Source organism: Lathyrus oleraceus, chromosome 3, assembly GCF_024323335.1.
Source record: "Lathyrus oleraceus cultivar Zhongwan6 chromosome 3, CAAS_Psat_ZW6_1.0, whole genome shotgun sequence".
In the NCBI taxonomy this organism is placed as follows: domain Eukaryota; kingdom Viridiplantae; phylum Streptophyta; class Magnoliopsida; order Fabales; family Fabaceae; genus Lathyrus; species Lathyrus oleraceus.
The window spans coordinates 69,238,135-69,310,223 of NC_066581.1; the positions used below are offsets into that span (position 1 = coordinate 69,238,135).

The 72,089-nt window shown below is 37.7% G+C and overlaps 2 long non-coding RNA genes across 2 annotated transcripts; one reads left to right on the forward strand and one right to left on the reverse strand.

Annotated features, from left to right (window-relative positions):
* Window positions 1–8,973: 8,973 nt before the first annotated feature.
* LOC127128921 (uncharacterized) lies at window positions 8,974–9,528 on the reverse strand. Its single transcript, XR_007806083.1, has 2 exons — window positions 9,366–9,528; window positions 8,974–9,287 (listed from the first exon to the last, which is right to left on the reverse strand). It is a non-coding gene; the product is annotated as an uncharacterized LOC127128921 (long non-coding RNA).
* A 12,470-nt stretch (window positions 9,529–21,998) lies between these two features.
* Window positions 21,999–24,130, forward strand: LOC127132599 (uncharacterized). Its single transcript, XR_007806784.1, has 2 exons — window positions 21,999–22,466; window positions 23,065–24,130. It is a non-coding gene; the product is annotated as an uncharacterized LOC127132599 (long non-coding RNA).
* The last annotated feature ends 47,959 nt before the right edge of the window (window positions 24,131–72,089 follow it).

Genomic DNA, 72,089 nt, shown 5'->3' on the forward strand with positions numbered 1-72,089 from the left:
TTGGGGACGCCTACTTTGAGATTTACGCTCTGCAATTTAATTTTCAGCTTTCTAGGTTTTAGCATTTTTTTCTTTCCAGCAACCTTGTTTCCGTTGCCTTATTGTATTCGCCATTCTTTTTAGAGTTTCCCTTTTTCCAGTTAGTTTTCCATTTAGCCATAGTAGTAATTTCCTACACCGGGGAACTACTACACTTTATTTAATTTTAGTAGTAATTTGTATTGAAGAAGCAAAGCCTACCGACTTGTGGAGGACTGCTCAAGTACTCCAAGAATCCTATACTCTGTTACCTCGAACTCCAGGTTTTTATTGAATTATTATTGTTATTGCCCATTTATTATTATAAGCATGTTTGCCGCAATGTTGATCTGTTTATGCCTTACGTTTTCTCTATTTAATATGTCCGGCTAACCTACCGGTATCGGTATTTAGCAACTTAATTTGATGGGATTTAATAATAACCGGTGAAAACCCTTTTTCTCAAATAACATTTTAGGCTGAACTTTTTAATCTAAATTTAAATAATTTTATCACAAAAGCGTGAAAAGCTATTTAATACGATTTTGCCACGAGAGTGGGAAATTGACTAAGGTGAGAACCAACAATCGCGAGAGCGTGAGGCTCGAGCTGGATAGTAAAAATTAAGCATTGAGTTTAAAAACAGCGAGAGCACTTTAAAAGCAATTAGAACTTATTTATTTTCAAAAAGTAATTTTGACTTCAAATGGGACAGCGAGAGCGTACATTCTGACTTAAAGTTATAGGCCGAATCAACAACCACGAGAGTGTGAGATAAGGTCTTTTAAATAAACATTTTCCACTGAGAGATATTTGGAATTTAAACTATTCACCGGTGACTTATCGAATCCCTGAGAATTAATGTGCTGCATACTGATACTTTCCATAAATTCCTTCTTAAAACTACATTTCCCTTAGATTTACTATTTTGCCCCCAAACTTCTACTAATCATTCCCTTAGCTAAACATAGTGACGGTAGTAACACTAGTTTGACCATAGGTCCCTGTGGGATAGATATCTTTTAAAACTAAAGCGACCGGACTGTGCACTTGCAGTCAAGTACCCGACAGACTATATTTTATATATAGCCAGATCAAGCATCAAGTTTTTGAAAAAGAAGAAGAAACACATGAAAAAGCACAGAAAAACCAGAAAAGCAGAGTTTGCAGATTTTGCTGATGTGACGACCGTCACAGATTCATGACGCTCGTCACGACCCAGACTGTGACGACCGTAACAGGCGCATGACGAGCGTCACGCAGCCACAAGGTGCACTTTGAAACAGTCAGCCGCAGCACCCAAACGTGCCTAAATCTCCTCCAACAAACTTATTCCCACGGATTCCTCATTCAAAACCAAGTCTCCCTTGATTTTCTCAACCACCAAGACCTAATGGACACGATATAAAGGACCAAAATGGGAAAAATTGGGGACGCCTACTTTGAGATTTACGCTCTGCAATTTAATTTTCAGCTTTCTAGCTTTTAGCATTTTTTCTTTCCAGCAACCTTGTTTCCGTTGCCTTATTGTAATCGCCATTCTTTTTAGAGTTTCCCTTTTTCCAGTTAGTTTTCCAGTTAGCCATAGTTGTAGTTTCCTACACTGGGGAACTACTACACTTTATTTAATTTTAGTAGTAATTTGTATTGAAGAAGCAAAGCCTACCGACTTGTGGAGGACTGCTCAAGTACTCCAAGAATCGCTATACTCTGTTACCTCGATCTCGAAGTTTTTATTGAATTATTATTGTTATATCCCATTTATTATTATAAGCATGTTTGCCGCAATGTTGATCTGTTTATGCCTTGCGTTTTCTTTATTTAATATGTCCGGCTAAACTACCAGTATCGGTATTTAGCAACTTAATTTGATGGGATTTAATAATAACCGGTGAAAACCCTTTTTCTCAAATAACATTTTAGGCTGAAGTTTTTAATCTAAATTTAAATAATTTTATCACAAAAGCGTGAAAAGCTATTTAATACGATTTTGCCACGAGAGTGGGAAATTGACTAGGGTGAGAACCAACAATCGCGAGAGCGTGAGGCTCGAGCTGGATAGTAAAAATTAAGCATTGAGTTTAAAAACAGCGAGAGCACTTTAAAAGCAATTAGAACTTATTTATTTTCAAAAAGTAATTTTGACTTCAAATGGGACAGCGAGAGCGTACATTCTGACTTAAAGTTATAGGCCGAATCAACAACCACGAGAGTGTGAGATAAGGTCTTTTAAATAAACATTTTCCACTGAGAGATATTTGGAATTTAAACTATTCACCGGTGACTTATCGAATCCCTGAGAATTAATGTGCTGCATACTGATACTTTCCATAAATTCCTTCTTAAAACTACATTTCCCTTAGATTTACTATTTTGCCCCCAAACTTCTACTAATCATTCCCTTAGCTAAACATAGTGACGGTAGTAACACTAGTTTGACCATAGGTCCCTGTGGGATAGATATCTTTTAAAACTAAAGCGACCGGACTGTGCACTTGCAGTCAAGTACCCGACAGACTATATTTTATATATAGCCAGATCAAGCATCAAGTTTTTGAAAAAGAAGAAGAAACACATGAAAAAGCACAGAAAAACCAGAAAAGCAGAGTTTGCAGATTTTGCTGATGTGACGACCGTCACAGATTCATGACGCTCGTCACGACCCAGACTGTGACGACCCTCACAGGCCCATGACGAGCGTCACGCGGCCACAAAGTGCGTTTTGAAACAGTCAGCCACAGCACCCAAACGTGCCTAAATCTCCTTCAACAAACTTATTCCCACGGATTCCTCATTCAAAACCAAGTCTCCCTTGATTTTCTCAACCACCAAGACCTAATGGACACCATATTAAAGGACCAGAATGGGAAAAATTGGGGACGCCTACTTTGAGATTTACGCTCTGCAATTTAATTTTCAGCTTTCTAGGTTTTAGCATTTTTTTCTTTCCAGCAACCTTGTTTCCGTTGCCTTATTGTATTCGCCATTCTTTTTAGAGTTTCCCTTTTTCCAGTTAGTTTTCCATTTAGCCATAGTAGTAGTTTCCTACACCGGGGAACTACTACACTTTATTTAATTTTAGTAGTAATTTGTATTGAAGAAGCAAAGCCTACCGACTTGTGGAGGACTGCTCAAGTACTCCAAGAATCCTATACTCTGTTACCTCGAACTCCAGGTTTTTATTGAATTATTATTGTTATTTCCCATTTATTATTATAAGCATGTTTGCCGCAATGTTGATCTGTTTATGCCTTACGTTTTCTCTATTTAATATGTCCGGCTAAACTACCGGTATCGGTATTTAGCAACTTAATTTGATGGGATTTAATAATAACCGGTGAAAACCCTTTTTCTCAAATAACATTTTAGGCTGAAGTTTTTAATCAAAATTTAAATAATTTTATCACAAAAGCGTGAAAAGCTATTTAATACGATTTTGCCACGAGAGTGGGAAATTAACTAAGGTGAGAACCAACAATCGCGAGAGCGTGAGGCTCGAGCTGGATAGTAAAAATTAAGCATTGAGTTTAAAAACAGCGAGAGCACTTTAAAAGCAATTAGAACTTATTTATTTTCAAAAAGTAATTTTGACTTCAAATGGGACAGCGAGAGCGTACATTCTGACTTAAAGTTATAGGCCGAATCAACAACCACGAGAGTGTGAGATAAGGTCTTTTAAATAAACATTTTCCACTGAGAGATATTTGGAATTTAAACTATTCACCGGTGACTTATCGAATCCCTGAGAATTAATGCGCTGCATACTGATTCTTTCCATAAATTCCTTCTTAAAACTACATTTCCCTTAGATTTACTATTTTGCCCCCAAACTTCTACTAATCATTCCCTTAGTTAAACATAGTGACGTTAGTAACACTAGTTTGACCATAGGTCCCTGTGGGATCGATATCTTTTAAAACTAAAGCGACTCGACTGTGCACTTGCAGTCATGTACCCGACAGACTATATTTTATATATAGTCAGATCAAGCATCAAGTTTTTGAAAAAGAAGAAGAAACACATGAAAAAGCACAGAAAAACCAGAAAAGCAGAGTTTGCAGATTTTGCTGATGTGACGACCGTCACAGATTCATGACGCTCGTCACGACCCAGACTGTGACGACCCTCACAGGCCCATGACGAGCGTCACGCGGCCACAAAGTGCGTTTTGAAACAGTCAGCCACAGCACCCAAACGTGCCTAAATCTCCTCCAACAAACTTATTCCCACGGATTCCTCATTCAAAACCAAGTCTCCCTTGATTTTCTCAACCACCAAGACCTAATGGACACCATATAAAGGACCAGAATGGGAAAAATTGGGGACGCCTACTTTGAGATTTACGCTCTGCAATTTAATTTTCAGCTTTCTAGGTTTTAGCATTTTTTTCTTTCCAGCAACCTTGTTTCCGTTGCCTTATTGTATTCGCCATTCTTTTTAGAGTTTCCTTTTTTCCAGTTAGTTTTCCAGTTAACCATAGTTGTAGTTTCCTACACTGGGGAACTACTACACTTTATTTAATTTTAGTAGTAATTTGTATTGAAGAAGCAAAGCCTACCGACTTGTGGAGGACTGCTCAAGTACTCCAAGAATCGATATACTCTGTTACCTCGATCTCCAAGTTTTTATTGAATTATTATTGTTATTGCCCATTTTTTATTATAAGCATGTTTGCCGCAATGTTGATCTGTTTATGCCTTGCGTTTTCTTTATTTAATATGTCCGGCTAAACTACCAGTATCGATATTTAGCAACTTAATTTGATGAGATTTAATAATAACCGGTGAAAACCCTTTTTCTCAAATAACATTTTAGGCTGAAGTTTTTAATCAAAATTTAAATAATTTTATCACAAAAGCGTGAAAAGCTATTTAATACGATTTTGCCACGAGAGTGGGAAATTAACTAAGGTGAGAACCAACAATCGCGAGAGCGTGAGGCTCGAGCTGGATAGTAAAAATTAAGCATTGAGTTTAAAAACAGCGAGAGCACTTTAAAAGCAATTAGAACTTATTTATTTTCAAAAAGTAATTTTGACTTCAAATGGGACAGCGAATGCGTACATTCTGACTTAAAGTTATAGGCCGAATCAACAACCGCGAGAGTGTGAGATAAGGACTTTTAAATAAACATTTTCCACTGAGAGATATTTGGAATTTAAACTATTCACCGGTGATTTATCGAATCCCTGAGAATTAATGCGCTGCATACTGATACTTTCCATAAATTCCTTCTTAAAACTACATTTCCCTTAGATTTACTATTTTGCCCCCAAACTTCTACTAATCATTCCCTTAGTTAAACATAGTGACGTTAGTAACACTAGTTTGACCATAGGTCCCTGTGTGATCGATATCTTTTAAAACTAAAGCGACCGGACTGTGCACTTGCAGTCAAGTACCCGACAGACTATATTTTATATATAGTCAGATCAAGCATCAAGTTTTTGAAAAAGAAGAAGAAACACATGAAAAAGCACAGAAAAACCAGAAAAGTAGAGTTTGCAGATTTTGCTGATGTGACGACCGTCACAGATTCATGATGTTCGTCACGACCCAGACTGTGACGACCCTCGCAGGCCCATGACGAGCGTCACGCGGCCACAAAGTGCGTTTTGAAACAGTCAGCCACAGCACCCAAACGTGCCTAAATCTCCTCCAACAAACTTATTCCCACGGATTCCTCATTCAAAACCAAGTCTCCCTTGATTTTCTCAACCACCAAGACCTAATGGACACCATATAAAGGACCAGAATGGGAAAAATTGGGGACGCCTACTTTGAGATTTACGCTCTGCAATTTAATTTTCAGCTTTCTAGGTTTTAACATTTTTTTCTTTCCAGCAACCTTGTTTCCGTTGCCTTATTGTATTCGCCATTCTTTTTAGAGTTTCCCTTTTTCCAGTTAGTTTTCCATTTAGCCATAGTTGTAGTTTCCTACACCGGGGAACTACTACACTTTATTTAATTTTAGTAGTAATTTGTATTGAAGAAGCAAAGCCTACCGACTTGTGGAGGACTGCTCAAGTACTCCAAGAATCGCTATACTCTGTTACCTCGAACTCCAAGTTTTATTGAATTATTATTGTTATTGCCCATTTATTATTATAAGCATGTTTGCCGCAATGTTGATATGTTTATGCCTTGCGTTTGCTCTATTTAATATGTCCGGCTAAACTACCGGTATCGGTATGTAGCAACTTAATTTGATGGGATTTAATAATAACCGGTGAAAACCCTTTTTCTCAAATAACCTTTTAGGCTGAAGTTTTTAATCTAAATTTAACTAATTTATCACAAAAGCGTGAAAAGCTATTTAATACGATTTTGCCATGAGAGTGGGAAATTAACTAAGGTGAGAACCAACAATCGCGAGAGCATGAGGCTCGAGCTGGATAGTAAAAATTAAGCATTGAGTTTAAAAACAGCGAGAGCACTTTAAAAGCAATTAGAACTTATTTATTTTCAAAAAGTAATTTTGACTACAAATTGGACAGCGAGAGCGTACATTCTGACTTAAAGTTATAGGCCGAATCAACGACCAAGAGAGTGTCACATAAGGTCTTTTAAATAAACATTTTCCACTGAGAGATATTTTTGGCATTTAAACTATTCACCGGTGACTTATCGAATCCCTGAAAATTAATGCGCTGCATACTGATTCTTTTCATAAATTCCTTCTTAAAACTACATTTCCCTTAGATTTACTATTTTGCCGCCAAACTTCTACTAATCATTCCCTTAGCTAAACATACTGACGTTAGTAACACTAGTTTGACCATAGGTCCTTGTGGGATCGATATCTTTTAAAACTAAAGCGACCGGACTGTGCACTTGCTGTCAACTAACCGACAGACTATAGTTTATATATAGTTAGATCAAGCATCAAGTTTTCAAAAAAGAAGAAGAAACACATGAAAAAGAACAGAAAAACCAGAAAAGCAGAGTTTGTAGATTTTGCTGATGTGACGACCGTCACAGATTCATGACGTTCGTCACGACCCACAATGTGACGACCCTCACAGGCCCATGACGAGCGTCACGCGGCCACAAAGTGCGCTTTGAAACAGTCAGCCACAACAGCCAAACGTGCCTAAATCTCCTCCAACAAACTTATTCCCACGGATTCCTCATTCAAAACCAAGTCTCCCTTGATTTTCTCAACCACCAAGACCTAATGGACACTATATAAAGGACCAGAATGGGAAAAATTGGGGACGCCTACTTTGAGATTTACGCTCTGCAATTTAATTTTCAGCTTTCTAGCTTTTAGCATTTTTTCTTTCCAGCAACCTTGTTTCCGTTGCCTTATTGTATTCGTCATTCTTTTTAGAGTTTCCCTTTTTCCAGTTAGCCATAGTTGTAGTTTCCTACACTGGGGAACTACTACACTTTATTTAATTTTAGTAGTAATTTGTATTGAAGAAGCAAAGCCTACCGACTTGTGGAGGACTGCTCAAGTACTCCAAGAATCGTTATACTCTGTTACCTCGATCTCCGGGTTTTTATTGAATTATTATTGTTATTGCCCATTTATTATTATAAGCATGTTTGCCGCAATGTTGATCTGTTTATGCCTTGCGTTTGCTTTATTTAATATGTTCGGCTAAACTACCGGTATCGATATGTAGCAACTTAATTTGATGGGATTTAATAATAACCAGTGAAAACCCTTTTTCTCAAATAACCTTTTAGGCTGAAGTTTTTAATCTAAATTTAACTAACTTTATCACAAAAGCGTGAAAAGCTATTTAATACGATTTTGCCACGAGAGTGGGAAATTAACTAAGGTGAGAACCAACAATCGCGAGAGCGTGAGGCTCGAGCTGGATAGTAAAAATTAAGCATTGAGTTTAAAATCAGCGAGAGCACTTTAAAAGTAATTAGAACTATTTATTTTAAAAAATTAATTTTGACTTCAAATGGGATAGCGAGAGCGTACATTCTGACTTAAAGTTATAGGCCGAATCAACAACCACGAGAGTGTGAGATAAGGTCTTTTAAATAAACATTTTATACTGAGAGATATTTGGCATTTAAACTATTCACCGGTGACTTATCGAATCCTTGAAAATTAATGCGCTGCATACTGATTCTTTCCATAAATTCCTTCTTAAAACTACATTTCCCTTAGATTTACTATTTTGCCCCCAAACTTCTACTAATCATTCCCTTAGCTAAACATAGTGACGTTAGTAACACTAGTTTGACCATAGGTCCCTGTGGGATCGATATCTTTTAAAACTAAAGCGACTAGACTGTGCACTTGCAGTCAAGTACCCGACAGACTATATTTTATATATAGCCAGATCAAGCATCAAAACCCAATGCCAAGATCAACATGATAATGATAGTTAGTGATTATCCTCGTTGTTACCTAGGTATCCCTCTCAAAGAATAACCTAAGGGTTCTTTATGCTTAACTTGATGCATTCCAATCCATTAACCAACACATAGTCTCATTCTTTAAGCGTAAAGTTCACACATGATCACTCGCCACTTAGCACATTCCTAAGTATACTTAGTGTTTAAGGATTTTACCAACCTAAGACACCTCAAGCTTGTATAAAACCTTCTACACTCATTCTTAATTGAAATCACACTTATAATTATTCTATTAATATTTAGAATCATTAACTTCTTTAAAGTAGGGTTTGCTAAGATTTACAAGTGGCATTGGTTCATAAAAGTCCATCCTTTCAAGTTGTAATCAATTGCCTGTGGGTTGTAATAAATTTTAATAATGGGTAATCGATTACCTACTAATATTAATTGATTCCCAACCCTGATACAACTCCCAAAATCCAGTTTTCTAAAAGGTAACAGATTACCCACTGATGGTAATTGATTAACAAGCTAATTTTCCTGAAAATACCCTTTTTCTGATATTTAACTCATTCCTAACCTACCATAAACATTCCTAATCATTATCCGTGATTTTAAGAATCAAAGAACCTCAATGAGAACTTAAATTACATCATTTCTTAGCACATCAAATCCACATCCCTAGAATTCTAGAATGTCATTATCAATAATTTAAGAAAGATACTAACACATGTAAATTTTGTCTAAACCACTAAATCATGATCATAGCCTAAAGGAGGGGGAAACCCACCTGAAATTTGATGAGGGTAAAGATAATGATGATTATAATGGGGAAAAACCTCTTTCCTTCTCTAACCACATGCATTCCCATCATCAAGTTCCATTTCTCGTTTCTCCCATTTTCCACATCAATGGATTTCCAAGATCCTCCTTAATGCTTCTTATCTTTCAATGGAACAAGAAATATGGATGATAATAAATTACTAGAATAAAGATAGAAGGTGCGTGTAGAGGAGAGCTTACCCTTAATAATTTAGTCATGGAGTTGGATTACTTTTCCTCTTTCCTTCTTATACTCTTCTCTTCATGATTGTTCTTCATTTTGGGAGGGGAGGTTCTAATATTTAGAGTTTTTCTTCTAATCCCTATATGAACACATGTATTTACCTTGACAACATGACCACATTTCCCTTCACTTAACTAGAAAAATATATATCATACCCTTTTTCCCTAATGAGTAAATTTGTGGCTTTAAACATTATTTTTGCCACACTAATTCTCCACTTGAATCAATATTTCATGAGGAATTATTGATTATTGACCAAAATACCTTTGGTGGTAAATTTACTATTTTATCTCTAGGTGTTTAAATATCACTAATTGACAAACAAATTGATTTTCTAATCGGTGTTGTCGGTTGGAATATTACAACCTCTCCCCCTTAAAATAATTTCGTCCTCGAAATTCGCATTTCACTTATGTCTCCTGCTAGACGTACTAACGTCATACTTCTAACTTCTCTAAGTTCTTTCATCAATTTGAATCCTTTCAGTTTGATTTTTAAATTTATGGGAGACTTCACTTCAGCCTTTCTTGATGATAATACTTTCCTTTAGTCTCAAGGCGAAAGTGTAGCGTTTATCAACACCCTTCCATAAAATTCTTCTTTCATCTCGTTTCTTCTAGTTCAACACATTGTAGATCTCTAAAATTCTACACTAAAACTTTTGAAATACGAAAAAATCTCTCACCTTTGTTGGTGAAACACGCTCTTCCGCTCGGCGTTCCTTCATCCTAGGCCCTTATTTCTTACTTCCATACCATATGAAATCAACCACTAGTTACTTTTACCAGATAAAATTTCCTTTGCACTTGATATATAAGGTTATGAAACACCAAAGTGTAAGACCCTAATTTTGACCCTAAGATCCCTCATGGCATCATATCATTTGCTCAATGCATTGCCTCAAGGATCATAGCATGTGTGGCTCCTTAACCTTAGGGTTGGGACTTGTGTGAGTGGTTTGAGACCACCAAGCATGCTTGTATTGTATATTATTGCTTTTCTTATTTTGTTTACTAACCAAAAGCATAAAAATATGTCACTAACCTCTTTGGTTTTGAAGTTCAAGTGACCATGTGATCCCCTGCTCCTAGGAGGCTCCTAAGCTCAATGAAGTGGCTCAATGAAGATGAAAGAAATCATGACAATGGTCCACAAAGTTCCTAATCACCATATATGTCTCCCAATTATCTCAATTTTCCAATTTGATCAAGATAAACCAAAGGGCTTGAGGATTGTTTCCCAAGGAAACCCTAATTCAACTGTGCATGGACTGTGCCTTGCTCGTGAAGAAAACTCAACCTATGATCAAATTTAATCAAGGTAAGTTCTTTCATTCATTATTTTATACATATATGATCCTATGTGAGTATCCTCAATCATTCGTTCATCAAGATTTGAAGTTTGGCCTTGAGAAGTTGACCAGTCAAGTCATCTAACCAAACTGAGGATCCCTGAGACCTAACTTTTGATATGTTTGTCAAATGAAGATGACCCCAAGAGAAAAAATGTTCTTAAGAACGATATCAAAAACTTTCATGTTCATAAAAATCCATTTGAAACTTGTAAGGTCATCATTAATTTCAAAATATTATAGGTCATTTTGACTGAAACCCTAGTTTTAGGTCAACTTCCCAAGAACCTAACTTTTTCATTTTTTATGATTTTGGTGTGAGACCAATTTCATTGGAAATCTTAATATGTCTACTTAAAATGTTATGTTGGACAAAATTTCATAGTTCTAAAATAAACACATGTGATAATACAAAACATTATAGGTCACTTTGGACCAAAACCATTGAATTTTGAAAATGTCCAACTTCAAGTGCCCATAACTTTCTCATTAAAAATATAAATGATGCAAAATTTAAGTCCAAATTGATCATCTTGAAAATATATACAACTTTTATGTTGAAGGGTTTTCCATTTGAGGCTTGCATCATTGAAATAGAAGGGCTTGAAGTTAATCACTTTTGGTAAAAAATTTCAAAGGAAACCTAGACATGTTTTGTACCTCAAACTTCAAGGCCATTTTTCACAAATTTCCAAACTCCAAATGGATTTTTTCCCAACATAACTTTTGTTCCTTGTTCAAAAAGATTTCCAATCATTACTCACACCATCATGTTTGGTTTTTCCATGTGTGACTTTCGAAGGGCTTAACATTTATGATCAACTATGCAATTCACTTTGAAACTTGAAATGCAAGCTAATGCAAGGCCAATTGCACATCCATTTCACTTCAGAATGATATCAGCTTGCAAATTAATCCACTTTTGGGCCTCACATGCGCCTGTACAGGCCCATGCATGGAGGACCCAATTCTCATGCACACGAGTAAATCACTTGCTTGCATCCATCTCAGCTATAAATACATTGCCATGCTCATTCAAATGTCAACCTTATGGTGATCTGAAACTCTGCTGGAATAAAAACCTAACCTCACTCAAAGGAATTTATGTTTTTCATTTCTCATTTCAAGCTTGAATTTCAACACAATCAGTTAATCTTCAAGTCTTATTCCTTAGCCTTGCATTCATATCACATCTCAAGATCAAATTGGAAGCAAAAGCTTAAAGGAATCGTGATGTTCAAAGCTGCTCTCCAAAGGTATAACACCAAACTGTTTTGATCTAAAGCTTGTTATACAATGTGAATTTCTTGTGTTTAAACTGTTTTTTGAAGTCCTCGAGCAAGAGGCAGGCCAGTGGTGGTCTTGATTTCAAGATTTGAGCCATTTCAGTTTGCATACCTGGATTTTCAAGCTCAGATTTCTCACTTAATAGAAACATTGAGCACAATCCAAGGTTACAGGGGTGATATACATCACCCCAGCTTCATTTTGGTACCATAGTTGTTCATTTTGGTTGAGGTTCAAAAACCTGCGCATGGTGGCCGAAAGTTGTTTGTTGGCCGGAGAAGATGGTGGTTTCCACCACCATCCCCACGTGGATGCACCATGTCCATCAGATCTTGTGGAAACGTTTTAATCCTGGCCATGTGTTATGTTTACTATTTTTAATTCCATTTGTGGCGCGTTTGACTAAGGACCATGGTACACTAGCGCCTCTGAGCCATTGGATAAGGCCACGTCATTTAATGAAATCAATCCAATGGGCGCTGATTTTTCCTATTTTCTATTTTTCTGTTTTAATTTCTTTAATTCCTTTTAATTTCAAAAATGCATAACTATTTTATTTGCAGTCACAAAAATATGAGACCAATGGCAAAAAATTTCTTGAAAAATCTAGTTTCATAATCTAATTTTTAATTATTTTTGTGACTTTATTTAATATTTTTTGTGAATTATTTTGTTTTTAATAGTTTTTAATTCATTTTAAATACTTTTTGATATCCAAAAAATCCAAAAATATTTTCTTAACACATATGGATCATGATAAGTCAATGAAAAATAGTCTCATCAATTTCTTAATTGATTTGAGATTTATTTGAGATTTTAATTCATAATGTGTTATTTTTATTATTTTTAATTGATTTTAAATAGTTTCTGATTTCAAAAAATGTTGAAAAATTTGCCAAACTTTGTTTGACCATGTTAGACCTATGAGAATTTAATTGGACTTATCTAAGTTGATTTGAATTGAATTTGAGGTTTGACCTTTGTCCATTTTAATTTTGCATTTATTTTAATTCCCAAAATACCAAAAAAAAATATTTGACTTTGTTGACTTCTAATCTTCATTTCTCTTCTGTTTACCATTGGTTGATGATGATTTGATTCATATTTGATCATTGTGTTTTGATATTTCATATTGAATTCTCCTTTTGTTCATTTCATCTTCATCTCACTTCTTCTTTTCATTTTGGCCAATGAGTTAATGATTTGTGGTTGGTCTTGACATATGAGAGGCTTAACCTTCTTTGATCCAAATCAAACTCAACTTGATCAAAGATCAAGTGAGTTTCTTTGTGTCCAAGATAGGTTGCTTCTTGGTCAAGCAAAAAACCTAAAGTCCATACAAGGCCTTCCTTCTTTTCTTTTGGCATGGCAAGTTGTAGGAGCTTGGCTTACTAGTCATGATATCTAACTTGTGTTTATTTGCCTATAGTTTTATTGACCGGCCTCAGATAGGTGTGACTACTACATTAGTCCACTTACGATTGCTTAACATAGCGCTAAATTGTCTTATGACACACTAACATTAACTACTAATTACTAACTTTAATTCAAGCATTTAATTTCATGTAATTTACTTTAATGCAATTTATTTTGTTGCTCATTTATTCATATTGCCTTTTCCCTTTGCTCATTTGAGCACATACTTTATGTTTATGCCATTTTCCTTTTGCTCATTTGGGCTCATTATTGTATATAAATATGTTGTTGCTTTGTGGTTGTTTTGTCTTTGTTTGTGTGAACCCAATGCAAAAAGGAGAAAGGACTTAGAATTAGGACCTTACCTATGCTTAAAGGAGTTCAAGAGCAACTAGGCCTCATGCCTTTAGAATGCTAAACTTGTTGAAGAGCAACTAGGCCTCATGCCTTTAGAATGCTAAATCTTAAAGATGACTTCAAAGGACCCCTAATCTAAACTCATTCTTTGTCCATTCTTCTTATTGTGTTGTGAACTTTTTGATGTTTGTTCTTATGATAGGGATTCCATCTTGAGATAGTAAGAAGGACCATTGTCATGAGTAGCCAAGTTAAGAGAGACAAGCCAAATGGAGATCTTAAGAGCTTGAATGAATATTTGTTTTGATTGCTTGAATGATTTCTAAGTCCAAAGGAAAGGAGCATCTTGAATCATCTTTATGATCTCAATAAAAGGAACTCCAAGGGTTTTATCTCTTCTCTTATCTTTGCATGTTTAGGACTAGCCCTTCTCTTCTTCTCTCCACTCTAACCCAAGCCAAACTCATTTTGTGCAAACTTTGACTTTGTTTCAAATTAGAAACCTAGGCCTTATGCCTTTGATTTTTCAAACTCTTTTCTCTAATACTCATTTGTGAATAAACCTTAATCCAACTTTGACTTCATTTTTGTGAATACTTCTAACTTGTAAATACAACTCACTTCAAGTTGTTTTTGTGGTTCCAATGGCCATCTTTTGTTAAAACCTTTTTTCATAAACATTAGCCATATGTTTGAGTTATCATAGTGGTTGATGTAAACCTCACCTTATCCTTAGTGATTGGACTATAAGTATTCCATACTTATTATAAGGTGGATCCCTCACTAGTATGTTGAAGCTCTCCTCACATGGTGGATTATTGGTTTAGGTTGAGTTTTCTCCCTTTGATAACAAAATACCTTAAGGCTTTTGATCAAATCAATTCACCAATCTTTTGAGATTTTTACCCCGAACTACGAGGTTTTTATCCTACCTTTGTGATGGTACGTAGGCAATGGGTTCATCCATTCAAACAACAAAATTGTAAATATAATGCATATTCTTTTTCTCATCCCTCCAATCTTGTTTGCACAAATATTTTCACAAATACCAACCTACAATACACATTTGCAAAAAGGGATCCCTTAGAGTACTAAGGATGTTTTGGGTGCTTAAAACCTTCCCATTTCATAACCATCCCCCTTACCCAGATCTCTGACATTTTTATTAGTTTTTGAGTTGATAAAACTTCTTACTTGGCTTTTGTTCACATTTTAGCCTTTCCTTTGGACAAATAAAAGTGTGGTGGCGACTCGAATTGTATGCTTACTTTTGATTTAGTCAATAAATCTAAAGGTAACGAATACCCCGCTACAGAAAGCAGTCTTCATGGTGACCCCAACACATATCCCTCGCATGCCTGAATCATGTATGAATCAAACTCAACATTAGAATCTGCGTCTCTTAGTCAATAATAGCCTTATATTCTAGTCTTTTGGACTTTAACCACTCGTAACAACCTCTTATACTTCAACGAGGATTTGCTTCATTGGTGACTACTCTATCGATTTTTTATCTGATTGCTTCATTATTTAGTGGAGAACGACTTAATACCTAATTGCTACAATTCCAAGTTAACTTTCCTCAACTCTGCAGACTATGGAGAAATCCTAAGTTGATGTCTTGATTATCCATATTTATAGGGGGGTTTCTTCATGTCGCGTGCTTTCAATCCGTCGCATACTTCCATTAGATTCTCGAGTTCCACTTATTCTCTTGCATTACTCACTTAGTTCATGTTTACCGTTGTTTTTTGTAAATTAAATCACAATTTTTCTTCACTCACAAGATTAAACTCAAAAAAAATCCTAGGGTATATTGTGCAAAATATTTGAGAAAATATGTTTATGCTTTGAATATTAATGTTTGAATAAGGAGAAGTTGGAAAGAACTTCCAATAAGAACAACACATGATTGTTCTAAGAACTTGAAATAAAACAAATAACAAATAAAAGCAACTTAAACAAAAACTCTTTGATTACATAATTATAAAAGGGATGCAAATTCATACATCTTTTCCTCATAAACATTTTTCTCTCTCTCACTTGGATACTTGAGTTTTTTAGGGAATAATGGTTAAATTTTCAAACCTTGGTTACATGAATGAAATATGCTAATATACTATATTTTCATAACTGTTGATATACATATTTAAAACACATTTATCCATATTTCTATAGGGAAATTGAAAATTTTTACTCAACGACTATATACACACCTTTCTTTTTTCTTTTTCCTTTTCACCACTTTGTTTGTTCAGAAACCTAAGAATTCCCATCTCTTGAAATCTTCATCTTCAACAATTTTCCTTCCTTAACTCAAATATTAGAACAAACAATGGCTTCCTCTTTGAAACAACTTCCAATGCCTTCTACTGCTAATCTTATTGCTCCGACTCACCTTGATGTTCGTGCCTACATCCAAGAACCACCAATGGAGAAATAATAAGCCACGATCTAGGCTTCCCAGGTGTTGATCCCTTTCTTTACTTCAGGTATCGTTCACACATTTCTGGTTCCGGTCCCCAGAATCTCTGCAAAACTTGGTCAGCTAAAGAATTTTTCCCTTGTTACCACTGCTGTAAGCCCCGTGTGTTTGAAGACACAACTTATGAGTTAGGTTTGATGAGTTCACTTTAATGTGTCTTCTTTTATGATCCTACCACCAACAAAGATGCTTACATCAATTGGCTGAAAAAATTAGAAAAGAAGAAAAAACAATTTTGGGAAGACTAAGGCATATATGATTTAATTCAATTGTGTAGGACTGACCCTAGATAAAACCCTAACAGGCTCATTTCATCACTTTTCTTTTGTGAAGGATCGAATAACACCTTCCACCTTCTCTTTGGAATAAAGACTCCCACCCTCTTCGACATGGCTGCTATCACTAGTCTTTGACCCATCTCTCAAGAACAAAACTAGACCTAACTTCTCCTTCACCCGTCCAAGATTTAGTAATTATATCAAGGACTAACACGAAGACCACCATGAGTTGGTCTCTGATTATGAGCATAACGCCTTCTCATCCTTTGGTTATCTCATTTTGTCTTCTGCTCTGGTTATCTACAGATAGCTAAGAAGTTCATACCTCTAGCAACCCAGATCTATGGTGCCTCTCGCTTCCCTCTATAATGGACAGGAGATCCAAAGATCATCATTGGTTTTGACTCTGACTAAATCATCCCAATTGAGAAAGAGGTTTCCAAATGTTGAATGATTCTGAATTCATGAGTTCCCATACCATGATCACCCTAGATCAAGGGAAAGATAGAAAGATAGACGAATACCTGAGTAGGTTTATAGTCAAGTAAACCCTTATTTTGAGATCGTTCATATGTTACAACTCTTATGTTTTTCTTCTATATTTCATGTAGATAAAATGTTTGAAATTCCTCTAGCTGAACACTAGCTAACAAATATCCCTAAGAGTCTCTTAGGGGGCCTAATGATAAGAGAGGGGAAATGTATGTTTAGGACTACACCCCCCGATGTTTCGTGCCCTTATAATTGGGAAGAAATGTTGGAGTTCTTGTCATGTCTATAGGTTGATCATATGACAATCCCTGAAAAAGGTATGATGGTGGGGGACCCTTCGCCAACAAAACATGATTCTCCCTCAGCCCTCTTTATGGAGGGATCCCGCATTTGATGTCGTTAAGCTTTCATAATATGTAACCCCTTAAGCTTTCATAATATGATTCTCCCCTTTCTCGAGGACTTCCCTGTTGAACTCCATCTCATCCATAATATGTCTCCCCTTAAGCTTTCAAACTTGGCAAAGATCCATCTGCTAAAGGGTCTTCTGATCGAGCAGGTTAAACAAGAAAAGCATACCCAAGCTGTTGGTTATTTGGGATCCAAACTTTCTATCGCTAATGGAAGCATCACCCTAGATTGGACAAGAGCTAGATGAATCTATTCTCTGAAGAAACTGGAAGGGTATTTATCCGCACTCAATGATGAATTAGTGAAAACCATCTACTAGTATTTTTAGTGGGCGAAGGAGTAAATAACCTTGTTTCACCCTAGATTGGACAAGAGCTAGATGAACTTATTCAAGATGGTCTGTGACGACGAGTTGGTAGACGACGGAGAAGTCCTACCCCATAGAGAGGTTGGTGCATCTCTTGGTGAGAGCGCCCAAGTTGGTCATGAGAGAAACAAGGTGATAAAAGAAATTCCCAAAGGAAACACGATTTTCCAATAGGATATTTATTAGGAGCGGCGGGCTCCAATAAAGGGTCAATGAGCTTAAGGCTTAGTTATTTATTCCCTAGGAGACTTTTTTATAATTGTGAGCAAATGGTTCTTCTATAATACCTATAGCACCCTTACAGGTTCTCTTGTACCTTTTCATCCCTCGAGGATTAATCAAATGGTGGGTTTACACATATTTGTTTATTTTTTGTGCAAGAGAACTATCAGGGTTACTAGTTGTGCATTCTTTGACATCTCTCGCTTTCTTTTCGACATTGCTTTCTTAGCCCTTTATATAACATTCTACACATGTCACCAATTCAGCCACAGAATCTGGAGGCCTCTAGGAGAGGGATTAATTAAAATGGCATGCCCTTAAGCCATTTTAAAATGCTCTTATGAACATTTTCTTGTTGAGGTGAACGACTTTGATTATTGACTCATTGAAATGGGCGAGATACTCTCTCATAGATTCATAAGAGCCTTAGTGAATGCTAAAAAGGTTGGTGGCAGCCATCTTTCTATGCTTCCTTGCTGCAAACTGATGGACCAGTTTCTTCACCAAGTCCTAGTAACTAGTGATCGAGAGTTGTGGAAAACCCATGTACCGCCTTAATGTAGTATCTCTGAAGGTGTTAGAGAGAAGCTTGCATTTTTAGAATCAGAACTCCAATAATTTTCCTCTGCATGTTAATAGAGGCGACATGCTCATATGGATCACTGCGGCTATCAAATTTGGCTAACGACGACGGCTTGAAATTCTATGGCCTAGACACCCCTCATTTTTTATTTGAGAGGTTAGGGGTCTTGAATTTCAATCTCTTCTGGAGGGAAGTTCTCCTCCCTACGTTGTTGGATATGGAGGACGTTTTCCTCCAAAGTTTGATTTTAAATGTGTATGTAGTTGAAGCTAGTGAAAATATACCCGAGCATATCGCACGCTCGAACATACAACAGAGTCGTCATCGAACTTTATTTATTCCCGAAGGAAAGGGAAAACATCGATAAAATCTAGGGGAAAGAAATATGTTGGGTAAGGAAGTCAGTTATGTAAGGGGAAAGTATTAGCACCCATAATATCCATGGTACTCCATGGAACCGTTTTGATTGTTCTTGCTCGATTGGGTGTTATATATGAAGATTACTCACAAAAGAATGGGGAAAAGGAAAATAAATAGATAAAATGCTCGGTAAGGACTAGGGCCCTCATGCCTACGTATCCTCATGGTGCAATGAGGAGTTCAGAGCTCCGTAGTTCAAAGAACTAGTGGTGGGAGGTGAAAAGAATGTGATAACGGTATGGTCTAAACCAAAAAATTATATGATTTGAACTCCAAAAGGGATGAAATATGAATCCAAGAGTAAACTGGTATGAACCAACAAGTGAGAGCCCCGAGGCATGGTATCACTGTATTGGAATAACCGAAAAAGAAAGGAATTAAGTAATTGGGTATAAGCCAAACAACTCTCGGTTCACAAAGGGATACAAGATGGAGCTCAAAGAGATAATGTATTTGGCTTAAAGATAGGGTATACCACATGGAGTGAATGAAGGTAGAATATGAATGCATCATGGAGATGAATGGAATGAATGACCAAAGTCACAGAATCGAATGATTTGGTAACAAGTGAATGAAGATGTATAATTTGAAACCAAGGGTCAGATATACATCGGAATCCATAGGAGAAATAGAATTTGTACCATAGAGGGAAGGTGGCATAAACCACAAGTGAGGGGTCTAAGACATGGTATCACTGTATGGTTAGACCGAAAAAGAAGAAATTAAAAGTTTGATTACAAGCCAAACAACTATAGGTACAAATGCGAACTTTTCATTAGGCATCCTAAAAGGGTATATATGGAATTCTCAAGAAAAATGCATCTGATTTCAAAGAAACAGTATGTCACTGGGGTGAGCGGTTTAATGATTAAAGGTGGATAATGGATCGTGAAATATATGGATGATGCCCTAAGGCGTAAGGAATAGTATGAAGTATGCTCGCCAAGGATCCGCGTCCTCGTGCCTACGTATTCTTATCATGCAATGAGAAAATCAGAGCAATCGTAGATCGTGGAACTATGAAAAAGAATGGAAAGAGAACAAAAAAATATTTGTCTAAGCCATAAGGACTGACGATACAAACAACTTCAAGAGTATGATTGAATTGATTGAAAGTATAACTTGTACCAACAGAATGGTAACATGGGAATCCATAAAGGTAAACTGACTTTGAATCAAAGAGTAAACAGACAGACCAATAAGTGAGGGTCCCGAGGCATGGTATCACTGTATTGGGATGACTGGAAACAAAGAGAATTAAATGTATGGCAATAAGCCAAACAACTATTGATACAAAGATGAATATTGATTAGGTCGTCATAAAAGGGTGAAAATGGAACCCAAAAGGAAGTATTGATCAGCACAAGGAAAAATATATCACTTGTTGGGGAACAAACAATTTGAGATCAAAGGAGAACGATATCTTGGATCCATGAAGGAATAAACTCGAACCGAAGAGTAAAATTGGTATGAACCAACAAGTAAGGGGCCCGAGGCATGGTATCACTGTATTGGAATAAGCAAAAACAAAGGAATTAAATGTCTGGCAATAAGCCAAACAACTCTTAGTTCACAAGGCGGACTTTTCATTAGGCGTCCTAAAAGGATGTGCGTGGAAACCAAGGAAAAGTGATATTTGATCTCAAAAATATGGTATTGATTGAATGAATGAAGAGTGATGGATTAATAAATAAGGTAGCTCGCGAAGAATCTGGGTTTTCTTGCCTAAGTATTCTCATTGTGCAATGAGAAAGTCAGAGTTTTCGTAGTTCAACCCACTAGGGATGACAACAAGATGGTTGAGGCAAAAGAAATGATTGATTGAATATGGAATATGAAGAGACTTGAAAGTTGATTGATAAGAATCACACTAAAGTCTATGAATAAGGGTAAATGCTTTTAATAGCTAGGGCCTACGCCCCGTATGCAAAGTCCCTCTAGACAAGGGTAGAAGAAACTCCGTCTCATCATTCGTTATTACTTAAGGCTCATGGCGCATGATACTTACCATTACTGACAAGTGGATGAAGAAGGATCATCGTTGTTGCTCCTTGAGTTGATGTTTCTTTGTATGACGAAGACTTGGTAGTTTACTCGATTCATATTGCACTAAAGTCTATGAATAAGGGAGAATGCTTTGAATAACTAGGGCCTACGCCCCGTACGCAAAGTCACTCTAGACAAGGGTAGGAGAAACTCCGTCTCATCATTCATTATTACTTAAGGCTCGTATCGTTCAATTTGAATTGTATTTACCAAGTGTTGACCTTTGATTTATCTTGTATAATTCGCTGCTCGATGTGACTGGGATATCTTATATGAAATACTGGTCTTGAAGCTTGGAGATCCACATCGTTAGAAATAATTCTATCAAATGATCAAGTGACTTTTGATCACTTGAATGGATTGTGGGGTTATACAAGATCAAAGGATTTAGTTGATCAAATTGCTTTTGATCAACTTGAATAGAAGGTTTGAATTAGTTTGAAAATTACGCTTAATCCTAATATAATGGTTAGAATTAAATTCAAAGGCTATTCCTAAGGGAGCATGCAATTGGTCAAAATAACAAAATAGACCCCTAAGGGGTAAAATGGTCATTTTACAAGGATATTGATATTGGATTAATTTATATCCATGAAAAGTTTAATTAATCAATTCAAAATCCTAAACAATTCTAATTAGCTCTAATTCTAAAAATATTAAACTATTTTCTAAAGTCAATTATAAAGTCTAATAAACCTAACTAAACTAAAATCTAATATTTTTAAGATTGATCAAAATTAATCAAATTCGGATATTTCTCAAACTCTAATTCTAACCTCTATCTAACTAATCAAGATTAAAAACTCTAATTTACTTCTATTAACCCTAATTAACATATCCTAATCAATCACTAACAAAACAAATAAAGAAAAAAAAAACAGAGTTGAGCCCAAAAAAAGATGATCATCGGCCTTGGGGGTGAAAGCCCTGCAATAGGGTGTAGGAAGCAGTGGGCGCAGAACTATTGAAACCAAGCCCGACTCATTGTCAGCTAGAGGAGCAGAGGGTGAGAAATGCATTCAAGGAACAGAGCTGACACACCCCTTCAATGATACGCGTGGAATCAAAATACGTCAATGAAAAAGTCTAAAATCAACTTGAACTGGTCCAAACGAAGGTAACCAGCCAAGAACCCTAACGCACCAAAGTCCAACTAACTAGTGTCAAGGCATGGATCTTCATGAAAACCATGGGGTTAATGCTGCTAAGGATTCCTACTACATGTTGGTGGTCGATGCTGAAGCAAACGGAGGAAATTTTGTTTACCTCCGAAACGGAGAAATATTTCGGCGAGTATTGATCGGAGGAGACGAGATGCGGACGAACCAGGCTTTATCAACCAGGTAACGTTCACGATTCACTTCTTCTTTATATGTTCGTTGTTTCTTCTATCTTCTACACCTTCTTCCAAATTGGATTGTGAGTGGTGAGATGGTTTATCTCGCCCTTCTTGAAGCTTCAAGATGAAGCTTCAATGGAGTTTTGAATAGAGCTTTAAGTGAGAGGGGGAGAGGTCGAGAGTATTCTGATTTGCTCTGAGTTTTGAATCAACTTTGGTGAAAAAAAGTTCTCCATTTTGATCAGTGATGACTGATTTTATAGAAATCAAATTCTGTTATGAAATCCAAATGAAATTCTAATGAAGTTCATCTGTAATTCATTTTCGGTTAGAAATACAACTAGTTAGTTATCACTCAAATTCACCTTAAAATCTAGACGAATGCAGATGAAATTAAAGATTTTTGGAGCTAAGTTGTAAGTGAAATTTAGTTAGCTTGAAAAATCAATTTGAATGTCATTTGAAACTGAATTTGAAGTCGAATTTAGAGTTAAGTTTGCTGGCCAATTTGATTTGAATTTGGAGTTATTTGGACTGGTGTTTGTTGGACTGTGATTACTTATTCGAATTCTGACTTAAATAACCTTGCAACAATTCTGCAGAAAAGTTCAGAGTATTATGTTAAATCAACTTCAGGTCAAATCGGAATCGAGCTTGCTCATGCTTTCCCCTGGAAACAATCTACTTAAGAATTTTATTGCCAGCTTTTGAATTGATCCTGCCATGTTTTGAAAGACTCGAATATTTTATCCCAACTTCTGTTAGGTTTGAATTTGAGGCTAGTTTGGAAGCAAACTTGAGGTTAATTGATTGAGATTAAAGTCAGTTTGGGAATGAACTGGTTTGTCAATTTGGTTTGAATTTATAATACACTTGCAGGTCATTTAGGTTGATTGGAAGTGAACATGAAGTTAATTTTTGAACTTAAAAGTTGACTGCATTACTGAGTTGTGGGCTGCGACTTGATAAACTCATCTGGGTATTTTTGCAATGTAAAACTAGTAGGGAAAATTCATTGAGTTGAACTGAATCCGTCTGGAATTTCTCTTTGCGGTTTCCTGAGTTTTTGTTAACGCATATTCTGACTTGGCTTGCTAGTTATGCAAGGTTCATGACCATGGTTTGAAGACTGGCTCATAGTCTACTCATGCTTCTTCCTTTTAGCACTTAATGCAGGAAAATGTACTAATGTTTGTAGAATCAAGGACCTCTGGTTTGGTCCATGCTACCATGAGTCATATGATTTTGAGTTAGGCCTTAGTTCAATTGAATACACCCATGTAATGTGTGATGTATTGTTGGTCTGAATGTCACATGATGCATGATAGTAATGGTCATGTTTGGACTTGGCTTAACTTAACAAGAACATCAAGGTGATAAAGGAAAAGCAAAGTGAAATCAAGGCATGATCAACTTGAAAAGGGATTTCTTGCTCATAACAATGATGGAAACTCATGGAATTATGAAGATGTAATGAGACTCAGGTTTTAGGGGAAAAAAGTAATGGTTGACTTTGATCAACTGGTAGACCAAAAAGTTAACAATTGACCAAAAGTCAATAGTTGACCAAAAGTCAACTTTTCAAAAAAGTAATTTTTATTTATTTCTCTCTTTGTAATGAACATTGTATTCTAATGCATGAATGAATCATCAATTGTTTGAGTGAAATGATCAAGATTGAATGTGAAGCAAAGTTTGACTTTTGAATGCATTTCAACTAAAAACCAAGTTTAATCTATGCATGAATCAACCATCTTTAAATATTTGAATCACATGAATTAAGTGGACTAAGATACATGGATGAAGTAAGAATTAATAGCCTATAATTCCCGGTGAATCACAATAGGACAATGACAAATAATGGACTCAAAGTTTAACGCGCCAATGCAATCATGAATCATACATTAAAGACTATGAACTTATGAACTTGAAAGTAACAAAAGCTTATAATATAATCAGTGGATTAAGAATGTTAAAGTAGAATGCATACGCATGGATGCCTGAGCAAGGTTTTGGATCAGATGAAATCCTAAGCAGGTAGACATGTATGCCCCATGAATGATTCTCATGCACAAAGCAAAATTCATGATTGATGATGCATGACATGATGGGCAAGAACCTCCTCCAAATTAAATAGGGATTAATACACCCACAAGGTGAAATGTCAGGCCACAAGGCCCATTAGGACCAAATCTTCCCTGATTAGGGTTTTAATGGGCATATCCTTCAAACAATACCTTTGAATGATACAAGATGCTTCATAAGAAAATCTTCAATGTATGGGTCCCAGATTAGGGTTTAAATAACCAAGGCAAAGCCCAAAGAACATCTGCAAAGTCCTAAGACAAGTTATCAAGAAATTAGGGTTTGACAGCCCTGAGGAGTGTCATGGTGAGATCTTATCGAATCCATGCTTCCAAGACCAAGCAATTAGGACTTCACACCCCCTTATGATCAGATGAATGTCCCAGTCATGCCTTTAAGCTTTGATCTACACACAAACCCTAGCTTTACAAGCCAAGAGCTTTATATTTACTATGATTAAGAATGAATGTATGATTGATGCACTTGAATGAAACATGAGTATATGCAAATGGTTCCCAAGTTAAAGGTTGAATGAAAAGATGAAAAAGGGAGGGAAAATTTTGGGGTATGAAAACTGCCCCTATTTAATCTTCTTGAACCTGAATACAAGAATTGCGGAATCTTTTCAGGTATTCAAGGTAGAAGAGGATGAAATACTAATGTATCCGAAAATTTGCCACTGTTGAGGTACATATATTTGATATTCTGTAGGGAAACCCTAGATGGAGAATATGATATGTATGTTGCACGGTGTATGCTTTATTTTCATGATGCATGAGTGTTTACATGGTCAAACGGATGTCATTCCCAGGGTAGGTTTTTTTTGCATGGAGGGAACTCCGACTCGTCATCAATTATACCGAAGAAACTGATATTGTGAAATGAAAGAGCATTGACACAACTGCTAAGGATTCATCTGACCCTGCTGAGGATCACAGGGATATGTGATCTAACTGGGCAGTCATCAAGACAAATATAGTTGTTCAAGCAAAAATTTCAAACTACCGATAATCTTTTTAAGCTTTTCGGGAGTTTTACAGCATTGCATAAAGTTTTCTTTTAATGTAGCTTTTATTATTCCCCAAGATTTTGAAACATTATATGATTAGAATAAATTAGTTAACTCGCAAACAAAATGCAGGAGAAACAAAAGCGATCAATAAAAGAAACTAAATTTTATTGATCATGAACAAAACTGTACATATGGTATGTACGAGGATGTAAACATCCTTAAAGAGGATATCACAAAAATTGAAAAATAAAAGAAATAGCAATGGGATTTTTTTTTTGGTATTTTTCCATTGATTACAATATTGACCGTTATCCACTGTAGGATCTGAATCCCAAGACCTTGCTTTGATTAATGATGATTAAATTGATCTTTAACCATTTGAGATCTAGCTTTTAGTGTAGTAGGCTCAAGGATCATAGTCAATGCCTTTATCCATAACTTTTGCCTATACATTTTCTATTCTTTTCATCCACCGGGATTCTCCTTTTCGCCTAAGTCTCCCTTTCGGGTTTTCGACTTAGCGAGCTTTATATTTTTATTTGATCCCTGACTTTTGCATGGACAATTCATTTTTTGGTCCATCGGGATAACCATTTTTGCCTGCATTAGTTTTGCGAAAATTAACCTAGCGGGCTTTTATCATCATTTCTTTTTAGGCATAATATTTGTTGACTATGTTTGTATTCACTAGCGATGGCAAATCTTCCCAATCCATTGTTGTGAGGATTAGAGCTCCACTTGAGAATGCCTTATTAATTACGAAAGGTCCTTCATAGTTAGGAGTCCATTTGCCCCGAGGATCTGAGTGAATAACATAATACCTTTTGAGCATGAGTTCTCCTGAGCGATACTCACGAGGAAGAACTTTCTTGTCAAAAGCTCGTTTGAGGCGTCTTTGGTACAACTGACCATGGCAAATACCTCCAAATGCTCTTCTTTAATCAAATTCAGCGTTCATACCAAAATTGAACCCATTCAACTTCATCGAGATCAACCTCCATAATGACCATGAGTGAAGGGATCTCGACCTCAATTGGTAGAACGACCTTCATCCTATACACTAATGAGTACGGAGTTTCCCTAGTGGATGTACGAACCGATGTCATGTAACCGTGCATAGCAAAAGGTAGCATCTCATGTTAATCCTTATATGTCTTGACCATTTTCTGGACGATTTTCTTGATGTTCTTATTAGCTGCTTCTACGGAGCCATTCATCTTCGGCCGGTATGGTGAAAAGTTGTGGTGCTCGATCTTAAATTCTTTGCACAACTCCTTCATCATATTATTGTTGAGATTACTGGCATTGTCAGTGATGATCTTGCTAGGAATTTCGTAGCGACAAATGATCTCTTTCTTGATAAATTGAGTAACCACCTGTCGAGTGACATTGGCATACGAAGCAACTTCAACACATTTCATGAATTAATCGATAGAAACTAGGATGAATCGATGACCGTTGGAAGCTTTAGACTTTATCATCCCAATCATATCAATACCCCACATAGAGAAGGGCCATGGAGACGTCAAAACGTTCAACGGAGTCGGTGGCACAAAGATCTTGTCACCGTATATTTGACACTTGTGGCATCTTCTAACAAAGTTGTAACAGTTAACCTCCATTGTTATCCAGTAATACCCAAATCAAAGGATCTTCTTGGCCATAGCAGGACCTTTCGCATGTACACCCTCGCAGCCTTCATGTATAGATTTTATGAGCATGCTAGCTTTGTGTCTATCCACGCATCTGAGCAGCACAAAATCATAATTCCTCTTGTATAACATGTCACCATTTAAGAAAAAGTTGGAAGAGATTCTTCTCAAAGCCTTCTTATCAGTAATAGATATACCCTCGGTATATTGTTGTTTCTCTAGAAATGTCTTTATGTCATAGAACCAAGGCTTATCACCAGGATCCGCCTCGATTACTAGACAATGTGATGGTTCATCTAAGTGGTCAATATGGATGGTTGGTGCTTCATTCTTCCATTTGACTTTAAACATAGATGCCAACGTAGATAAAGCATCTGCCAACTGATTTTCTTCCCTAGGAATATGATGACAAGATATTTCATCAAAGTAGGGTATCAATTTTCTGATATGCTCCTTATAAGGTATCAACTTGCTATCCCGAGTTTCTCAATCACCTTTTACCTGACTTATTACCAGAGCTGAATTTCCATATACCTCAAGAATCTTGATCCTTAAGTCAATGGCTGCCTCCATACTGTAGATACGTGCCTTATATTCTTCCATATTATTGGTGCATTAAAAGCATAACCCATCGATGAATGGAAGGTGGAAACCAGTCGAAGAAGTAATTACTACGCCTATTCCATGACCATGAGCATTGGAAGCACCGTCGAACACGAGCGTCCATCGTGATCCTGGTTCGGGGCCTTCCTCAGGGCTTTCCTCGGGGCCTAGAATAGTGAAATCTCTGATAAACATGATATCTTCGTTTGGAAAGTCAAACCTCAACGATTGATAACCTTCCACGGGTAAATGAGCAAGGTAGTCAGACAGAACACTCCCATTTATTGCTTTTTGAGTCACATATTGGATATCGTATTCGGTTAATAATATTTTCCACCGAGCAATTCTACCAGTAACAACAGGCTTTTCAAATATATACTTTATCAGATCCATTTTGGATATCAATAAAATGGTATGGTACATCACGTATTGTCTTAGTCGTCGAGCAGCTCTCACATTCAGTGAATTTCTTGCTGAGGTAGTATATTGAATGTTCTTTCTTGCCTGTATCATCATGCTGACCCAAAACGCAGCCTATAGATTCATCGAGTACCGTGAGGTACATAATAAGCGGCCTACCAGGAACCGGCGGTATGAGGATCAGTGGTTCTTGCAAGTACTTTTTTATTTTGTCAAATGCCATTTGACAATCGTCATTCCATACAATCGATTAATTCTTCCTCAATAAATTGAATGTCGATTCACAGGTATCTATTAAATGTGATATGAATCTGGAAATATAATTGAGTCAACCAAGGAAACTTCAGACTTTTTTTTATGTTCGGGGAGGTGGCATATCTTGGATGGCTCGAACTTTGTCGAGATCAACCTCAATACTTTCTGACTGACTATGAAACCTAATAGCTTACCAGATCGGACCCCAAAAGTGCACTTTGCTGGATTCAAACGCAACTTGAACTTCCGGAGCCTGGCAAACAACTTCCTCAGGTTTTCTAAGTGATCATCTTCAGTTCTGGATTTGCAATCATGTCGTCCACATAAACTTCAATCTCTTCATGAATCATGTCGTGAAAGAGGGTTACTAGGGCACATTGATATGTTACCCTTGCATTCTTCAAGCCAAAGGACATTACTTTGTAGCAGTAAGTTCCCCAAGGTGTGATGAAAGTGGTCTCCTCCATATCATCTGACGACATCTTTATCTGATTATACCCTAAGAAACTATCCATGAAGGAAAAGACGGAAAACTGAGTTGTATTATCAACCAAAACATCAATATGAGGTAAAGGGAAATCATCCTTTGAGCTCGCTTTATTGAGGTCTCGGTAATCTATACACATTCTGACTTTGTCGTCCTTCTTTGAAACTGGAACGATATTAGTAACCCACTGTGGATACTCGGAAATAGCTAAAAAGCCAGCGTCAAACTACTTCTTAACCTCTTCTTTGTTCTTGAGTGCCATGTCGGGTATGGTCCTTCTGAGCTTTTGCTTGACTGGAGAACATTCAGGCTTGAGTGGTAAGTGATGTTCAACAATGTTGGTGTCTAATCCTGACATATCTTGATATGACCAAGCAAAGACGTCAACATATTCATGTAATAACTTGACCAACTCAGAGTGTACATGCTCGATAGGAGATGCCCCAATCTTTACTTCTTTTTTCTTAATTTCAGAACCCAAATTAATGACATCCACTAGTTCTTTGTATGGCTGAATCTCTTTTTCTTCGTGCTCAAGGAGCCGTGCTAGTTCAGTCGGTAGTTCACAATCTTCCTCACTGTCATCTTCAACTTGGTTAATTGGAAGTCCATACTTACAACTGATTCTTGCCATGTTGTTATCAATGGTTTTATTTGCTCTGCATGTTATGAGCTTATTTTTAGTATGCTTTTTAATAAAGTGGAAAAATAAAAAGAAACTTTTGCCATTTTGTTTTTGTGAAAAAGAAAAAATAACTGAAAGAAAAAGGAACACAAATTTTGCATGCAAAAAGTACTTTCTTTATTTAATCACATAATACTTTTAAACATGGGGGCCCTTACAAGCTATCCTCTTGTCTCGGGAAAAGACAAGGGATTCAGAAAACAAAATGCATAATACACTATAGGAATCATGTAAGCTGTCCAGTTGGTGAGCTTGAATCCTGGAGGACACCTGCGTATAAGACTGGGAGTCTCTGATTTGCTTCCACTAGATTCTCCAATAACTGCCACGGTGTGATCGCCTTGGAAGCCTGCGCTGCTGAATTTGACCGGGTTAAACTGTTTCTTCCTCGAGCTTGCTTTGCACGCTGATGGACGATAGCCAATGCCGAATCTGTCATGCTTCTCTGCCACATTGACAACTTTTCCCCAATCGGCTAGTATACCTTTCTCCAGAGTCTGCTTGGCGCTTCTGACTGAAGATAGGATGATAGCAGATGACTGATCATGATTAGCAGTAGCTGAACTGACCTCTTAAAAATCTAAACAATGGAGTGGAATCTCAACAAACCCTTCACCTGTCTCGACATATATGAACGAAGAAAGTTCACTAACCAACAAGTCTTCTTAACCATATACTATAACCAACTTGTCATCGATCAAGAATTTCAACCTTTGGTGCAGTGTAGAAGTGACTGCCTCAGCAACATGAATCCACAGTCTACCCAATAAACAACTGTAGGCCGGGTTGATGTCCATGACTTGAAAGGTGATACTGAATTGATGAGGTCTAACATAAATTGGAAGATCTACTTCCCCAATGACCTGTCTTCTGGAGCCATCAAAAGCTCAAACAATCAGTGCACTACTCCTTATCTCGGGCCCCTTGAACTGTAATTGACTTAATGTAGCTTTTGGAATTACATTAAGTGAGGAACCAATATCAACAAGGACTCGAGATAGAAGGGAGTTTGTACATATAACTGAAATATGCAATGCTTTATTGTGAGCGTTTCCCTCAGGAGGTAATTCTGCTTCATTAAATCCTAAGTATCTGTTGGCGGTGATATTTGCAACCACGTCATCAAATTGATCTACCGTTATATCCTGCATCACATGAGCAGTATTCAGGACTTTCAACAATGCTTTATGGTGAGCCTCAGAACTCACAAGTAAGGATAATATGGAGATTTTGGAAGGAGTCTGACCCAACTGATCAACAATCTTGAAGTCACTCTTCTTAATCAATTTGAGGAATTCTTGGCCTTCCTCAAAAGTGATACTTTTTTGGTGACCTTCAACCTGTTCTTCTTCAACCATCAGTCCCTTACCCCTATAAGTTTCAGATTCTACAACTTTATCAACAATAACCTTTGTTAATGTTGGAATAATTGTCATGGTCGGAGTGGCGAGTACAGATGCCCCTGCCTGCGAAGGAGGAGTAGGAAGGACCTTCTCCTTAGGCGGGACAACTGTGGGTGATGGAGACACCCTAGGAGTTTATTTTGGAGGGAATACACGACCACTATGAGTCATGCCTCCCGCTCCAATTATATTAACAATTTCAGTGTCAGGGATTTGAATCTCTTTTTCGCCCACGTACGCAGTTGTTTCATACTTCTAAGGCACCGCCTTGGTGTTCAGATACAGGAACAGACCAGGAACATGGATATGGATCGGTTGAATCCTCTTGGGAGGAGATTCAATTTTCTTATTCCTGTACACAATAGTTATAGGCTCAATCACTGTAATCTCTTCAACTGCCTTAGATTTGGAAAACTGTATCAGTCCTTGATTCATCAACTCTTGCACATAACCCTTTAAGTTGTCACAACTATCAGGATTAGATTCACACACAATGCAATCTTCATGGATACCAACTAGAAACCCAAACTGTTCAAGCTTTTTAAACACTACTGACATCAGAGTCCTCACATCGTCAACCCTCTTAACAGATTCTGCGGTTTCCTCTTCAATGACAACGCTGACTGTTGGGCCACCATGATTAGGTAGAGGGTTTGTTTTCACTTTAGGCTTTACTTCTGAGAAAGACAAAACCTTCTGATTAATAAACTCTTGTATTTTGTTTTTTAGCGGCCAATAGTCCTCTGTTGAATGTCCTATATATCTAGCATGATAGGCACACGAGGCATTGGGGTTATGCTTAGGATGATAGGGCGCGCATAGCCTGAGGGATTTCTTTTGGTATGATAGCCCTCACATGGATTAAATACGGTACCAGTTCATCATATGGTACCCGAATCTTGTCATATTGGGTACGTCTACCATAGTTACCTTTGTTGTTCTTCCCTTGACTCTTTCCCCTATGGTCACGAGTGTTCTATTGATTTGAGTGCTCTGATTCGGTGTTGATTGCTGATTGCAATTCTGTGGTTGATACTGACATGGAGGTTGTTGATATTGAGCGACGGTTACATAAGGATACGGATAATATGGCATGGGAGCCATAAGAAATTGATATTAGGGTGGACACTTGCTGTTACAACACTTGTCTCCACTTCTTTCTTTTTCGTAAAGCCCCCATGCAGCTTCTTATTCGTAGTCTGCTGAGCGACGGTACCCACAATCTTTCCCGATTTAACCCTATTTTCGTCACATTCACCAATGGTCACCATGTCTGAGAAGTTGGTAGAAGAATTGCTAATCATTTTCTCAAAGTACATCCCATGAAGAGTACCCATGAAGATGTCAATGAGTTCATTATCTGATAAAGTCGGTCTGACTCTAGAAGCCATTCCACGCCAATGTTGGGCATACTCCTTAAAAGTCTCCCTGGATTTCTATGCCTGATTTTGCAGCTGTAATCTGGTTGGTTCCATATCGAGGTTATACTTATACTGCTTTAAGAATGTTTCAGATAAATCTCTCCAGGATCTAATCTTGGTACGCTCTAAGCCCATGTACCAGTCCAAGGAAGCCCCTAACAGACTATCTTGGAAACGACTGGATTAGCAGATCATCATTGTCAATATACGATGACATTTTCCTGTAGTACATCGTAATTTGACTTCGAGGACAACTTAGCCCCTTATACTTCGGTAAATCTGGTACTTTGAACTTCTGAGGGAGTACCACGTTTGGAATCAAACAAAGATCTCTTGCGTCTATTCTGAAGGCAGAGAAACCTTCGGTAGCCCTTATTCTATTATCCAATAGCTGGTAATCCATCGACTAGGTCGAACTAACAGTAGGGACGATGACCTGACTGGTTGTTCGGGAGGTGTCCTGAGCAAACGCCTGAACAGGCATATTTTGGGGGAGAAAACGACATCTGCGGTGGATAAGAGAAACTGGGAGGCACTGTTTGGGAAGCAGCATGTATCATGTGAGGGAACTGTCCTCCAGCTTGAGCATTAGGGGCCTGAGGTGCCCCAGCCTGCACGTACTGGAGTGCAGGGTTAGTAGGTGCATATGACAGCATCGGAATTGAGGTTGCCCCAGTGTAAGCAACAAAGCAGCTTGAAAGTGATTCGAATTCACAGGTTGAGCAACTTGGGAAGGAATCTGAGGGTGGAGGCGCGGGCCTCGGTACTTAGCTTCATTGTCAGGAGTTTCAGCAAGAACCTGACCTTAGGTGTCCTCGGGGTTGGTAGCATCAACCGCCGGAAGAGTCTGGATAATAGGCACACCCCATGGGAAAACATCATTCCCGACAGCATTAGGGGCGGAGAGAGCCTGATGAGGGATAAAGGCACCCCCATTAGAAAACTAAGCAGCAAATTTTAGGGGCATTCCCCAAGGATAGGAAGCATCAAGCCTATTTGCAACATAAGGGAATAGTGGTTGATTCACAGCAGTCGGTACCACGGTCTCCACAGGAGTTTCAATAATGGAAACGACATTAACAATAATATTGGTCACCCTAGCAACACTGGTGACATTTGCAGCAGCAGGGTTAGCAGAGGTAGAAGCCGTCTGAGTTTGGATAATTTCCATAATGGTCTCCATGTTTCCCTGGAAAAATATCCATTTTGCCCTGGAATTGGGCAAGAGTCTCCTTGATGGCAGCGTTATCAGATTTGTAATCAGCAATGAGTTTGGATTTGTTTGCACATGTATAATAGCAATGACGAGTCGTCGTAGTTGTTGTGAAAAGATGGGTAGGGTAAACATTTTGTTTTCTTGTTAGCAAAATGTATGAATGCATGAATGTATAGATGCATGCAAGCAAAAAGAAAGAATTTTGAGGGTGCTAGTGTGTCAGTGTGCATATATAGTCATACAGTGAGTAGGAGTAAGACAACAGAAGTATTTCAACAAAATCTATTTTATTCAACAAAAGTACAAATTATTACAACTCGAAATCTATTCAATAAACTACAAGAAGATCAGTCTTGATCCTTTCAAATACAACCCTACACACTGATACAAAATGAAAAAAGTTCATGGAGTGTTGTGAGGAAACATGTCAGCATACGCCTTCTTCATTAATCCAGGAAGGTCCTCAAGTGCGTGGTCAACAAATTTGACCAGGAGTGCATGTCTGTCATTTCAGTACTATGCATCCTTGACACGGTTGTACAATAGGGAATGGTTATGTCCGCTTAAGAGATCATGTACAAATGCCTCCTTCTTATCCAGGAGAACCTGCAGGTGATGACTGTGGGTCTCCCAATGAGTAGCTTCATCCTTCAGTTGGTTCCTATCTTTCAAACTCCGGTGTGCTTGACCTTTCAGTTCTCGAATTTCCTCAAGCCTTTTATCGAGATCACTCTGGTGTTGTGAAAGAGTTACTTCTAGCTTTTTGGCACGACTTTGCTCTTCCTTCAACCTCTTCTGACACCTCTCTAACTGGTCTTGTAGATTCTTGATCTGGTCTTGGTAATTGATATCCAATTTACAAGTGCGGTATTGGGCTTCAACTAATTGTTTCTTCTTGGTTGCAAGGGTCTCATAAGTTCCCTTCAAGGCTTCTATCACCTTTCTTCTCTTATTCTGCTCAATTTAAATGTCAGCGTCTACTTTGTTGAATCACTCTCTCTTCTGAATGAGATTGGTCTTTAAAGCATCCCTTTCTGATGTGACTTTTCCCAGACTGGACCGGAGGTCGGCATTCTCTTTCTCCAACTTCCTAATAGTCTCTTTGAGACGATCCACTTCATAAATGGTAGAAACAGGTGGTTCAATAGTCTTGAGACTCATGGAAGGTTCCCATGGGTACGACAACTTAATCATCTTAGCTCTTGACTTTACCCAAGTAGAATATGGTACTGGCATGGTGCACGTCTGTTTGCCCAATTATTTCTTCCCAATACGCTGTATCTTACCCCAGGCTCTGTGCACTTTCTTCATCAAATCCGGATTCTCGACCCCTTCAGCTAAAAGTTGTTCTTATAATTGTCGGGCTTCAGGTTTTTCCTTTAGTGGATACCCTAACTGATGCAGTGAGAGAATAAGGTTATAGTTGATCAGCCCCCCTTTAGTACTGATGAACGGAATATTTGGAAACTCCCCACAATGGAATACAAGTTCTACCCCAATGTAATCATGGTTGTACCAGATGACGTCTTCAGCATCCAATAACAATAACCTTTGTGACCATTTCAAAGCTCCCACATTGTCAGCAAATGGCCCTCTCTTCGAAAAGTGAGTTATGATCCACTTGTGAAGTAGAGGAATGCAGCAGTTAATAGTTCCACCCTTCTTCATGTTTCTCCAATGGAAAGAGAAGAAAACATTAACTAGTAGTGTAGGAACTGGGTTCTGGGAGATGAAGGTGGTGATGGCGACCTTGTCAATGAAACCTTCGACACTTGGGAATAACACCAGACCATAGATGAGTAAATGCAAATCTAGCATAGAAGGTGTCCCAACTCCCACTGTTGGAAAATACAGTGGCTTTCTCGAACAAGAACTTAGACGGAAGGCCCTTGGTATTGCCCTTAACTCAGAAACTAGAATCAATCAAATCCTTCTTCATGTGTAAAGCTTGTGCTATCACGGAAGAATCTGGGAAGTTATCTTCATTCATGTAAGGTGCTTGGTTCTTAACTGGAAGCTGGAGCAAGTGAGCAAATTCTTCCAGCGTGGGAGCTAGAAGAAAGTCCTGAAATATGAAACAATGTAATGCGGGGTCGTAGAACTATGCAAATAGGAATATCAATCCTGCATCTTCTCTAGTAGCTAGGACTCCCAACAGATTACCATAAGCTTTCTTGAAGGTTACCCTGTAGTCATCAACCAAAAAGTCACTGAGCTTCCTCAGTTCATCAAACTTGGAGTCTCTTAACTTGTACTGATACGTGTTTCTTCTATCGGTCTTCTCCATAATTGAGTTGACAATAGCAACTGACAATTGTAGGTCCCTGAAAAACGAAAATGTAACAAGAAAAATCAAATATTATGATGCAATGATGGTGAGATATCACATAATCAGAATTCCGACGTATTCTGGATAAACTTTATATTCTGTTTGTTGCAAGTTCAAAGGTCCGACGTATACACAAGAAAACGGGTATGAAGGGTCTTGGTTTCCTGCAAAAACCCAATATCCCTCTCACAGGTATGTACTATCCTCAAAGGGTGATCCTAAAAGGTCCCTAGAGTCAATGACCCATTTTGAGATACCATTGCCTTAGACAAATGACTCGTCGGACAATGATGCTCCTTAAAGGATCTACTCTAGATGTTACATCTCGTGTCAACCATAATCACAGAATAACTCCATGGGGGTCAAACACGACTCTAGTCATGTTACTATCATGTGTTTGTACTCAAGCTCGGGTATAGAGCTTCTCTCTCATGTATCGTCGCCCCAACCCAACAACAACATATACATATATCCATAATAGGGGAATATAACAATAAAAAGATAAATTTCGAATAATATAGAGCGAGTAAGGTATCAAGATAAACACCTAAAACTAGCGAGAAAAAACCAAAACTAGGCTTGACTCCTTTTAGCGACTAGGAAGTACTCCAAGCAGCGAAGTATCCCCAGCAGAGTCGCTAGCTGAAGCTAGCGGAAATATACCCGAACGTATTGCATGCTCAAACATACAACAGAGTCGCCATAGAACTTTATTTATTCCCGAAGGAAAGGGAAAACATCGACAAAACCATGGGGAAAGAGATATGTTGGGTAAGGAAGTCGGTTATGTAAGGGGAAGGTATTAACACCCCTAACATCCATGGTACTCCATGGGAGCCGTTTTGATTATTCTTGCTCAAATTGGTGTTATATCTGAAGATTACTCGCAAAAGATTGGGGAAAAGGAAAATAAATATATAAAGTGCTCGGTAACGATTAGCGCCCTCATGCCTACGTATCCTCATGGTGCAATGAGGAATTCAGAGCTTCGTAGTTCAAAGAACTAGTGGTGGGAGGTGAAAAGAAGTGTGATAACGGTATGGTCTAAACCAAAGAATTATATGATTTGAACTCCAAAAGGGATGAAATATGAATCCACGAGTAAACTGGTATGAACCAATAAGTGAGGGGCCCGAGGCATGGTATCACTGTATTGGAATAAACGAAAAAGAAAGGAATTAAGTGTTTGGGTAAAAGCGAAATAGCTCTCGGTTCACAAAGGGATACAAGATGGAGCTCAAAGAGATAATGTATTTGGCTCAAAGATAGGGTATATCACGTGGAGTGAATGAAGGTAGAATATGAATGCATCATGGAGATGAATGGAATGAATGACCAAAGTCATAGAATCGAATGATTTGGTAACAAGTGACTGAAGAGGTATAATTTGAAACCAAGGGTCAGATATACATCGAAATCCATAGGAGAAATATAATTTGTACCATAGAGGGAATGTGGCATAAACCACAAGTGATGGGTCTAAGACATGGTATCAGTGTATGGTTGGGCCGAAAAAGAAGAAATTAAATGTCTGGGTACAAGCCAAATAACTCTAGGTACAAATGCGTACTTTTCATTAGGCGTCCTAAAAGGTTATATATGGAATGCCAAAGAAAAACGTATCTAATTTCAAAGAAACGGTATGTCACTAGGGTGAGCGGTTCAATGATTGAAGGTGGATAATGGATCGTGAACGATATGGATGGTGCCCTAAGGCGGAAGGAGTAATTAGAAGTATGCTCGCCAAGGATTCGCATCCTCGTGCTTACATATTCTCATCGTGCAATGAGAAAATCAGAGCAATCATAGTTCGTAGAACTACGAAAACGAATGGAAAGAGAACACAAAAATGTTTGTCTAAGCAACAAGGACTGATGAGACAAACAACCTCAAGAGTATGATTGAAGTGATTGAAAGTATAACTTGTACCAACAGAATGGTAACATGGGAATTCATAAAGGCAAACTAGCTTTGAATCAAAGAGTAAATAGACAGACCAATAAGTGAGGGGCCCGAGGCATGGTATCACTGTATTGCGATGATTGGAAACAAAGAGAATTAAATGTATGACAATAAGCCAAACAACTCTTGATACAAAGATGGACATTGATTAGGTTGCCTAAAAGGGTGAAAATGGAACCCAAAATGAAGTATTGATCGACACAAGGAAGAATATATCACTTGGTAGGGAACAAATAATTTGAGATCAAAGGATAATGGTATCTTGGATCCATGAAGGAATAAACTCTGAACCGAAGAGTAAAACTGGTATGAACCAACAAGTGAGGGGCCCGAGGCATGGTATCATTGTATTGGAATAACCAAAAACAAAGGAATTAAATGTCTGGCAATAAGCCAAATAACTCTTGGTTCACAAGGCGGACTTTTCATTAGGCGTCCTAAAAGATTGTGCACGGAAACCAAGGAAACATGATATTTGATCTCAAAAATATGGTATTGATTGAATGAATGAAGAGTGATGGATTAATAAATAAGGTAGCTTACGAAGAATTTGGGTTCTCCTGCCTACGTATTCTCATTGTGCAATGAGAAAGTTAGAGCTTTCGTAGTTCAGCCCACTAGGGCTGAAAACAAGATGATTGAGGCAAAATAAATGATTGATTGAATATGGAATATGAAGAGACCTGACAGTTGATTGATAAGAATCACACTAAAGTCTATGAATAAGGGAGAATGCTTTGAATAGCTAGGGCCTATGCCCCGTACACAAGTCACTCTAGACAAGGGTAGGAGAAACTTCGTCTCATCATTCCTTATTACTTAAGGCTCATGGCTCATGATACTTCCCATAATTGACAAATGGTTGGAGAAGGATTCTCATTGTTTCTCCTTAAGTTGATGTTGCTTTGTATGAAGAAGACTTAGTAGTTTACTCGATTCGTATTTCACTAAAGTCTATGAATAAAGGCGAATGCCTTGAATAACTAGGGCCTACACCACGTACGCGAAGTCGCTCTAGACAAGGGTAGGAGAAACTTCGTCTCATCATTCCTTATTACTTAAGGCTCGTATTGTTCAATTTGAATCGTATTTACCAAGTGTTGACCTTTGATTTATCTTGTATAATCCACTGCTTGATGTGATTGGGATATCTTGTATGGAAGACTGGTCTTGAAGCTTAGAGATCCACAACGTTAGAAATAATCCTATCAAGTGACTTTTGATCACTTAAATGGATTGTGGGGTTATACAAGATTAAAAGATTTAGTTGATCAAAATTTCTTTTGATCAACTTGAATTGAAGGTTTGAACTAGTTTGGAAATTATGTTTAATCCTAATCTAATGGTTAGAATTAAATTCAAAGGCTATTCCTAAGGGAGCATGCAATTGGTCAAAATAACAAAATAAACCCCTAAGGGGTAAAATGATCATTTTACAAGGATATTGATATTGAATTAATTTCTATTCATGAAAAGTCTAATTAATCAATTCTAAATCCTAAACAATTCTAATTAGCTCTAATTCTAAAAACATTAAACTATTTTCTAAAGTCAATTATAAAGTCTAATAAACTTAATTAAACTAAAATTTAATATTTTTAAGATTGATCAAAATTAATCAAATTATGATATTTCTCAAACTCTAATTCTAATATCTATCTAACTAATCAAGATTAAAAATTCTAATTTACTTCTATTAACCCTAATTAACATATCCTAATCAATTACTAACAAAACAACTAAAGAAAAAAAATAGAGTTGAGCCCAAAAGAAAGATGATCATGGGCCTTGGGGGTGAAAACCTTGCAATAGGGTGTAGGAAACAGTGGGCGCATTCCTATTGAAACCAAGCCCGACTCGTTATCATCTAGAGGAACAGAGGGTGATAAATGCATTGAAGGGGTGTGTGACAGGCCATGGGCGAAACAAACTGGCTTTGGGCCCAAAACAAAGCCCAATGAAATTCAGGGTTCACCAGCCAAGGGGAATTGACGGAATCTAAGATGAATTGGGAAAAGGATTAGTTAGCCTAGGAACTCTATAATCAATGCCTGCACTTTTCCAAAAACTGATTTCTCGTGGCCCAAAAGCAGATTCCATAATGATACACGCGGAATAGTGATGAATAAAATCCAATCAAAACTTTGTGACCACTCATATCCTTCCACTCAGCTCTCTCTCCTTCGCCACCGTCTCCGCCACACCAGAGGCTCCCTCGATGGCGGAGACACCATAAAAACTTACGCTGAACCCATATTTCTACTCTGTTCCATCCCCTAAATCCAAATACGTCAATGAAAAAGTCTAAAATCAACTTGAATCGGTCCAAACGAAGGTAATCAGTCAAGAACCCTAACGCACCAAAGTCCAACTAACTAGTGTCAAGGAATGGATCTTCATGAAAACCATGGGGTTAATGATGCTAAGGATTCTTATTACATGTTGGTGGTCGATTCTGAAGAAAACGGAGGAAAGAAAATTTACCTCTGAAACGGCAAAATATTCTGGCGAGTATTGATCAGAGGAGACGAGATATGAATGAACCACGCTTGATCAACCAGGTAACGTTCATGATTCACTTCTTCCTTAAATGTGTTGGTGTAAGCCCTAGAGGCTAATACTTTTGGTACTTGTATCGAATTATTTATTAATAATAAAAGGCTTTTTCTTTATTATGTTTGTTTAATAAAGTCCCTAGAATAGTTAGTCTGGTTAATGTATCAAGTGTTACTTAATCATGAGATCCCATTAAACATAAGGACACTATTCTTAAAGTATCTGTAGTCGAGCTTTATTATGAAATGGGATAACATTAAAGCATTAAGACTATTATGTATATAGACTGATGATCACATCTCATGGATCATGGATAAGGAGTTATCAAGTCTTAAACATAGGTATGAATATTACGAGTAATATTTAAACTGGATTGACCCGCTATGAGAATACTATATAGATGTTATGCAAAGTGTCATAAGTTATTCTCATGGTGATAATGGTGTATAGCACCATTCGACCAGAAACCACTGTGGACCCTAGATGTAGAGTCGAGTGCCTTATTCCTGATCAAACATTGTCTGTAACTGGATGAGCATAAAGACAGTTGATGGGTACTCCACGAAGCATGCTGAGGGACATGAGTGACCTAGATGGAATTTGCCCATCCTGCGTAATAGGATAAATGTCTACGGGCCCAATATTGAACTGGATAAGGATGGCACGGTTTATGCCTTGTGTTCAATATAGACATAAGGGCAAAAGGGTAATTATACACATAAGTATTATCATAAAAGGATTTGTCAGATCACATGACATTTTCGTGTCTTGGGTAGCAGTGATGTGTTGCTAGATACCGCTCACTGTTTATTATGTTAAATACATGATTTACTATAATTACTAATGTCGCGAATACCTATAGGGTCACACACAAAAGGACGAATTAATGAGAGATAGAGTAACTAAGGAACACCGTAAGGTACGGTGCACTTAAGTGAATTGTAGAACATCGTAAGGTACGGTGTACTTAAGTAGAATACGAAATATGGTAAGGTACCACATGCTTAAGTGATTTTGCCATATCATAAGATATGGGCCACATACACTTAAGTGGGCTTTTTAGCTTGCAGCCCACACAAGTGGTTCTATAAATAGAACCCTTGTGCAGGAGTATTTGTGCAGTTGCAATTTCATTTCTCTCTCTCTCTCTCTCTCTCTCTCTCTCTCTCTCACACACACACACACACACACACACACACACACACACACACACACTCAAAGCCTTCATTCGTAGCAGCTAGCACTGAGATTGAAGGAATCCATTCGTGTGGACTGAGTAGAGGTGTTGTCACCATTCAACGTTCGTGATTGCTCCGTAGATCTGCATCAAAGGTTTCAATCGCCACAAGAGGTAACTATTCTATCACTGATCATGCCCATTCGTAAGGATCACTAAAGGAGAAATTTTTTAAATTCCACTGCGTTTTGGATCGCTCTTCTCCTCCAGTGGTATCAGAGCCACTTACGAAATCATGCATCTGATAGTTGTTTATTTTTTATATTTTTTGTATTAATACGATTAAAAGACAGAATGAATCAAAGAATAAATGAGTCATTAAATTTGGTATCATGTGTGTACGATTTGGATGATTGATGTTGACTATGCTTTGGAATCCGACGTTAGTATGGTGAAGCAGCAATACAACGATCATCCATAGGTTACGCAATTGAGATTGATCAAGTTATATATATGATATAAGTAATCCTGCTGCAAAATACGGTATATATGATATACTGTTTCTGTTTCGTTCATTCAAACACTTAATGGTTGTTTTCCTTTGAGCAATCAATGGTTATTTGCTTCTTGATCCGACATTAGTATGGTGAAGCAATGACGTGTTGATCAATCATACTGAATTAACAATCGAGGTGTGTTTGACGGTCTGAAATTGGTGAATTAGGGTTCATGACGACACAAGGGTTGTGTTGTCAAAGAGTTATGCGATTAGGGTTGTGACTGTGCAAGAGTTGTGCTTTAAAGTATCAAGTGTTGATGCGAAAAATAACATCGATTGCAATCGTTTCCAGATAGATTCAGTCAATTTGTCCTTAATTTCAATATGAATGATATGGACAAATATCTTCCTGGACTGCTAGCCATGTTAAGAACTGCTGAGCAGAATCTGAAGTCAAAAGGGAAGTCCATTCTGATGATCGGAAATGGAAAGAGACAGAACAAAATACCCACCAAGCAGGGTGATAAAGGGAAAGGCAAGGAAGTTGCCAAACCCAAACCCACTGCTCCTGCTTTGAAGCCTAGTGGAGGCATAGCAAAGGAAGACACCTGCTTCCACTGCGGTAAGATCGGACACTGGAAGAGAAACTGCCCAAAGTACCTAGAAGATAAGAAGAATGGAGTAGAGACTTCAACTTCAGGTATTTTTGTTATTGAAATTAATTTATCTACTTATGCATCATGGATATTAGATACTGGATGCGGTTCTCACATTTGTACCAATATGCAGGGGCTAAAGAGGAGTAGAGATTTGGTAAAAGGTGAAGTTGACCTACGAGTTGGCAATGGAACAAAGGTTGCTGCTTTAGCTGTAGGAACTTATGTATTGACTCTACCTAGTGGTTTAATGATTCAGTTAGAGAACTGTTATTATGTACCTGCAATTAGCAGGAATATTATTTCTATTTCTTGTTTAGACAAGTTTGGTTTTTCATATATAATAAAGAACAATTGTTGGTCCATTTATTTGAATGATACATTCTATGCTACTGCACAAATGAACAATGGACTATATGTCCTTGATCTTGAAATGCCTATTTAAAACATTAATACTAAATGGATGAAACCTAATGAGTTAAATCCAACTTACCTTTGGCATTGTCGATTAGGCTACATAAATGAGAAACACATTTCCAAACTCCATAAAGATGGACTCTTGGACTCTTTTGATTATGAATCATATGAGACATGCAGATCTTGTTTAATTGGAAAGATGACAAAGTCTCCATTCACAGGAAAAAGTGAAAGAGCTAATGACCTTTTGTCCCTCATACATACTGATGTATGTGGACCACTGAACATACCAGCCAGAGGAGGTTTTCAGTACTTCATCACATTTACTGATGATTTCAGTAGATATGGTTATGTGTATTTAATGAAACACAAATCAGAGTCCTTTGAAAAGTTCAAGGAATTCAAGAATGAAGTACAAAACCAACTAGGTAAGAATATTAAAACTCTTCGATCAGATCGAGGTGGTGAATATTTAAGCCTAGAGTTTGATGACCATCTGAAAGAGTGTGGGATCCTATCCCAACTTACTCCTCCTGGAACACCCCAATGGAACGGTGTATCTGAGATAAGAAATTGAACCTTGTTAGACATGGTCCAATCCATGATGAGTCACGCCGATCTTCTAAACTCCTTTTAGGGACATGCACTATTGACAGCAGCTTACACACTTAACCGTGTTCCATCCAAAAAGGTTGAGAAGACACCATGTGAGATATGGAGTGGTAAGAAACCACATATGTCTTACATGAAGTTTTGGGGTTGCAAAGTTTATGTGAAACGACAAATTTCAACTAAGCTTGAGCCCAAATCTGACAAATGCTTATTTGTGGGGTATCCTAAAGAAACAAGAGGGTATTACTTCTACAATCCTTCTGAGGGCAAAGTGTTTGTCGCTTGAACTAGAGTTTTCCTAGAAAAGGATTTTATTTCCAAAGGAATCAGTGGGAGGAAAGTAGAGCTTGAAGAAATTCAAGAATCACAAATCATTGATACACCTATGGAGGAATTAGAGCAGGAAACGCAAGTAGTTGTGGAAGAGCAACCTGCTCAAGTAAAACAAGACCAACGTAGGTCAAGCAGGATACGTCACCTACCTGAGAGATATGGATATCTCATAACTGATCAAGGTGATGTATTACTCATGGATCAAGATTAGCCTGTGACCTACCAAAAGGCCATAACTGGTCCAGAGTCTGAGAAGTGGCTAGAAGCCATGAAATCTGAAATGGATTCCATGTACACAAACCAAGTTTGGACCTTGGTAGAGCCTCCTGTAGGAGTTAACCCTATAGGATGCAAGTGGGTCTTCAAAAAGAAGACTGACATGGATGGTAAGGGACATACTTATAAGGCAAGATTGGTTGCAAAAGGATATAAACAAATTCATGGGGTTGACTATGATGAAACCTTTTCACCAGTTACAATGCTTAAATCTGTTCGGATTTTACTTGCTATCGCTGCATATCATGATTATGAAACATGGCAGATGGATGTCAAAACTGCTTTCCTTAATGGGAATCTTCTTGAGGATGTGTGCATGACAAAGCCTGAAGGATTTGACATACCAGAAGAAGCCCAAAAGATATGTAAGTTACAAAGATCAATTTATGGATTGAAGCAAGCTTCCATAAGATGAAATCTTCGTTATGATGAAACAGTAAAACAATATGGATCCATCAAGAACGAAGATGAGCCTTGTTTCTACAAGAAGGTTAGTGGGAGCATGATCGTTTTCCTGGTATTATATGTAGATGACATATTACTCATTGGAAACGATGTTCCTACCCTGCAACAAGTAAAGTCTTGGTTGGGGAAATGCTTTTCTATGAAGGACCTAGGTGAAGCAGACTATATATTAGGAATCAGGATCTATAGAGATAGATCACAAAAACTACTTGGCCTAAGTTAGAGTACATACATAGACAAAGTGCTGAGACGCTTTAATATGCATAATTCAAAGAAAGGATTTATACCTATGCAACATGGCGTGAGTCTATCAAAAACACAATCCCCTTCAACTAAGGAAGAAAGTGATCGCATGAATAAGATTCCATATGCATCTGCAATAGGATCTATCATGTATGCCATGTTATGTACTCGACCAGATGTCTCGTATGCTTTAAGTGCAATGACTAGGTACCAATCTGATCCCGTTGATGCTCATTAGGTAGCTATCAAGAATATCCTTAAGTATTTGAGAAGGACTAAGGACTCATTCTTGATATAGGGAGGTCAGGAAGAGCTTGCTGTAATTGGATACACCGATGCTAACTTCCAGACAGATAAGGATGACTTTAGATCGCAATCTGGTTATGTGTTTTGCTTAAACGGTGGCGCTGTGAGCTGGAAAAGTTCAAAGCAAGATACAGTTCCTGATTCTACAACCGAGGCCGAGTATATTGCTTACTTAAGTGCAACAAAGGAAGTTGTTTGGACCAAAAAGTTCATTAGTGAACTTGGCATAGTTCCTAGCATTGTGGTTCCCATTGGTCTCTATTATGATTAAATGGTGCTATCGCACAAGCTAAGGAGCATAAATCTCACGAACGATCCAAACACATACTTAGGCATTATCACCTCATTCGAGAGATAATAGTAAAAGAGATGTGAAAATATCCAGAGTACCTACACTTGACAATATTGCAGACCCACTGGCAAAGCCTCTTGCGCAACAGAAGCATGATGACCATACTAGATCTATAGGCATTAGGGGTATGCCTGATTAGCTCTAGTGCTAGTGGGAGATTGTTGGTTTAAGCCCTAGAGGCCAATACTTTTGGTACTTGTATCTAATTATTTATTAATAATAAAAGGATTTTTCTTTATTATGTTTGTTTAATAAAGTTCCTAGAATAGTTAGTCTGTTTAATGTATCAAGTGTGACTTAATCATGAGATCCCATTAATCATAAGGACACTATTCTTAAAGTATCTGTAGTCGAGCTTTATTGTGAAATGGGATAACATTACAACATTAAGACTATTATGTATATAGACTGATGATCATATCTCATGGATTATGGATAAGGAGTTATCAAGTCTTAAACATAGGTATGAATATTAAGAGTAATATTTATACTGGATTGACCCGCGATGAGACTACTATATAGAATGTTATGCAAAGTGTCATAAGTTATTCTCATGGTGATAATGGTGTATACCACCCTTCGACCTGAAACCACTATGGATCCTAGATGTAGAGTCGAGTGCCTTATTGCTGATCAAACATTGTCCGTAACTGGATAACCATAAAGACAGTTGATGGGTACTCCAAGAAGCATGCTGAGGGACATGAGTGACCTAGATGGAATTTTCCCATCCTGCGTAACAGGATAAATGTCTACGGGCCCAATATTGAACTGGACAAGGATGACACGGTTTATGCCTTGTGTTCAATATAGACATAAGGGAAAAAGGGTAATTATACACATAAGTATTATCACAAAAGGATTTGTCAGATCACATGACATTTTCGTGTCTTGGGTAGCAGTGATGTGTTGCTAGATACCGCTCACTGTTTATTATGTTAAATACGTGATTTAATATAATTGCTAATGTTATGAAAACCTACAGGGTCACACACAAAAGGACGGATTGATGAGAGATAGAGTAACTAAGGAACACCGTAAGGTACGGTGCACTTAAGTGAATTGTAGAACATCGTAAGGTACGGTGTACTTAAGTAGAATATAAAATATGGTAAGGTACAACATGCTTAAGTGATTTTGGCATATCATAAGATATGGGCCATATACACTTAAGTGGGCTTTTTAGCTTGAAGCCCACACAAGTGGTTCTATAAATAGAACCCTTGTGCAGAAGCATTTGTGCAGTTGCAATTTCGTTTCTCTCTCTCTCTTTCTCTCTCTCTCTCTCTCACTCACTCAAAACCTTCATTCGTAGCAGCTAGCACTGAGATTGAAGGAATCCGTTCGTGTGGACCGAGTAGAGGCGTTGGCACCATTCAACATTCGTGATCGCTCCGTAGATCTGCATCAAAGGTTTCAATCGCCACAAGAGGTAACGATTCTATCACTGATCATGCCCATTCGTAAGGATCACTAAAGGAGAATTTTTTTAAATTCCGATGCGTTTTGGGTCGCTCTTCTCCTTAAAAATGTTCGATGTTCCTTCTATCTTCTACACCTTCTTCCAAATCGGATTATGAGTGGTGAGATGGTTTAGCTCGCCCTTCTTGAAGCTTCAAGATGAAGCTTCAATGGAGTTTTGAATAGATCTCTAAGTGAGAAGGGGGAGAGGTCGAGAGCATTCTGATTTGCTCTGAGTATTGAATTAACTACGGTGAAAAAAAGTTCTCCATTTTGATTCGTGATGACTGATTTTATAGAAATCAATTTCTGTTATGAAATCCAAATGAAATTCTAACGAAATTCATCTGTAATTCATTTTCGGTTAGAAATGCAACTAGTTAGTTATCACTCAAATTCACCTTAAAATCTAAACGAAATGCAGATGAAATTAAAGAATTTTGGAGCTAAGTTTTAAGTGAAATTTAGTTAGCTTGAAAAATCAATTAGAATGTCATTTAAAACTGAATTTGAAGTCGAATTTAAAGTGAAGTTTGTTGGCCAATTTGATTTGAATTTGGAGTTATTTGGATTGGTGTTTGTTGGAATGTGATTATTTATTCGAATTCTAACTTAAATAACCTTGCAACCATTCTACAGAAAATTTTAGAGTATTATGTTAAATCAGTTTCAGGTCAAATCGGAATCGAGCTTGCTCATGCTTTCCCCTAGAAACAATCTACATAAGAAGTTTCTTGTCAGCTTTTGAATTGATCCTTACATGTTTTGAAAGGCTCAAATATTTTATCCCAACTTCTGTTAGGTCTGAATTTGAGTCTAGCTTGGAAGCAAACTTGAGGTTAATTGATTGAGATTAAAGTCAATTTGGGAATGAACAGGTTTGTCAATTTGGTTTGAATTTGTAATACACTTGCGGGTCATTTAGGATGATTGGAAGTGAACCTAAAGTTAATTTTTGAACTTAAAAGTTGAATGCATTACTGAGTTACGGGCTGTGACTTGATAAACTCATCTGGGTATTTTTGTAATGTAAAACTAGTAGGGAAAATTCATTGAGTTGAACTGAATCCGTCTGGAATTTCTCTTTGCGATTTCCTGAGTTTTTTGTTAACGCATATTCTGACTTGGCTTGCTAGTTGTGTGGGGTTCACGACCATGGTTTGCAGACTGGCTCATAGTCTACTCATGCTTCTTACTTTTAGCACTTAATGTAGTAAAAAGGTACTAATGTTTGTAGAATCAAGGCCCTTTGGTTTGGTCCATGCTACCATGAGCCATCTGATTAGGATTGATGTACCTTGAGTTAGGCCTTAGTTTAATTGGATGCACCCATGTAATGTGTGATGTATTGCTGATCTGAATGTTACATGATGCATGATAGTAATGGTCATGTTTGGAATTGGCTTAGCTTAACAAGAACATCAAGGTGATAAAGGAAAATCAAAGTGAAATCAAGGCATGACCAACTTGAAAAGGGATTTCTTGCTCATAACAATGATGGAAACTCATGGAAATATGAAGATGTAATGAGAGTTAAGTTTTAGGGGAAAAAAGTAATGGTTGACTTTGGTCAACTAGTTGACCAAAAAGTGAACAGTTGACCAAAAGTCAACTTTTCAATTTTTTTATTTCTCTCTTTGTAATAAAAAATGTATTCTAATGCATGAATGAATCATCAATTGTTTGAGTGAAATGATCAAGATCGAATGTGAAGCAAAGTTTGACTTTTGGATGAATTTCAACTAAAAACCAAGTTTAATATATGCATGAGTCAACCATCTTTAAAGATTTGAATCACATGAATTAAGTGGACTAAGATACATGGATGAAGTAGGAATTAATGGCCTATAATACCCGGTGAATCACAATAGGACAATGACAAGTAATGGTGTAGCGGTAAATTCATGACCATTAAGCTATGGATAAACTTAACGTCAATAAAACCAGAGTCGCCACCGCGCTTTTATTGTTTCCAAAGGAAAAGGAAAAAGTATGAACAAAACCCAAAGATAATAAGTTTTCAAATCAAAACTAATAAAATGCCAGAGATTACAGGTAAGGGGGTTGGTTACACAGAGGGAAGGTGTTAGCACCCAAAGTGTCCTAGGTACTCCTACAGAGCCCATTTTTAGGTGTGTATTTGTTTTGGTATAAAAGATGCTTACAATAAATAGAGTAGGGGGATGAGAACAGAATTCATTAATTATAGTTTTGTGTTTGACAAGACCTTCAGACTTGTGCCTACGTACCAACATAAAATGAAGGATCAAAACCTCGTAATTCGTGGTATCAATTTCAAAATGAGTGGATTGCTTCTAACAAAAAATTAAGTTTAAAAGAGGCACAAAAGGCCTAAAAGAGTTTGAATGAGTGTTAGTTATTTTTGTCTTTTGAAATTTTAAGTCAAGTATGGTTAAGTTCATTTACAAGTTTTATTAAGAAAAAGAAGTTTAAAAATGCAATGGCATAAGGCCAAAGTTTCTAATTTGCAATAAAGTCAAAGTTTAAAAATCAAAAGCAAAGCATATTTTGAAAGGGGGGGATTTGAAATTTAAGAAGTGGGAGGAGATGAAAAGACTAATCCTAAACGAAAATTTAAAAGTTAAGAGTTCAAAAGATCTAACCAATGGGATGCAATCCAATATACAAGAATGTCATATAGAAACCCACTTTTCCTTTTGGACTTTAGAAATCAAGCAATATCAATAAGCAAGTAAGATGAAGAGCAAGGCATCAAATAAAGAATGCCACATCCAAGTTAGAAACTTCATAGTCTTCTTCATAATCTTCCCCATGTATCAGATGGCATACTCCTTGGATGGCTCAGAAATAGGCATTAGACACAGGTTCAAAGTAACACTTGCATCAAGACCATGTAGCAGATGAACTCAAAGGGGATCTCAATACTTGCATTAGATGAATGTTCAATTCACAATGACTTGGCTTCAGAAAAGTTGGCATTGGCCAAGTCCTTTTGCATAGGAAATGTTGCCTAATTCTAAGTCCAAGTCTCAGATAAAATCCAACAGTCCACACTAACATTTTTTTAAGGGTTTGAGGATCATGATCTGAGTTGCTTCGATTTGACCTCTAAGCAACTCAATCTTGTTGCCTACATTGGTAGGAACTAAGACAACCAAAAATCAACAAGAATAATGGATAAATAAGAGAGAATAGAAGAGTGGAAAAATCTAGAAATTCAACCTCAATGGAGCTTCAGATTGGCACGATCTTGCTCTCAATTATGTTTGGCCTTGTTTCAGATGTTTGATGGAATGGAAATGAATCAAGGAAAGGGATGGACTGTTGGAGTTTCAATCTCAAAAACAGTGGGAGATTCAAACTCAATTTTCAAAGAAAATCTTCAAGCTTATCCTTTAATGGTGAGGGTCTAAGGATGCTGAATCAAAGCTAGCGCACGAGGTCCTTATTTCTGAGCAAGAGAGCTTCTATTTGTAGGCCAATGTCAATGATATTTGCACACTTCCATTTTTGGCAAAACTTGAAAATCTCTCTTGCATGCTTGCATGGGCGTGTGATAGGACCATCAAGTGATGCACCAAGGTCCAAAAATGAGTGTAATCCATGTTGAAATCATGTTGTGAAGCCATGCATTCGTGTATGAAAAGTGGAACTTGAAATATTCCAAATGGTCCTTCAACTTTAAGCCATGTGCAAGTGCCTCATACTTTGTCCAAATGAGAAGATTTTGGACTTTTTGGAAAGGTTAGATCAAAAGGAACAACTTTCATGCTGAACACCTTTTCATTTGAAGCTTGAATAATGATGAATTGTGAGGTGGAAGTTTGGAAAATCAAACATATAAAAAAAAATTCTAAGTACCAAGCCATATGTTCACTTCTTCCACCTTGAATAATATTTTCTATGGACCTCAAATGAGAAATGTTCCTTCATCAAAGTTGTATCTCTTTCAAACACCTTCAATTTAGTCACATATTTGACCTCATTTGGATTTATCATGAAGAAGTTATGCATTTTAGAAGTTGAGGAAAATCACTTGTTCAATGGTATTGGCCCAAAATGACCTATAATGTTTCCTCTTGGCACATGGATTTTCAAGTTGAATTTGCACTTATTACAAACATAAAAGTAGAAGTAGACACATTGAAATTGATCATAGAATTGGAATGGCTTTCATATCATTTAAAATGAGCAAGTTATGGTCTTGGGAAGTTGACCTCCAAACTAGGGTTTAGACAAAATGACCTATAATCTTTCATCATACAAAATGACTTTACAAGCAAAACTAGCTCTTGACCTCAACATGAAAGTTGTTTGGAATGTAACTTAGAGTAACTTTTATCTTGGAATCATTTTCATATGATAAAATGTGTAGGATATAGGGTCTAGGGAACCCCAGTTTTGACCAGTTGAATTCCTCTTGTCAACCAACATGAACCAACTTGCTAGCTTGATATTCTCTTGACTTTTGGGACTCATGAAGGATAATATATGCATAAGATGATGAAATATGAAATATCCCTTGATATATTTGACCAATTGATAAAGAAACTTGTTGAAGAAGTCGCACAAGATACCTAGATGAATTAGGGTTTCCAAGGAAAACAAGCTTCAAACTCTTGATGATTTCTTGATCAAAATAACATGTGAAGATCATGGGGATCCATATATGAAACTTACATCCATAGTAAACCATTTCTTGATTGAGTTCCTTGCATTGAGGGACTTGAACCCTAGATATGAGCTTGATAAATCAAAGGTGAGCGTAGACACTACCTACAAAAGCAGTTAAACTATACAAATGACATATTTTTGGTATTTTGGTTAGTAAATAAAGAAAACTGAAGTATGATATAATTAAGTGTGCTTGGTGATCTCTCCCAATGCAAACCCAATGAATGAGGGGTAAGGAGGATGCCAAGGTGTGATCCCAATGCTAATGCATATGATGATATAGCATGAGGGATCTTACGGTCAAAATTGGGGTCTTACAGCTACCCCTATTTAAGGAAGTTCTAGCTAAGGAGATGAAGGTTAAAATCTTCGCATCGACTCAGTAGAATGGACTTAAATAACAACATATAGAAACAAATTTTGGTCCCTAAGAGACCTCATGATGCATATGATATTAAATGCTAAAAATAATCTTTGTGGGGAGAATGTTGCCACAAAGGAAAAGAATCCAGAGAGACCGAAAGTCCGCAGGAGTATAATGCATTCCGTAAGGAAAACTCATTGGGGAGAAAGAGACTCTGGGGGATAAAAGGTCGTGCGTAGACCAGGCTACGACTCTAAAACTTCTGGGGGACTCGAGGGATTCCACGAAAATAAATCAATGGAAAGACTCAGTCGGGGGGTAAAAGAAACATCTGCAGGGGAAACGGGTAGACCAGATCAAAGCTGAAATAGTCGAACCAAACAGGAAATGGTGATCTTACTGAGGAAATACGCACTCAGACTCAACTGGGGAAGAAATGATCTTCAACACATGAGTAACAGAAGTATATTATCCATTACCAGTTACTGGGTAAGGAGATAACAAAATCTGTCAGAGAGTACATCTGTTACCGGTTAGGGTAAACATATCAAGGATGACTCGCTGAGGAAAGAACCAAATCAAATACGATTTACAACTACCAGTACTGGGCGGAAGACCATAAAGAAAGAGAATATTCGTCACTGGTTAAAGTGAACATATCAAGGATAAACTCAAAGGGAAGAATATCCGTCATCGGTTAAGATGAACATATCAAGGATAGACTCACCTGGGGACATTAGGAAGAATATCCGTTATCGGTTAGGGTAAACATATCAAGGATAAATTTCCTGAAAAAGTAGGAATTATATCTATCGGCTACTAGATAGAATATCGAAAAGAGAATATCCATCATCGGTTAAGATGAACATATCAAGGATAGACTCCGAGGGGAGAAATAGGAATTACATCTATCAGTTACTGGATAGAATACTGGAAAGAGAATATCCGTCATCGGTTAAGATGAACATATCAAGGATAGACTCCATGAAAGGGGAAACAAGATTTATAACTACTGGTACTGGAAAGAAGACTGCAAAGAAGAGGAAATTCGTCATCGGTTAGGATGAACATATCAAGGATTAACCTTCTGGGGAATAAAATAGGGATTACAACTACCTTTACTGGGTAGAATACCAAAACGAGAATATCCGTCATCGGTTAAGATGAACATATCAATGATAGACTCAGAAAGGAAAGAGTATTCATCATCGATTAAGATGAACATATCAAGGATAAACTTCCTGGGAGACGTGAAAACGAATCCGCTGGGGAGAAAAAGGTTACTTTTGTCGGGTATTGGGCAGAAGTGAAATGCTTGCAAATTGAGAAGAATATTGCCAGTTACTGGGTAATAGACTCTCAGGGGACCCAAAAGCATCTCTCTAGGTAAGATCCAGAAAGAAACGGTCAATCAAAGACTCAACCCAATGAGGATATAACTTAGGGGGAGTGATTCCATCCAGATAATCAACTGGGGAGGAATCTGAAATAATGATCATCCACGAGGAAGTAACTAAGTGGGGAATAAGAAAAGTTAAACTCTTTCTGCTTAAGGGGCTGACACTCTACAATTGAAAGAGGACAAACACACCAAATCTGCGTAGGGGAAAGGATACCATCGTAGTAGAGGATCAGAAAAAATAGTGAATCACAAAGTGTATTATTAATGCAATAATGAAATCTATGAATGTATATGTATATGTATATGTATATGTATATATGATGATTATACTGACAAAACAATCACAAAGGATACAAATGTCACTGGTCTGCATAATCAATACAATACTCATCCAATCCTCACAGGAGGGAAGCATCCGTTGGAGAGAAAAAGGGTTGCGAAGGATGAACGGGAATCATTTATCTCAAAGGCTCAACCCCGATTGGGGAACAGGAAAAGGTTTTCCGAAAATCTGCACCATCAACTCTACGGGGAATTTTAGGTCAATACCATATCAAATGGGAGACAACCTTGCAGAGGACTGAAAATACTGCTCAAGAATCAGGGCTAACTGGGGTCAGGGACAGCTCTGTTGGCGACTTGAGGGGAAACAAAATTTCCTGAATCTATGCAACGTGTTGCGATAATGCGCCTACAATTCGAGGGAGACAATTACGAACTCAGTTGGGGGGAAACCATCAAAACTCGGCTGGAGATTTCAAAGTTGATGGGGAAGAAATAGAGATCACACCAACTGCTTGGGGATAAAACCAACAATGCTTTTCATTTTAGGGCTTACCTGTTCTCGGACCGTTGTGGATATTTCTTAAATGAAATTGATTGCTCTTTAAAAAATAATTGCTTTTATTATTTAAGAAAATGTGATTTTTTATTTTAAAACTTTAATTTCAAAATAATCACAATAAAAATTTAATTCTATTTAGCTTAATAAATAAGAGTAGAAACAATTGGATAAAAAACTCAACTTTATTTAATAGGATGGTAGTCTGTAAATGACAAGACTCCATAGATCTTTACAAAAGTTGAAAAATGGTAATTTTCATGGAAAAGGGATACATCGGATACAATGATCATTAATCCTTCTACCGAATTTGATATCCACTATGCTCTTGGCTTTGGCTGAAGATGAATTGGAACCAAACGTTGCGCTCAAGAAAGTCTTCAAGACTGGAGATCGGCAGCTTGCAGTTACTTGCCATAATCCCTAATTTTTGCATAAATTTCCCCAAGGTGGGGTACTCAATTTATCGGGATAATTCTTTCTATTTTATGTCTCTAACTTTTGCCTGGATTGCCCTTTCGGGTTTTCAGTCCACCGAGACGCTCATTTTTGCCTAAGCCGCCCTTTCGGGTTTTCAACTTAGCGAGTTGTTCTTTTCTTTTTAGGCGAAGTATTTCTTGACTGCATCGGCATTCACAGGACGAGTGAACTCTTCACCGTCCATAGTTGTAAGAATCAAAGCACCGCCTAAAAAGGCTCTCTTAACAACATACGGGCCTTCATAATTAGGAGTCCATTTGCCCCTAGAGTCTGGCTTGAAAGATAGAATCTTCTTGAGCACAAGGTCACCTTCTCTGAATACACGAGGCCTGACCTTCTTATCAAAAGCTTTCTTCATTCTCTGCTGACATAACTGACCATGACACATGGCAGTTAACCTCTTCTCTTCGATCAAATTCAACTGGTCATACCTGGTCTGACACCAGTCAGCTTCTGTCAACTTGGCTTCCATCAACACACGCAATGATGAGATCTCAACCTCTACCGGGAGCACAACTTCCATGCCATAAACGAGTGAGAAAGGGGTTGCCCCTGTTGAAGTGAGGATGAATGTATGGTACCCATGCAAAGTAAATGGGAGCATCTCATGCCAATCCTTGTATGTTATAACCATTTTCTGAATGATCTTCTTAATATTCTTATTTGCAGCTTCAACATCCCCATTTATCTTAGGTCTGTAGGGAGAAGAATTATGATGTGCTATCTTGAAGAGATCTTCCACCATATTATTGTTCAAGTTAGATCCATTATCAGTAATGATATTACTTGGCACACCATACCGGCATATAATCTGATTCTTGATAAACCTCACAATAACTTGCTTGGTTACATTCGCATACGATGCCGCTTCAACCCACCTTGTGAAGTAGTAAATTGCCACTAGAATGAAACGATGTTTGTTCGAAGCTTTAGGCTCAATCATGCCAATCATATCAATTCCCCACATGGAGAAGGGCCATGCAGAGGAAATGACATTCAATAGTGTCGGAGGAACATGAATCTTATCTGCATAAATTTGACACTTGTGGCATTTCTTCACAAACTTGCAACAATCAGATTCCATTGTCAGCCAATAGTAACCTGCTCTCAACATCTTGTTCGCCATACCATGTCCATTGGAGTGAGTACCAAAGGAACCTTCATGCACTTAAGACATCAATAAGTCTGCTTCGTGTCTATCCATACATCCGAGCAGAACCATATCGAAGTTTCTCTTGTACAACACATCCCGATTTAGGTAGAAATTTCTAGCTAATCTCCTCAAAGTCTTCTTATCTTTCAAAGATGCCCCAGACGGGTAAATCTGACTTTGGAGGAAACATTTGATATCAAAATACCACAGATTTTCATCTTTAGCTTCTTCAACAACAAACACACGAGTTGGCCTATCAAGACGCATCATAGTCAAATTGGGAACTTCATTCCAAAACTTCACGATAATCATTGAAGCCAACGTTGCAAGAGTATCTGCCATCCGGTTTTCATCTCGAGGGATATGATGAAATTCGACCTTCGTAAGGAAAGTTGAAATCCTCCTTGCATAGTCTCTATATGGTATCAAACCGGGTTGATTCGTCTCCCATTCTCCTTTGATCTAATTCACGACCAAAGCTGGATCTCCATAGACGTCAAGATATTTGATTCGGAGATCAATGGCTTCTTCATGCCCCATAATGCAAGCTTCATACTCAGCCATATTATTCGTACACTTGAAAGTCAATCTAGTTGTAATCGGAAAATGAGTTCCTTGAGGAGTAATAATCACTTCCCCGATGCCATTACCATACTGATTAACAACTCCATCAAATACCATGCCCCAACGGGAACCAGGCTCTGGCCCTTCTTCAAGCAATGGTTCATCATAATCCTTCATTTTCAAGTACAAGATCTCTTCATCAGGAAAATCATACTGCACTGGCTGGTAATATTCAATTAGTTGGTGAGCCAAATGGTCAGCCAAGACACTACCTTTAATTTCTTTTTGAGATCGGTATTCGATACCATACTCTAATAACAACATATGCCAACGGGCAATCCTCCCAGTTAAAGCAGGCATCTCAAAAATAGACTTGATTGGAGCCATTTTGGATATCAACCAAGTGGTATGATTCAACATATATTGACACAGACGCTTAGCAGCCCAAGCCAATGCGCAACAAGTCTTTTCTAACATAGAATACCGAGCCTCACAGTCGGTGAATTTCTTACTGAGGTAGTAGATAACATATTCTTTCTTTCCAGTTTCATCTTGCTGACCAAGAACACAACCCATACTCTCATCAAGCACAGTCAGATACATGATCAATGGTCTTCCTTCAACAGGTGGAGATAGAATCAGAGGCTCAAGAAGATACTCTTTGATACTGTTAAAAGCTTTCTGGCAGTCTTCGGTCCAATCACAAGACTGATCTTTCCGAAGAAGCTTGAATATAGGCGCACACATGGCAGTCATGTGCGAAATGAATCTTGAGATATAACTCAAGCGACCGAAAAAACCTCTGACTTGCTTCTCATTTTTAGGCATAAGCATCTCTTGTATTGCTTTGACCTTGGAAGGATCAACATCAATACCTTTCTCACTGACAATAAAGCCCAACAACTTACCAGAACGAACACCAAAAGTACATTTATTGGGATTCAAGCGGAGTTTGTACTTCCTCAAACGCTGGAATAACTTCAACAAATGCTCAACATGTTCTTCTTCATCACTGGATTTGGCAATCATGTCATCGACATAAACATCAATCTCTTTATGCATCATATCATGAAAAAGAGTGGTCATAGCTCTATGGTATGTTGCACCAACATTCTTTAAACCGAAAGGCATCACTCTATAAGAGAATTTTCCCTAGGGTGTAATGAATGTGGTCTTCTCCATATCCTCGGGTGCCATTTTAATCTGATTATATCCGTAAAATCCGTCCATAAATGAAAAGACTTTGAATTTAGCTGTATTGTCTACTAACATGTCAATGTGTGGTAGAGGGAAATCAACTTTCGGACTAGCTTTGTTCAAATCTCTATAATCAACACATATACAGACTTTTCTATCCTTCTTCAGAACAAGCACAATGTTGGCCACCCACTGCGGATACTCAGCAGTAACAAGGAAACCGGCATCGATCTGCTTCTGCACCTCTTCTTTAATCTTCACTGCCATATCAGGATGAGTCCTCCTCAACTTCTGCTTGACTGGTGGGCATTCTGGCTTCAATGGCAATCTGTGCTCCAAAATTTCAGAATCCAAACCAGGCATGTCTTGATAGGACCAAGAAAATACATCTGAATACTCTCGGAGAAGATCAATCAACCCCTTCTTAGCTTCTGGACATAGCTGAGACCCAATCTTGACTTCCTTCACATCATCCTCGGAACCCAAGTTGACCAACTCAATCTGCTCTTCGAATGGCTGAATGGCTTTTTCCTCGTGCTTAAGTAGACGAGACAATTCATCATACATTTCTTCATCGCTTTCTTCCTCAGCCTCAAACATAGGGAATTCAAAGTTTGGAGAAGGAGTAGGATCATTGTATTCACTGGGTTTAGAAACCAACATGCATAATGATTTGATATTTTGATTTCAGAGAAGTGAATTGTGACCAAATATTATGCAGATGGATAATTATTATTTATTTATTTATGTTTTTTTGTGATTACCATTTTCAGAAAAGCAAAAAGTAAAAATGAAACATCATAGATGTAGATGAATAGAATTGCATTTTATTAATGATCAAATAGAAAAATGCCTGACAATGTTCACTTCTCCCTTAGGCATAGGAGAAGGAAATAATAAAATAATTACTTAGAGCGATGAATAATAACAGGATCATCGACCGTGGTCCAATTATTGCAAGCTTTTCCATGCGTCACAAAATTGGTGCAGTCTTCATCTTCATCATCCTCGATCACTGCAGCTGAGTGTTATTCATTACCATGGATGAACCCTCCACTACAGAAACTAGGTTGCACATCTTCAACTTTGATCACAGACGACCCTTGCTAAAATCCCAAACCAGCACGATTCTTGTTCTCGGTGACCTCTACCATCCGGCCCCACTGGTCATAACTACCATCTTCAACAATCTTCCGAGCGTCTTTAAAAAAGGACATAGGTGCCCCACCTTTCTTCTCCTCAGCAATAGATAGAGCTTGGAACGGAGTTCCAATCTCATCCTCAGGTTCAACATATGAGAAAGACGACAGATGACTCACCAATAACGCTTTCTCTCCTCCCATAATGACGAGCTTACCATTCTTAACAAATTTCAATTTCTGATGCAGAGTGGATGTCACAGCTCCTTCCTCATGTATCCATGGCCTTCCTAACAAGAAGCTATAGGTCGGGTGGATGTCCATTACCTGGAAAGTAATTTGGAAATCACTCGGACCTATCTTCACTGGAAGGTCCACCTCACCAATAACAGTCTTGCGAGAACCATCAAAAGCTTTGATGATTACGTCACTGTATCTCATCGGAGCTCCTTGGTAGGATAATCTTGATAGAGTTGACTTGGGGAGTACATTCAATGAAGAACCGGTATCAACCAATACATTAGACAACGCGTCCTCCTTACAATTCATCGATATATGCAGTGCCAGATTGTGATTCCTACCCTCCTCAGGGAGTTCTTCATCACAGAAGCTCAGATTATTGCAAGAAGTAATGTTAGCCACAATGTGGTCAAATTGATCTACTGTCACATCATGTTCCACATAAGCTTTCTCAAATACCTTTTGCAATGCTTCTCTGTGCGCTTCAGAGTTCATGAGCAGAGACAATACTAAAATCTTGGAAGGAGTCTGGAGCAGCTGCTCCACCATATTGAATTCACTCTTTTTTATCAAACGAAGCACCTCATCATCATCATTAGGCTTCAAATTACTGGATTCACCAGACTGACACTTTGGAGCACTAACCGGATTTGCTGCAGGCACTTCAACCTTCTTACCAACATCCTCTACATCTTTCGGGAAAACAAGACCAAATACACGACCGTTACTGGTCACCTTCACTATATCGACAATGTTTACAACAGAATTAGTCGTAGGCAACGAGACCTATTGACCATTCTCCACCATTGTTGCATTATACTGATAGGGAACAACTCTATCGGATGCATACGAGACTGGGCCCGCTAATCGTATTACCAACGACGATACCGATCTGTTGACGTTGTTACTGTTGTTGCTATCAAACTGAATTACCACCCGCTCAGGGGTCTTAAAGACTGGCACTATCACGTTGACATCATCTATATACCTTGACTGTTGAATCTGGATTACATTCTCATCCATCAACTTCTGGATATCTCTCTTGACAACCGAAGACCCACGGGGATTCACACTGCAGATTGTACAACTGTCGTGGTCATGTTCACAATCACTAATCGTACATAGGGTCTTGTGCATTTCCACCAGAGATCTTCGGATACATCTTACATCAAACACTCAGAAACTTCCTGGATAACCATCTACCATATTAACAGAGGAATTACCATGAGCAGGCAATGGGTTTGCTTTTACATTTGGTGCACGGTCCTCAAAGGACACCATCCCACTCTTCACTTGCTTTTGAACCTCGTATTTCAACAGCTAGCAATTCTCGATATCATGGCCAGGAACCCCTTGATGAAAGCCACAACGGAGTTCTGGCTTGTACCACCATGAAGTGGTTCTGGAATTTGTGGAGGATTTCTTGGTTGGAGTAGGTTCTTGAGAACCAAAGATGGATATAACTCAGCATATGACATAGGAATAGGGTCAAAAGATACCTTCTTCCTCTCAAAGTTCTATTGTTGTTGTTGATTATTGTTGTTGTTGTTGTTGTAGTTGTTTGTTCTTTGTTGCGGCTGTTGTTGAACTGGTATTGATTGATTATTGGAAAATACTAGAATAACTGATGAAACTTGATGATGATGTTGACGCGGTTCCAGACTTCTTCTGACATGAGGCCTCCTCTGCCTCCTTGTTGACACTGCATTGGTTTCACCTTCCTTCTTCCTGGAGAAATTATTACCATACTTCTTGCTCGAAGATACCTCTTCCTTAGACAAACGTCCCTCACGAACACCCTCTTCTAATCTCATCCCCATATTTACCATTTCGGTAAAATCACTGGGGGCACTAGCAATCATTCGTTCGTAATAAAACGAACTCAGGGTCTTAAGGAAAATCTTGGTCATCTCTTTTTCTTCCAACGGAGGGTTGATCTGAGCAGCAAGCTCTCTCCACCTCTGGGTGTATTCTTTAAATGTCTATTTATCCTTCTGAGACATCGACCTTAGTTGGTCCCTATCTGGAGCCATATCAACGTTGTATTTGTACTATTTCACAAAGGCTTCACCCAAATCATTAAATGTGAGAACACTTGCACTATCCAATCCCATGTACCACCTCAGAGCGGCACCAGTCAGACTGTCCTGAAAGTAGTGAATCAATAACTGATCATTATCAGTTTGTGTCGACATTTTCCTGGCATACATGATGAGATGGCTAAGCGGGAAAGTATTTCCCTTATACTTTTCAAAGTCAGGGACTTTGAACTTCATCAGGATCTTGACATTTGGCACTAAGCAAAGTTCTGCAGCACTCTTACCAAACATATATTTTCCCCTCAAGGTCTTCAACTCCTTTCGCAGCTCAAGGAATTAGTCTTTCATCTCGTCCATCTTCTCATAAACAGCAGGGCCCTCAGACGGATCAGAATGGTAGATGGTGTCATCGACACGAGACAGAGTGTGAACAACTGGAGGCGGAACAGACATGACCGGGCTAGATGCCGGCATGGAAGCAAAAGTAGGCGCAAACCCTTCGGGCACAAAGTTTGGCGGCATTCCCCACGGGAATCCGGCAGGCATAGTAGGCGTAAACTGAGTGGCAAGCATGGTTGAAGTAATAACTTCTAAAATGACAGTCCTTTGAGGAGGAGGAGTTGCAGGCGTTGGAGAAGATTGACTTTGAGCAGCTAGTACAGACTCCATCATGGCAGTCAAGCAGGAAATATCGTCCTTCAATTCTTGGTTCTCTTGTTCCAGGTGTTCCATGATTCTCGGATGATTGGCGCGAGTATTATATCGATGAGTCAGCTTGGCTGAAGCACATAAGAATAACCAATAAGACATCTGGCGGAAGAAAAACCTGTTTATGCAAATGATGCATGAAATTCAATGCTTTGACTGTTTTTATTTTCAGGGAACATACTATTTTATTTTCAAATATATAATAATAACAATTGTAACAATTTGATTGACCATACAAAATCTCTTTTATTCATATAATTTGGAAGGATTACACTGAGTACAATTTCAGAAACCAAAATACAAATACAAGAGAAAAGGAAACTAGTCATCCTAAGGACCCCATAACAACGATGTCAGATGATCTGGCTGCAGACGCGTACTTCCTTCGGATGCGTCGGATCTCGGACTCAAAAGAAATCTTCATCTGAGCCTTCTCGAGGACAAGCTGATCAACAATATTCTTCCAAGCACCGGAAGGATAAGGCATACTAGAAGAAGATGGACCATCTGGCTCTCTCTATCTTTTCACTACTCGGTCTTCAAGAAGTTCAATAAGTGCATCTTTGTCCTTAGACTCAAGCTGTAACTCCTCATGCTTTTGGCTCAAAGCATGGAACCGCTCTTCCCACATATCCTTCTCTTGCTTCATCTTGGCGAGTGCGTCTTCCAACTCCTCTACATCTTGGTTAGGGAGAGTTGACGGCTCAACCACGACCATAGACATAGGTCTCTCACAAGCATAAGGCATCTTCAATTCCAAAGCTCTCTTCTTCACCCAAATAGTGTAAGCTTCCAAAGCTACACAGTTGTGCAGACCAAGATCGAATCTTCCTTTCCTATGCACATTATGCCAAGCGTGAATCATCTTCTGCTTCAAAAGTTGGGGATCTTTACCCTCTTGATAGAAAAGACCTTTTAACTGAGTGTTATTAGGTTTGTCTCTCAAGGGGAAGCCAAGTTGACGATGAGTCAAAGTGGGATTGTAGTTAATTCCTCCTTGTGTACCAATGAGAGGCACATTAGAGAATTCACCACAACTATCAATAATGTCCAAGCTATCCAATGAAGAATCATACCAAACTATATCATCATTAGTGAGGGACATAAGTCTTTGAGACCACCGTAGACATTGTTTGTTCTCCACAAAAGCAAGCGTCTGAGGCAAGTGCGAATTAAACCACTTGTACAGAAGAGAAACACAACACACAATAGTTCCACTACCTTTAGAATTTCTCAAATGTAGAGAGAAGTACATATCACCCAACAAAGTAGGCACAAGATTCCCAATCAAGAAGATTCTAATGGCGTTAACATCAACAAAACCGTAAATATTAGGGAACAAATCCAAACCATAGAAGAGCAACACAAAGATGGCTTCGAAAGCATCCACACTACCGGCTTGAGCAAAGGAAGTAGCTTTCCCAATAAGGAACTCGAATGTCAACCCAAAGATTCCTCTTTTCTTCACCCAATGAGCCTCAATCTCAGACTTCTTTAAGTGAAGAGTTTCAACTATGATATGAGATCTAGGAGTCTCTTCCAATCCACTAAAAGGCACCTTATCAGAAACAGGTATCCCCAAGAGATGGGCATACTCCCCTAACGTAGGCACAAGCTGATAATCGGGAAAAGTGAAGCAACGATAGAGAGGGTCATAGAACTGAACCAACACACACAAGAGTCCTTCAACTACATCAGCAGATAACACAGATAAAAGCTTCCCATGACGTTGCTTGAAATCCAAGGGATCTAATACAAAAGATGATAGCTTCCTTAGCTCTTTCAAATCGGGACATCTGAAACTGTACTTCTTAGTGTTCCTTCGTCCATAATCCATGGCCTGAAAATATTTGCAAATAAAACCTCAGTTCCTTGAAGCTATTTTTCGTGTGATGAATGTCATGATGCGCATGAATGCATGAATGCAACAATCACAAATAAGGGATCACACACAAGGCAAACAAACAAAGGTCAAGGGATGAATCAAGTCATTGTCAAGATCAATCATCCATTTTGGTGGATTATGGTTTTCACCTTATCAACACCCAAGTTCCATTGATATTGACAAGACTTGATTGGATCAACAAAGAATCAAGGGTTTGTTGTGAGTCACGAGCATGGAGTCAGGTTAAGAACCATCCCAAAGGAGTGTACTAAGGATAAAAAACTGTAGATCATGTTCTAAAAAGTTCCTAGAGTCTTAATTCCATCTATCGGATATTATAGGTTAGGACTGACCCATCAACCCATAATACTCTCAAGAGAAACTCGTATGAGTGTAGTATCGCGTAACAACTGTTATCAAATCTACACCTGAACAGTCTCCGCACTACGTCCTAAATAGGCCAAGTGGGGTTAAATGTTCTACGGTCCTCGGCTTCTCGGACCCCAAATCAGAGAAAGTAATGCCTAACCACAAATAACTTGTGTGACATTAATAGCTCCAAAAGGGTCTCCATTAAGTAGATGGGTCTCAAGCCAACTTGTTAAGGACTACTCCACACAAGTCGAATCATGACTATACCATCCTCCTATCTTAATTGCACTCAAGTTCGAGTTAGAACTTATCTCACCACTCAGATATCACCAAGCATAACAAGCAGATTATATCACACAAACAAATATACAAACATCAAATACACAATTATATACACATGAAAAAGTAGGCTAAACCCAATGAGGACTACTCCCCAGCAGAGTCGCCACTTAATTTTTGTAGCGGTAAATTCATGATCATTAAGCTATGGATAAACTTAACGTCAATAAAACCAGAGTCGCCACCGCGCTTTTATTGTTTCCAAAGGAAAAGGGAAAAGTACGAACAAAACCCAAAGACAAGAAGCTTTCAAATCAAAACTAATAAAATGTCAGAGATTACAGGTAAGGGGGTTGGTTACACAGATGGAAGGTGTTAGCATCCAAAGTATCCTAGGTACTCCTAGGAAGCCTTTTTTTTATGTGTGTATGTGTTTTGGTATAAAAGATGCTTGCAATAAATAGAGTGGGGGGATGAGAAAAGAATTCATTAATTATAGTTTTGTGTTTGACAAGGCATTCAGACTTGTGCCTACGTACCAACATAAAATGAGGGATCAAAACCTCGTAGTTCGTGGTATCAATTTCAAAATGAGTGGATTGCTTTTAACAAAAATTTAAGTTTAAAAGAGGCAAAAAAGGCCTAAAAGAGTTTAAATGAGTGTTAGTTCTTTTTGTCTTTTGAAATTTTAAGTCAAGTATGGTTAAGTTCATTTACAAGTTTGATTAAGAAAAAGATGTTTAAAAATGCAATGGCATAAGGCCAAAGTTTCTAATTTGCAATAAAATCAAAGTTTAAAAATCACAAGCAAAGAAGATTTTGAAAGGGGGGAGATATTTGAAATTTAAGAAGTGGGAGGAGATGAAGAGACTAATCCTAAACGAAAATTTAAAAGTTAAGAGTTGAAAAGATATGACCAATGGGATGCAATCCAATAGACAAGAATGTCATATAGAAACCCACTTTTCCTTTTGGACTTTAGAAATCAAGTAATATCAATAAGCAAGTAAGATGAAGAGCAAGGCATCAAATAAAGATAGCCACATCCAAGTTAGCAACTTCATAATCTTCCCCATGTATCAGATGGCATACTCCTTGGATGGCTCAGAAATAGGCATTAGACACAGGTTCAAAGTAACACTTACATTAAGACCATGTAGCAAATGAACTCAAAGGGGATCTCAACACTTGCATCAGATGAATGTTCAATTCACAATGACTTGACTTCAGAAAGGTTCGCATTGACCAAGTCCTTTTGCATAGGGAATGTTGCCTAATTCTAAGTCAAAGTCTCATATCAAATCCAACAGTCAACACATACATTTTTAAAGGATTTTTGTTGTTATTCTGTACATTAAGGTCCTAAGACCACAAATACAAACAAAATACACAAAAAAGTATATACAATCACAATATATTCACAATGTATGGCTCAAGTGAGCAAAGTAAAAATGACATTAAAATAAACAAGTTAAATGATATGAATAATGGAAAATGATAAAAGGGCTTGAATTTAAAGTGCATAAGGTAAATGACTTGAAATTAAAAGTTAGTCAAATGTTAGTTGATTAGATGTTAGTATTGTTTTTGCTTTTCAATTGTTTTAGTCATTCTTTGGAGAACACTCAACCCTCTATTCACAAGCATGGATCCTTGAACCAAGACATCTTCCAAAGGAAGGAAAAAAGGCCAAGTTTCCACACAATACCATGAAAGGGGGGAGACTTACAATCTCACTTACTAGAATGCTATGCTTTTTGGTCAAAATTTAGCGCTATGTTAAGCAATCGTAATTGGACTTATGTAGAAGTCACAACTATCTGAGGTCGGGCAATAGAAATTTTAGTGTTAATGCATGTTAGAGATATGGTATAATGAACCATACTCCTAAAACATACCACACTTAAAAGAAAATGGCAAAATGGTGGACCTAATCTCATCCATACTTGTATTGGTTTATCAACCAATTAGTCTTAGGATATAGAGATATCATAGGTCAATGGAATGAGAAGGGGATTGAAGATGAAGAGGGAGGGGAAATGAGACAAACACAAATTGGCCAAAGGAAGGATTTTATCAAATTAAAATCATTCATTTATTTTGGGAGATGAAATGTACATTTCATCAATCCCCTAAATCCAATGATTTTAATCAAACAAAGTCAAATCAACCTTGACCAAGGCCCAAACACAATAGTCAAACTCCACAAGTCAACAAAAATGGCTCAACACAATTTATTCACAATTAAACAATTAAAAATCAATTAAAAATGCATTAAATTAAATTATGTTTGATCAAAAACCTAAAACCTCTTCAAAACACCAAATAAATGGCCAAGAGATTTATCATAGGTCAAACAAGGTCAAAGGACCTTGGAGAAAAAAATTCATTATTTTTGGAAAGTCAAAAGTATTTTTGAACAATTAAAAATATGCACAAAAACAATTAAATCATGAAATATATTAATGTTGAGCCAAAAAATAATTTTAGTTCAGAAATTAAAGAGAAAAATATTTGAAATTTTTTGGTGAAAGTCCCATTTTTTGGATCAATATTAAAATTAATATGAATTAATGAAAATAAGACAATTAAAATGAAAATAAAAAAATCAAAAAAACGTGGACCATCTGATCTCTAGTCAACTGCGCAACACATATGGTAATCAAAACCAACGCTCAAGGTTAAAACATATTGGATGGATCATTTGGTTCAGAGACTTGCCAACGCATCGCCGGAGCCAGAGCTCCGGTCTTCTTCTCTGGTGGACCTCACCGGACTGGTCCACTTTCAACCATCACCAAAATGAAAAAGCAAGACATGGATTTAAAGAAAAAATGCTCAGGAGCTCGAATCTAGCCCCAATTTTGTCTAACTCCAAGTATATAAGAAGATACAGGGAGTTGAATTTTGAGGATCATGACCCGAGTTGCTTCGATTTGACCTCTAAGCAACTCAATCTTGTTGCCTACATTGGTGAGACTTCAGACAACCAAAAATCAACAAGAATAGTGGAGAAATAAGAGAGAATCGAAGAGTGGAAAAATCTAGAAATTCACCTTCAATGGAGCCTCAGATTGGTACGATCTTGCTCTCAATTATGCTTGGCCTTGCTTCAGATGTTTGATGGAATGGAAATGGATCAAGGAAAAGGATGGACTCTTGGAGTTTCAATCTCAAAAATAGTGGGAGATTCAAACTCGATTTTCAAAGAAAATCTTCAAGCTTATCCTTTAATGGTGAGGGTTTAGGGTTGCTGAATCAAAGTTGGCGCATGAGATCCTTATTTCTGAGCAAGAGAGCTTCTATTGATTGGCCAATGTCAATGATATTTGCACACTTCCATTTTTGGCAAAACTTGAAAATCTTTCTTGCATGCTTGCATGGGCGTGTGATAGGCCCATCAAGTGATGCACCAAGGTCCAAAAATGAGTGTAAGCCATGCTGAAATCATGTTGTGAAGCCATGCATTCGTGTATGAAAAGTGGAACTTGAAATCTTCCAAATGGTCCTCCAACTTTAAGCCATGCGCAAGTTCCTCATACTTTGTCCAAAAGAGATGATTTTGGACATTTCGAAAGGTTAGATCAATAAGAACAACTTTCATGTTGAACACTTTTTAATTTGAAGCTTGGATCATGATGAATTTTGAGGTGGAAGTTTGGAAAATCAAACATATCAAAAACTTTTCTAAGTACCAAGCCATATGTTCACTTCTTCCACCTTGAATAATTTTTTCTATGGACCTCAAATGAGAAAAGTTCCTTCATCAAAGTTGTATCTCTTTCAACTCTATAAAATTTGGTCATAAATGTGACCTCATTTGGATTTAGCATGAAGAAGTTATGCATTTTAGAAGTTGAGGAAAATCACTTGTTCAATGGTATTGGCCCAAAATGACCTATAATGTTTCCTCTTGACACATGGATTTGAAAGTTGAATTTGCACTTCCTCCAAACACAAAATTTGAATTAGACACCTTGAAATTGGTCATGGAATTTTAATGGATTTCATATCATACAAAATGAGCAAGTTATGGTCTTGGGAAGTTGACCTCCAAACTAGGGTTTAGACAAAATGATCTATAATCTTTCATCATAAAAAATGACTTTCCAAGAAAAACTAGCTCTTGACCTCAAGATGAAAGTTGTTTGGAATGTCATTTAGGGTAACTTTTCTCTTGGAATCATTTTCATATGATAAAAATTGTAGGAGATATAGTCTAGGGAACCCCAGTTTTGACCAGTTAAATTCCTCTGATCAACCAACATGAACCAACTTGCTAGCTTAATATTCTCTTGAATTTTGGGACTCATGAAGGATAATATATGCATAAGATGATGAAATATTAAGTATCCTTTGAAATATTTTACCAATTGATAAAGAAACTTGTTGAAGAAGTCACACAAGATACCCATATGAATTAGGGTTTCCAAGGCAAACAAGCTTCAAACTCTTGATGATTTCTTGATCAAAATAACATGTGAAGATCATTGGGATCCATATATGATACGTAGAGCCACATTAAACCATTTCTTGATTTAGCTCCTTGCATTGAGGGCCTTGAACCCTAGATATGAGCTTGATAGATCAAAGGTGAGCATACACATTACCTACAAAAGTAGTTATACTATACAAATGACATATTTTTTGTATTTTGGTTAGTAAATAAAGAAAAATGAAGTATGATACAATCAAGTGTGCTTGGTGATCTCTCCCAATGCAAACCCAATGAATGAGGGGTAAGGAGGATGTCAAGGTGTGATCCCAATGCTAATGCATATGATGAGATAGCATGAGGGATCTTAGGGTCAAAATTGGGGTCTTACAAATGAACCGAAAGATTAACGTGCCAATGCAATCATGAATCATACATTAAAGACTATGAACTTATGAACTTGAAAGTAACATAAGCTTATAATAAATCAATGGATTAAGAATGTTCAAGTAGAATTCATATACATGGATGCCTGAGCAAGATTTTGGATCAAATGAAATCCTAAGCAGGTAGACATGTAGGTCCCATGAATGATTCTCATGCACAAAGCAAATTTTATGATTGAGGATGCATGACATGATGGGAAAGAACCTCTTCCAAATGAAATAGGGATTCATACACCCACAAGGCGAAATATCGAGCCACAAGGCCCATTAGGACCAAATCTTCCCGGATTAGGGTTTCAATGGGCCTATCCTTCAAACAATACCTTTGGATGACACAAGATGCTTCACAAGCAAATCTTCAATGTATGGGTCCCAGATTAGGGTTTAGATAACCAAGACAAAGCCCAGAGAACATCTGCAAAGTCCTAAGACCAAGTTATCAAGAAATTAGGATTTGATAGCCCTGAGGAGTGTCATGGTGAGATCTTATCGAATCCATGCTTCCATGACCAAGAAATTAGGGCTTCAACCCCCTTATGATCAGATGAATGTCCCAGTCATGCCTTTAAACTTTGATCCACACACAAACCCTAGCTTTATAAGCCAAGAGCTTTACATCTACTATGATTAAGAATGAATGCATGATTGATGCACCTGAATGAAACATGAGTATATGCAAATGGTTCTCAAGTTAAGGGTTGAATGAAAAGATGAAAAATGGAGGGTAAATTTTGGGGTATGAGAGTAGTCCATGGAAACATACATCTTTGCCATAATATTCTCTCACTGTTGGACTCATTATTGACCGGAGTTGCTACCTTATTGTTCAACATGATGGACAGTGGAGTCGAACACGGGGATATCAATTTAGCCGAATGTTGTAATGGTGGCTCATGCCACTTTTACCAGAGTCCCACGGTGGGCGCCAATTGTACTTGTTAAAAGTGCACTATGTGACAACCCTTTGTGTTGTAGGGCTCCCAGATGTTTGAAGGTTTGTGATGTTAAATCTAGCTCATATAGGGAAGTGAGAAACTCTGTATACTTGTGTTTTTAGTGAGATTGATTGTCCCTCTCAACCTTAGGGCTTAAGTATTTATAAGAGTCAGTTGAGGTTAAATCTTAGAATCCAACAGAGTAATCCGTTGAGGCTGGATCTTTCTATGTTTCTTGGGAGAACGTGTCTACCTCTTTTTGACTCCTTCCTCCATACCGTTATGGATAGAGACATATCACCCCACATTTTCGTAGAACGATGAGTGATATAAAAAACGAGTTTCATAACCAACTGATGAACGCTCGTTCCAACAAATAGACGGTCAGGAGGTAGACAATGACGTTATATTACGTCGCCGTCTCTTAATGAATTTCTTTCCCTGTCTCTTATAGATCCTTTACAAATATATGAGAACAAATTCTATATTTATTAGATTGAATTAAATTGTTAAGAGGATGAAGGAACCGAAAAATATTATACTCCTATGGTTGCGATTATTAACAAATCAATTTGTTAGGTAACAATTGGTGAGTTAGGATTTGATATATAACACTAATATAGCAATATATCTTAAAACATGCAATAAACATGAAAAAGAAAAACATAGGTAAACCAACCAAACATTTGTAATCGGTTACTTTTATCTTAACCTCTTGCATCCCTTTCTTTTGTCTTGTCTCAAGGCGTGGTGCAAAACTCTTGTTGTTTGTTGCTATTTTCCCGACTCAAGCACCGACAATTAGGATTCGAAAACATCATCGTCTGTTCCTGCCAACACTGATTCATCACCTACGTGGCTTCAAAGTTTAGTACTACTTACTACAGGTGGCTAATACCATACCGATGTTGTTACCTACAACAAACCAATGTTTCTTCACTTTGCTATATGTGTCGCTCATATGTTGTATAATTAAAGACTGAATCTATCTCTTTTCTACTTGATTGCCTCTTGTTGCATTCTTGTTTAAATTGCACCTTTAAATTTTACGTTAATGGAAAATTTTTTGTTTAAAATATTAGAGGTTATGCGTTATTGACAAAGTTGCATGTTTGATTGTTTACAAGTATGATCAATGCTCACACGTTGTATTATTATTCATAAACTCATAAACTAACTTCCATTTCATTTCTTGGTATGCAAGTAACACAAACACATTGTTATAGTAATAACAATATTCTAGTACTCTAAATGAAAATTGCAAAATCATGGTTGTACCAGATGACGTCTTAAGCATCCAATGGCAACAACCTTTGTGACCACTTCAAAGCTCCCACATTGTCAGCAAATGGTCCTCTCTTCGGAAAGTGAGTCATAATCCACTTGTGAAATAGAGGAATGCAGCAGTTAATAGTTCCACCCTTCTTCATGTTTCTCCAATGGAAAGAGAAGAAAACATTAGCTAGTAGTGTAGGAACTGGGTTCTGGGAGATGAAGATGGTGATGGCGACCTTGTCAATGAAACCTTCAACACTTGAGAATAGCACCAGACCATAGATGAGTAATGCAAATCTAGCATAGATGGTGTCCCAACTCCCACTATTAGAAA